This window comes from Hevea brasiliensis, chromosome 14 (genome assembly GCF_030052815.1).
Source record: "Hevea brasiliensis isolate MT/VB/25A 57/8 chromosome 14, ASM3005281v1, whole genome shotgun sequence".
In the NCBI taxonomy this organism is placed as follows: Eukaryota; Viridiplantae; Streptophyta; class Magnoliopsida; order Malpighiales; family Euphorbiaceae; genus Hevea; species Hevea brasiliensis.
In genome coordinates, this window is record NC_079506.1 from 71010838 (window position 1) to 71073744 (window position 62907).

General features: G+C 32.4%; 3 protein-coding genes, 1 long non-coding RNA gene and 1 other non-coding gene across 9 annotated transcripts; 3 read left to right on the forward strand and 2 right to left on the reverse strand.

Moving 5' to 3' along the window:
• Positions 1 to 8955: 8955 nt before the first annotated feature.
• LOC131173437 (uncharacterized) lies at positions 8956 to 11534 on the forward strand. The gene is made up of 3 exons (XM_058135797.1): positions 8956 to 9844; positions 10731 to 10885; positions 11110 to 11534. The coding sequence occupies exons 1-3, from the start codon at positions 9280 to 9282 to the stop codon at positions 11362 to 11364; spliced, it is 975 nt and encodes a 324-aa protein (XP_057991780.1). The 5' UTR covers positions 8956 to 9279; the 3' UTR covers positions 11365 to 11534.
• A 25823-nt stretch (positions 11535 to 37357) lies between these two features.
• On the forward strand, positions 37358 to 37464 carry LOC131173645 (small nucleolar RNA R71). The gene has a single exon (XR_009143958.1). It is a non-coding gene; the product is annotated as a small nucleolar RNA R71 (small nucleolar RNA).
• A 3754-nt stretch (positions 37465 to 41218) lies between these two features.
• LOC131173438 (uncharacterized) lies at positions 41219 to 44016 on the reverse strand. 4 transcript variants are annotated; one of them, XR_009143748.1, is made up of 4 exons: positions 43838 to 44016; positions 42972 to 43031; positions 42700 to 42801; positions 41219 to 41964 (listed from the first exon to the last, which is right to left on the reverse strand). It is a non-coding gene; the product is annotated as an uncharacterized LOC131173438 (long non-coding RNA). The 4 variants fall into 4 exon arrangements; XR_009143749.1 differs by having other exon boundaries at positions 42972 to 43238; XR_009143747.1 differs by having other exon boundaries at positions 41219 to 41531; positions 41714 to 41964; positions 42972 to 44016.
• Positions 44017 to 44197: 181 nt separating this feature from the next.
• On the forward strand, positions 44198 to 57314 carry LOC110653994 (ribonuclease H2 subunit A). 2 transcript variants are annotated; one of them, XM_021809825.2, is made up of 8 exons: positions 44198 to 44396; positions 44522 to 44593; positions 45700 to 45823; positions 45910 to 45997; positions 47169 to 47306; positions 47397 to 47484; positions 47569 to 47689; positions 56971 to 57314. In XM_021809825.2, the coding sequence occupies exons 1-8, from the start codon at positions 44306 to 44308 to the stop codon at positions 57140 to 57142; spliced, it is 894 nt and encodes a 297-aa protein (XP_021665517.2). In that variant the 5' UTR covers positions 44198 to 44305; the 3' UTR covers positions 57143 to 57314. The 2 variants fall into 2 exon arrangements, with proteins under 2 accessions (XP_021665517.2, XP_021665518.2); XM_021809826.2 differs by having other exon boundaries at positions 45967 to 45997.
• Positions 57315 to 57900: 586 nt separating this feature from the next.
• Positions 57901 to 60119, reverse strand: LOC110653995 (uncharacterized). The gene is made up of 2 exons (XM_021809827.2): positions 59802 to 60119; positions 57901 to 58444 (listed from the first exon to the last, which is right to left on the reverse strand). Exons 1-2 carry the CDS (start codon positions 59896 to 59898, stop codon positions 58074 to 58076), a joined length of 468 nt encoding a protein of 155 aa, XP_021665519.2. The 5' UTR covers positions 59899 to 60119; the 3' UTR covers positions 57901 to 58073.
• Positions 60120 to 62907: the final 2788 nt, after the last annotated feature.

Here is a 62907-nt window from a genome sequence, read left to right on the forward strand (position 1 = left end):
ATGGATGTATAGAATAGCACATAAGACACCAAAAGGAGAAAACTAAAGACTTCCATGATAAGATGATTTTGAGGAATCAATTTGAAGTTGGACAAAAAGTGCTTTTTCCCCATTAAAGGCTTATGCTTTTTCCAGGTAGTTAAGATCTAGATGGATTGGTCCTTTTGTTATTACTAATGTTTTTCCACATGGTGCAGTTAAGATCCAAAGTTTAACAACAAATAAGGCATTTAACATGAATGGACATAGGCTCAAACTGTACTATGAAGGTTTCCAACTTTGCAATGTGGAGGAAGTAGATTTGGAGGAGTCACAGTATGTTGGATGAGAAGAAGGCTTAAAGTCGAGCATGAGACTTTAAACAAATACGCTGCTTGGGAGGTAACCCAAGAATCAAACAGATTTGGATTTCTACCTCCCTACTTTCTATTTTCTTATTTTTAGTTTCTCTTCTTTGCATGATAAATTACATTTGAGATAATTATAAAATTTAAGTGTGGGAGAAGGTTTTTATGTCTTTAGCTCTTTTCTTTTTTCAGTTAATTTTTCTTTTGAAACTTATAGGTTTTGTATTTTTAGGTTCTTTTCATAGATTGATGAGGTTATGCACATTATGAGTATGGATTGATTGTGTTTAATAAGAGCATGAATATACTGGATATATTGACTTGCAACTTAGGCTTTCTTTATGTTATAATTGAATTGAAAGATTGAATATGCTAATATGGAAGATCAATATCTTTTGTGAGCTTTTAAGCCTATAATTGAAACATCAATATCAATCTACTTCTTTGTTGTGTGGATATTCATTCCTTGATTATGTATCGGTAGAACTTTTTTTGAATCTTTTTGAGATTACATAGATAAATGCATGCATTTAAGCAATGAAAACAAATTAGGTGTAGCCATTTGAGCCTAAATAGCCAACTTATTGCCAATTAAGAGTTGTCCCTCTAGTGAAACAATTTTGAGCCTACATTATTCCTATTCTTTGTGATTGAGCCATGTTATAAGCCTTAGTCTATAGAACAAGTGTTTCCATTCTAACCATAGGATTAGTAGAGCATTTTGAACTTTTTGAATAGGTTTTGGTTGGAATGTATGTAAAAGTGGTAGTGAATTGGGGATATGAGCTTGAAAGTATATAATTGATGTTCACTTGACACAAAAGCAAAGTGAAAAGTAAAAATGAAAAACAACAACTTGGGTGCTTTGAGAGAAGACTTAAGATAACTTAAAATTAATTTTTTCCAAAGTAATAATTTCCATTTATTGAAAGAATTGGATTAGGCCTATAATTGATTGAAATGTGAATCTAACTCTGGAATGCTTTTATTAATTGATATTCAAGTTTAGTTGATTATTTTAGATTTTATTTCCTTTAATTAGATTTAAGTGCACTTGCAGGATTTTACACAATAAAGGCATAATATTAATAAGGTGAAAAGTTAGCATTGTCTATTTAAGTATCCAAACAACATTAATGAAGAATTAAAAGTTACAAGGGTAATAATTACCCTCTTGTTAACCTCGTACCAAATACCTCTTAGTAGTTAGTTTTTAAGTTATTTATTCTAACATGACATTTATTAAATTGAAAAGTTATATTTTCATGAATTGATAGCTTCAGATAGACATATTATGAGATATTAAAGTATCAATCTGTACATTTTGAATTTGTCGAGGCTGCGGGTAGGTAGAAAATAGAATTAAAATTGTTTCTTAATAAGTGTCAATTTAACAAAAAGAAAATGTAATTTTTAATCTGACAAATGCCACATCAGTAAAAATAACTTAAAAACTATTTACTGAATATTATAAAGTAGTTTTATGTTACTTAAATTAAAAATTAAAAAGTTTAGTATTACAAATCAAAGTTTAAATATCTTATTATTATATGCCTTAAAGTTAGGTATCGTGTATGTAATTAACCTGACAATCAAATGACTGATTATGAACATCATCATTGTTTAGATTCGTCAAGAATTTGATATCCATCATCTGTACGAGGTACATATTCTAACGCACAATCTGTTAGGATGCTAATCTTAGGGCACTTGCCCTTTACCCTAATAAGTTTATGGTATTTTGAATACAACCATTCTTTCATTGTTCTTCAAATTTTCACTTTCACTTCATTCATTCCTAACAATTTCACTTTCATAGTATTTAACTTATAAGTCAATTTAAAAATAAATATTTAATTATTTAGTAAAATTATTTTAAAATAGCTTTAAATAATTTAAGTGTTTAGTTAAAAAATAATTTAAAAATAATTTAATTTATCAAAATGACAAAAAAAGATATGTAGTTAAGTGTTATAGTTGTCAAAATATGAATAATATTAATATTTTTAAAAATTATTAAGATAATATAATTTTTTATTTAGTCAAAGAGTAATTTTAAAATAAGTGGATAAATCATAAGTCAAATAAATACTCTCTAATTCAAATAATTTTTTAATTTACCAACTGATTTTAATAAATTTTAATAACTGATTAGTAATTTTAAAATTAATTACTAATAATATATTTAAAATTTTAAAATTTTTCTAATATGGATTTAATTATTTTAATTAAAAGAATCATAAATCGATTGTGTTACTGATTTTTTTTTTTAGTGGCAAGTTGCCTTATTTAATAAGTTATCATCATTTCATGAATGACTTTTTTACTTTTCTATTTTACTTTGATACCAAAATGGATAAAATAATTTTCTTTTATAATTATAAATTTACTATTTTAAAATAATATAATTTTAAAATTTTTTATATTTAATGACTATTTATTTATTAATTAATTGATATTTAATATGACTAATGTTTTTTAGCATATGTTTGCACGGCAAAGAATGTAACAGCGAATAAGAAAATTTGTTTTTTGTCATAGTAAGACAATTTTTTTAAGAAAACAAAGGAAAATGCTAGCGGCCAATTGTGTGTGTCCTTTAGTCTAGAGTAACGTGGCATTGGGTACACTTGCCTGCATGTCCTTTTTGCTTTTTATTGTACAATTATTATATCACATGGTTTCATAAAGTTAGTGTTATCTATTATTGTTGTATTAACTTATAATTTAATTTTTTTTATATGTATTTTTAAAAAAAAATTATATTAATTAATTAATAAAATTTAAAATTAATGAAATTTTTCTTTCATAACAAGTGTAGTAATACAATAAAATTAAGAGAACTAAATTAAGAATATAAATTAAAATTATTCAAATATCTAAAAAAATACTTATATTATATTCTAATTATATGTATTCAAGATATATTCTTATTTATTAATAATATCTTTTATTTTATTTGATTTGAAAATTTTGACTTATTATATATAATAATTTTTGGCTTTCAAATTTTTTCATTATTCATAATTTTTTAAAAATTGAAATTATTTCTTATAATTGACAATTTATTTTTTTTTTTAGCTTTTTACTATTATAATCAATTCTTTAGTTTTTGAAAATTTGAGCTTGATTCTAAACATTTATTATTTTTAGTTAGCAGTAAAAAATAAATAGAAAGTAAAAAATTTAGTATGTTAATTGGCTAGAAGAGAGATTAATAGTCAAAATTATAAAACATTTGCTTCTTTAAATCAAATTTAATTATGGATCAAAAATACTTTAAAATCATTCTAAAATTGTAAAAAAAAAAATTAACTATAATTATAAAAATTTGAAAAAAAAATTTAACACTATAAGTGTTTAAATGACATAGTAGTATTTATTATTTATAAAATAATTAATGAATTAAGATATCTACAAGGATTTTTTGAAATGGCATTTATAATAAAATTAAAATTATAAAAATAATTTGATTAGTTGATAAATTCTCCTATTCATATTTTTATATTAATTAATTAATCATTAAAAAAGAATATAAGAATATAAATGTAAACTTTTGTTAATGATTAGATGAATTTTATAATTTTATAATTTTATTATTATTATTATTATTATTATTATTATTATTATTATTATTATTATTATTATATACGTAATTCAATATAATATATATTAAAAAAATTTAACAAATTGAAATATTTATGATGGAAAAATATATATTATAAATATATTTATAAAAATTTAAATTATACATTTAAAAATATATTATTATAATTATATATCATATATTATTTTTTATTCTTTAACATAACTTTAAATACTTATATTTTGAATAATTAGATAATAAAATAAAACGTATTTAAATAGATAAAAAAAAATTGAAATGAATGAGCTTTTAAATTAGATATTATGATATTTTATTCTATTTTAATACAAATAAAATTTTATTTTTTATTTTAAATTATTAATTATTCAAATAAAGTCTTAACATTTTTGTAAAAATTACTTTTCAAACTAGTTTTTAATAAATTTATAAATTAAAATATTTTATTGATTAAAAAAGATAGAATTTAATTGAAAATAAAACAAATTAATAAAAAGAAATCAAAGCACTTTTCAATTTTATTTAAACTGCTAATTTTATTAATTTTACCAAAATTGTAAAATTAGAGTCAGTTTTATTTTATTTAACTAAATTAGTTAAAATTCAAATGCATTCAAATAATTTTATTAATGTTTTCAATAAATTTTTTTAATTTATTACAACTTAAAATAATTTGAAAATATAAATATATTTAATTTTATTATTAATGAAAATAAAATAAATGAAAAACTGCTTATATATAAAAATGAATTTTAAGTTTTGTCAGACTTATAATTTTATCAATATTAATATTTTTTAGAAAGAGAAACTATAAATTTATAACCTTATAAGGTAGTTATTTATTAAAAATTCAAATTTTTAATTTTAATACTCAACTCAACTCAACTTTTATCCCAAAAATTTGGGGTCGGCTATATGGATTCGCTTTCTCCACTTTGAATGATTTTGGATTAAATCCTAAGAAATGTGTAATACTTTTAGGTCATGTTGTACTACTCTCATCCAAGTCAATTTAGGTCTACCCCTTTTTTTATTTCTATCCTCTAACCTAATGTGCTCTACTTGTCTAACTGGAGTCTCCATATGTCTACGCTTCACATGACCAAACCACCTCAATCTCCCTTCTCTCAACTTATCTTCAATTGGCACCACTCCTGCCTTTTCTCTAATACTCTCATTACGGACTTTATCTAGTCTAGTATGGCCACTCATACACCTTAACATTCTCATCTCTGCAACTCTTATCTTAGATGCATATGACTCTTTCAGTGCTCAACACTCACTACCATATAAAATAGCCGGTCGTATGCCTGTACGGTAAAATTTTCCTTTCAATTTATTGGGAATCTTACGATCACATAAAACTCCTGTAGCACGTCTCCACTTCAACCATCCGGCTTTAATCCTATGACTAACATCCTCCTCACATCCCCCATCTACTTGAAGGACTGAGCCTAGATATTTAAAGTGATTACTTTAGGACAGTATCACTCTATTCAAACTAACTCCTTTCCTATCACCAGTTTGGCCTTCACTGAACTTGCAATGCATGTATTCTGTCTTCGTTCTACCTAACTTAAAACCCTTTGACTCTAGAGTACTTTTCCAAAGTTCTAGCTTTCTATTGACTCCTTCTCGTGTCTCATCTATCAGAACAATATCATCTGCAAACATCATGCACCAATGAATACTCTCTTGTATATGTTTCGTCAGTTCATCTAAAACTAATGTAAAAAGGAAAAGGCTTATGGCTCATCCTTGGTGTAATCCAATTGAGATCGGAAAATCTCTTGTGTCCCCTCCCACTGTGCGCACAATAGTAGTTGCTCCTTCATACATATCTTTCAATACTTGTATGTACCTAATAGATACCCTCTTTTGTTCTAACACATTCTATAAGAACTCTCTTGGATCACTATCATAAACCTTCTCCAAATCAATAAAAACCATGTGTAGATCTTTCTTCACATTTCTATATTTCTCTATCAAGCTTCTAATGAGAAAGATCGCTTACATAGTTGAACGACCGGGCATGAAACTAAATTGATTGAGAGAGATAGAAGTATCATGACGTAGTCGATACTCCACAACTCTCTCTCACAACTTCATAGTATGGCTCATGAGTTTAATTCCCCTCTAGTTTGAGCAACTCTGTATGTCTCCCTTATTTTTAAAAATAGGTACTAAAATACTCTTCCTCCATTCATCAGGCACTTTCTTTGAGTTTAAAATCTTATTAAATAATTTAGTTAACCATGCCACTCCCATATCTCCCAAATACTTCCACACTTCAATTGGTATTTCATCGAGTCCACAGGCTTTACCCACTTTCATTCTCTTAAGTGCTTCCTTTACTTCTAAAGATCTAATCTTTCTAGTATAATTCACATTCTTTTCTATTGTTCTATAATCTATATTCACGCTATTACTATTTTGACTATTATTAAAGAGATCATTAAAATAATTTTTCCATCTTTCTTTAATGTCCTCATCTTTCACCAACACTTTTACTTCTTTATCCTTAATGCACCTAACTTGATTGAGATCTTGACATTTCCTTTCTCTCCTCCTTGCTAATCTATAAATATCTTTCTCCCTTTCTTTAGTTCTAAGTTGCTCATATAACTTTTCAAAGGCCTGTGCTCTTGCTTGACTAACTGCCTTATTTGCCTCTTTCTTTGCTATCTTGTACTGTTCATATGCCTCATTATTATCACATTTAGGTAATTTCTTATACCATTCCCTTTTTCTCTTCATTGCCTTTTGTACTTCCTCATTCCACCACCGTCTCTCTTTTGAGGGTGGTCCATGTCCTTTAGACTTTCCAAGTATTTTTCTAGCTACTTCTCTAATCTTTGATGCCATCTGTATCCACATATCATTGGTCTCCATATCCAGCTTCCATACTTCAGACTCGAGAAGCTCATTTTTTAACTTCACTTGCTTTACTCCTTTGAACTCCCACCACTTTGTTCGAGCTACACTATTTCTTTTGACCTTACTTGAATTGTTCCTAAACTTGACATCCAAGACCACTAACTGATGTTGACTTGTTAAAGCCTCTCCTGGAATGACCTAGCAATCCTTGCATAGAGCTCTATTTGTCTTCCTAGTTAAGAGGAAGTCAATTTGGCTTCTATGTTGCCCACTTTTGAAAGTCACTAAATGTGACTCTCTTTTTATAAAGTAGATATTTGCTAGTATTAGGTCGTATGCCATAGCAAAATCCAGGATGCTTTTTCTCTTCTCATTTCGACTGCCAAAACCAAAACCTCCATGAACATTCTCATAACCTTGTCTATCACTTCCTACATGTCCATTCAAATCTGCACCAATGAAAACATTCTCTTCATTCAGTATGCTTTGCATTAAATCATCCATATCTTCCCAAAACCTTTGTTTACTCTCACTGTCTAGTCCTATTTGTGGGGTATAAGCACTAACTATATTTATTATTTCTCCTTCTAGTACTAGCTTTACTAGTATAATTCTATCTCCTACTCTTTTCAAAGCTATTACTGCGTCTTTCAATGTCCTGTCTATGATTATGCCCACTCCGTTCTTGTTTCTCTCCTTTCCTGTAAACCACAGTTTGTACCCTGAATTACTCACTTCCTTACTTTTCTCTCCTACCCATTTAGTCTCCTGAATGCAAGCAATATTCACCCTTCTCCTTTACAAGGTATCCACAAGCTCCATTAATTTTCCTGTAAGTGATCCAACATTCCAAGTACCAACCCTAATCCTCCTCCTATCCTATTCCTTCCTAATTGGTCTCCTTCTATGATATCTTCTATTATTTTCTATGTCTATCTTGTGTTCTGTTCCACTATTTATTCTACTATCTGTCCTATGGACTAACTTCTTTACCCACACCCGTCCATGATGTGGGAACCCTTGCTCACTTAACACCACACCCGGGCGGTAGCATGGCGCGTCGCTTTCAGTGAACGCCCTACACCCTTGCATATTTCTCACTACACTCGGGCTCCGATGTAGCGCGTCGTTAGTAGAGGACGCCCCAACGTTTATATCATTTGAATCCATATCATAGGGTGTGACGAAATTTTTATGCTGGTTGTCACCTACCGTAACCCTCCTCCTTTATCCGGGCTTGGGACCGGCTAAGCACAAACTATTTAGGCGGAGTTCAAATTTTTAATTTTAATATTTAGTTAAAATTTATTTGTCATTATTTTAAAAAATAATAATAAATTTTTAATAAATAAAATAATTATCATTGAGCAAGATTTAATTTGTTTAGTAAGAATTAAATAATTAATTTTTTAATAATGATGCTATAATTCATTAAAAGATTTTTTTAATCTATTATATATATATATATATATATATATATATATATATATATAAGTTACATATTAAAATTGCACTATGAATATATTCGATGAAACGAATATGAATAATGGGTAATGCAAGGTTGGATTATTTTTTAAAAGCCGTAAAGTTTATTTTCTTTTAGAATTTTGCCTAAATATTAATGGTTTTATTTATTTATTTAAAGAAAATTTATTATTTATATTTTATAATTTAATAAAATTAATTATTTAATCTTTTATTTTAAAAAATGTGTTGGTTAGCCTTTATATTTTTATTTTTTTATTCTTTAATCCGTTTATTTAATTTAAATTAAATTTTTTATTATTTAATATATTTAAAAGAGATATAAATTATTATCATAAGATTAAATAGTGTGGAACTAGAAATTATATAATTATATATTTTAAATTATAATGACTAAATAAAAATCAAAATAATATCTAAAATAATAAGAGAAATAGAATAAAAATATAAAATTAATTAATATATTTTTAAAATAAAAAAAATTAAATAACTAATTTTATTAAAATTGAGGGACTAATAGCAATTTTCCTAATTCAAAAATAAGATACAACGGGCAGAAAAACAAGATCAAACAAACAAACGTTTGAGGAGCGTACAAAAAGCGGCGGATTATGACATTGATTGATATTCTAAAACAGGAGGGAAAAATACTTTCCTTCGATTTTGTCCCTTTCCTTTTCCTTCCCTTCCTCTTCAAGCCTTCTCTATTTATTTCTCCACATTTCATTCTCCCACTTCCACTCACCCTCCTCTCTCATGGATTTATCTGTCAACAACCCAAATCCACAAACAGTTAAGAGAATGATTTTGATCTCTCTAGCTTTATCGAAATCTCTTTAACATTTTACGTGTGTAATGCTTTATCAGAAAACAGTCTCTCTCTCTCTCTCGTTTCTTGGGATTTCCTCTTCGTTTGGTGCCTCTGCGTATTGATTAAGGCCTTTGAGCCTTACCATTTTCTTAACAATGGGGAATTGCCTTACCCACTCTAAGAAATCGAATGCTGAGATCGCTCCTTACGATTTCATCAAATCTACCACAGCTGTTAAATTGTATGGCTCTCCCACCGCCGGCTGCACTGCCTACATCCGCTTCGCACTTCTATATAAGACCCTTTCTGTCCATTTTTTCCCCACCACCGACACGCCCAATACGCGACCAGTCCTCCAAATCGGTTCTGAAACTGTTTCAGGGACGCGCGAGATGTTGCTCCGATTTATCGACGCGAAATTACCGCAGCCGCCGTTGGTAATGAAGGAGAGTGATGGGTTTGGTGAAACGACGCCGTGGGTAGTGAGGGCGGTGTTGTTGCAACATAGGAGCATGAGGTGGCACCTGGAAAGGATGGTGAGGTGGGGAGACGACCTGGTGACGCGTGGAGGGAGGAGGAATGGGGATCCGGCAATGGGTACTCCGAGGATGGAGATAAGAAAATTTAGCAAGAGCTACTCACAGTTGCTGGAGTTCATGCTTGAACACGCGCAGATGGAGGAGCGCGTGGTTTTTCCTATCCTGGAAATGGCTGATCGAGGTGAGAACTGTAGTTTCGAAAAATGAATAAGTTTGTTAATTATCGTTATTTATGTACTGTGTCGAACTGCAGATTAAAGTTTAAATTATATGGTAAGATATCAGAAAATATTTATTTATTTTCAATCTTCATGCTCCGATTGAAATTAATCGAAAATTTCACATTTCTGAATACGATTTCAATATTATTGATCTAAAGCTCTTTGGGCAATTTTCTTGCATATATACCCATGTCATATGATACATATAGTTAATTTTGTTTTTATTAACTGCATATCCATATAAAAAAAAATTGCAGATAATGCATATATTAAAATCTTTTTTAATTTAATATGATAAATGTTAAAGCTAAAATGTGCAATTAAAAAAAAAAGAAAAATTACAGTGGTTTGTGTAAATTTGTTTGCTACTCATAAATGCTTGTTTGGCATTACTTTTAGTTTCTTAAAAATATAATTTTGAACTATTTTTCATATGCTTTATAACTTTAGTAGTCAAGCGATACTTGAAATGATTTTTTCAGATCTCACATCGGTTATGGAGTGTGTGTGTGAACGTAGATTATATGGAACAATGACTCTATTGAAATTGTATGGTTTCGGTAGTTCATCCTCGTGTGTGTTTTATTTTCAGACTTAAATTAATTTTAAAATTTTTTTATTTGTCAAGCAAATTACACTATGTGTGTGTGTTCCATTTTTTTATTCAAAATGGAACAAAAGCTACATGTGAAACATTAAAGAACTCATTTGAAAAATCCTTCGCTACCTAAAGAAAATACAATTAAAAAAATAATAATAATAGTACTTGAAGGATGCTTAGCTGTTTGTGAGAGCAATAATAATATATCTGGTGAAGATAATTGTGAATTGACTGTGATGATGCAGGGTTATGTAGAGCTGCAAATGAAGAGCATGCAAGGGACTTACCAATCATGAATGGAATCAAAGAAGACATTAAATCCATTGGAGTTCTAGACACCGGAAGCCCTGACTACCAAGATGCTCTCTACAACCTTTCTACTCGGCTCAAATCATTAATGGTATAAATCTTAGTATCATTTTGTGCCTTAAAGTTTGTAAATCTTGTAGTGTATTGCAAGTTAAGTTTCAGTCCAACTAGCACCTCTGTTTGATGAATGTGGGGGGAATGAGGTAGACTTTTTCTTTTTTGTGGTTATATGATTTACAATACCTTTTTTTGGGTTGAAAAGAAGAGACTATTCTTTGGGAACGTCTGATTTGAACTTTTGTGATGTGCTAATAGGAACGTTGTAAAGAGCACTTTGAGGAGGAGGAGAGAGATGTATTGCCATTGATGGAGGCTGTGGAGCTGAGCAAAGAGCAGCAGTTGAGGGTTTTGGAGCAGTGTTTTGATCTAATGCAGGGAACTAATTCACATTTGTTCAACTTCCTAATTGAAGGCCTTCTCCCTTGGGAAGCCATGCATTACTTAGATTTGATCTTGAGGTGCAAAGACGAAGAAAAGGCAGCCTCCATGCTTTGCAGGATTATTGAATGAGATCTGGAGACTGGTTCCATTTATATAGGTGCATAATAAGAATGCATTATAGAATTTTTATTTGTTCATAGAACCAATGATAACGAATCACCGAATTTCGACATGTTCATAGAATTAATGATGTTTTCTCTACTCTTATGGGGAAGAAAATGATATTAGTTTGTAATGCTTTGGGTTTGCATTTCTGTTGGTGCATTTTGAGAATGGTATTTTTTTAGTTTGTAATGGTATTTTGAGAATGTTCATATGTGCAACCTTGGAATGTAGGATGCTTAATTTGCAATAGCATAGTTTTTATCTTGGGGTCCCGTAGGGCCCAGATAATATAGTATTGTTGGGTTTTATTCTTAAGCAGAATTGATTAGTTGGCAAGCGTTTAAATATTGAAAAAAATATCAAATAAGCTTTTGTATTTTTAATTAAGGGTTGAATAAGTTCAAAATCCAAGTTTTTTTTTTTTTGCTAAATTACTCTATTAAATAAATTTATATTTAATAAAATATTAATTTTTAATAATAAAATATTATTTATTATTTTTTAAATAATAAATATGAAAATAATAATTTAATATTAAACGATTTTTATTTATCATGCTTTTCAATCTCTTTTTTTTTTAATTTTTTTAATTAAATTAATAAATAATTTTTAATATTTAAAATTAAGAAAACATAATATTTTGTTAATTATAAACTTATTTGATCTTATTAGAAAATATAAAACTTAATTTTGAGTTTATTTGACCTTCTATTAAAAATAAAGAGGTTTCTTTAGCCTAATTTAAGCTGTTGAAGCTAGCATATAATGTATGAGGACTCTATTGATTTTATATTTTCTTTTTAAAATTTAATTCATTATATCATATGATTATATTTTGTTTATAATCTTCCTTACCTTGTTTAATCTTGGGTAAAGTCCTATTTGGCCGATGAGATTGAGTCATAATTAAATTTCAATTTATCGATTTTGAGAATCACAATATTTATTATATAAAATATATTTAAAAATGTATAAAATTTATTATATTATAATCTATATTTATTATATATAATAAATATAAAATATATTAACTATTTAAATATAAGTTTAAATCAAAATACTATTTTGCGGATTCGATCGAACCTCAGAGATTTAATTGTTTCAGAGTTAAAGGAATTTTAATAATGTGAATTGGACGGAAAATTAGATGGGAAAAGTAATCTCTATATATAATCAAATTTAAGAAATTAAATTACTTATTTTAAATATATAAACAGTAAGTTATAGGTTTTTATAAAAATTTATAAATTAAATTATAATTTATCTTATATAAAAATGCAAGCACAATTCGTTTTAAGATAAAAGAATTAAACTATTAAATTTAAAGCAATAAATTCAAAACATAAAAAAAAATCTTCTATTTATAAAATTACATCTTCTTTTTTTTATTTTTTTATTATTTTTTATTTTTACTTTATTTATAAAATAATGGTAATTTTGTTATTTTGTACAATTTATTTAGCCTTTGACCACCGTTTGATACAAATACTAATAAAAAATTGTATCAATTTAAATAAAGAGATAAAATAATTTTTTTTTTTTGAGAATGATTAAATAATTAAATTATATGAAGTACAATGTCAAAACCAAAATATCAATTAATGATTATGACCAATCTCAAAGGCCAACAGCAATTTACCTTTATAATCTATGTGTTCACTTTCTTCGCAATGAGATAGACCATTATTGAATTATAAGATGTCCCAAATTTGGTACCAAATGTGATAATTTGAATTTTTTTTTTAAAGAAGTAACTAAATGTGATAATGTGAACCTTTTTAAAGAATAAGTACATTCTTACAGCAAAAAAATTTTTAGCATCACAAAAAGGCCTGAAGCCCCACTAATGCAAAGAGAAACATAGCCCACATAAACAGATCTTTGCCTGTGGATGAAAAAGCTCTGGGTTTTTTTTTTTTTTTTTTTTAATAAGAGATTGGAAGAATAAGGATTTGAACCTAATATTTATCAAGTGATTATATGTTTTTAACTATTGGATCCTTCGTAATCCCACATCGATTATAGATAATGTGCGTGTGTGATTTATATGAAAACAATGACCTTATTAAAATTGTCATGATTTTAACAAGCGTCTATTTTCCGTCATTGAGCCGTGTATATGTGTCTATCGCTAGACAAAAAAAAAAAGGTGTGACATTGAGTGAAAAATAAAAGAAGAGGCTGAGTGTTTGGTAATGGCTCTAGTTGAGGTCTGCAAGTGGGTCAGGCATGTCTAGGGCTGATCCTTCGAAATCTCACATCAGTTACGTGTGTGACTTATATGAAAATAAAAATCTTGTTAAAATTGTCATGATTTTTAATAAGCGTTTATTTTTATCTCCGAGTCGTATGTGTTTATCTCTTAAAAAAAAAAACAACTTCCGGGTGAAAATAAGCTTGGCACACAGTCCTAAGAAATTAGACCAAAACAAAAGGGATAAACTTCACGACATGATAAGGAGATAAAATAAATAAATAAATAAATAAAATTACTGGCCAAATCAAATGAAGGATGGGGAGATAACTTGGCAACGCAATAAAATGTTATAACACTCTTTACCTATTGCATGAACAAGTTAAAGTTTCACTAATTTATTCAAATTATGCATTTGTCGGCATATTGTGCAGGCTTTTAAATTTTTTAAATTGGTATTGTATATAATTATGGACAATCATTTTCTTATTTAATTATTTTTAAATTTATTGCTTTCAAATTTTTGAATTTTTGTTTATTGTAGTACTGCATGAATATAAAAGCATATGATAGTAAAATAAATTATTAGGAAGTCAATTTTCATTTATTTTTTAGTTGACCATGCGTTTCAAACACATTGCATGACGTATTTCTTGTTGAAATCAACAGTAATTTATTGAAGCACATTGTTAAAAATTTTTTCAATATCTTACATTTAATGTTTACTTGACTTCATTAGATTCTCATTTGTGACATGGGACCTTTTCATAGCTATAAATAACCATTCTTCTTCATGTTTTTAGGCATGGAAAGTGAAGTGAGATGAGAGCTAGAATTTCCATCTAAGTGAGAATAAATAAAAAAAAAAATTAATAGAGTATAAGAGTATTGTACTCAAGGCGTTGGTATAATTCAAAGTAAATTTTGTACTTGCCACATTGATGGATCTTATACATTATATATGATCATACTTTTGTTATTATTTTATTACAATTAATAAAAATTTATTTAGAGTGTGTTTTCCTATTCTTAAAAATTCAGCCTAAATTTTCAAAAAATGGTATTAGAGTGGGAGGTCAAGGACTAGTATATGCTAGAAGAAAATGCATAGTCTGGGACATTGAAGTTAGTGTTAGCAACAAAACTTACTTGGCTTGTTGGTGGATATAGTTTATATGATATATTGTGTTATTAATTGCATGACTAGGAAAATTCTATCTAAGGAGATTGGAATTTAAGTGGACCACTGAGACCCTCCAATCTTTCCTAGGAATTTTTTGGTGTAATTTTTTGTACAATTGTTCATATATTATTTTTTGACATTACCAAGTCGCTATGGCAGATCTAGCTAATTCATCTAGTTTGGTTGAGAAACTCAACCACAACAACTATAGCATATGGAGTATTCACATGCAGAACTATTTGTTGAGGTAAGATTTATGGAGTATCGTGGGGGGAAGTGATACTAGACCACCAATTGGTGATGAGGAGGCAAGAAAATGGAGAACTAAAGCTAGAAACGTTATGTGCATGTTTTCAATCACAGTGGAGGACAAGTTATTGTTAGTAGTATGCCCTAGAGCATATCATTTAATATGTATCTTATACATATTTTGTTAATAAAAGACAATTTCACTTTTTCGTTTATATAATATATTTATGTGTAATAGAAAAGGTCCATTGATATTTTATTAGAAATTCTATTCTTAAGTTATTAATAATATGAGTGATAGTATTTCTACCATAAAGTATCATAAATCGGTTCACAATCGAGGATACTTCACACAAGACATGACTTATCCAGAAAGATTGTATTCATGTTTATTTTCAAGGTATTTATATGAGATATAAATAAGATAGAATGGTGAGTCTCATGCCATATAATAAACATGATAGGCACTTATACATGATAAGTAGGCCGAACTAGTGACGCATATGACAAGCACATGGAGTTTACTCTTGTCAATGCATTGTCATATATTATATCAGTGTATATAATCTTTAGACCTGAGATAACACAATTATCTTGTATATAGGTGGTTTGAGTTTGATACTGCTTTCATACTTGTACTGTGTATGGGTATATGGGCATGTGTTGGCTCCTACTAGTTATATATGGAGGTAGGTATTGACCAAGATGGAAAATGTTACCCTAAGTAAATAGGGATAAAGTCCTATGTTCATTTAATTGTTCTTGATGTTTCAAGTTCTCGGTCAGACAGATGATTTAGTCAGAAAAGAGTTTCTGAAAAGAAAATCTAATTAATCAAGAACTAGAATTAAAAGAGAACATAATATTTATAGCAAATGGGGTTTGACATAAACCATGACTCCAGCTTGAATTGGGATTTAGTAACAGAGAGATTCTAGTGCATGGTAACATATGATTAAAGGTTCCTTTAAATGTATTCCTTGTTACTGATTGGGTGGCCATGGCATGCTATGCTAGGTGTCAATCATGGTCTATGAGATGCCTAAAATGATTTAGAGAAATCATTTATGGTAAGAAAGAGTTCTGATGATATTAAGAATTAATATCATATCTCATTGCCAATTAGTGATGAGTCTAGTAAGTCACACACATACACAAGATAATCATCAAGTAAAATGTGATTTAATTGATTAATTAAAGAGTTTAATTAATTAATTAATTTTGTTTGGTTTGCAATAAGATTGCAAAGTCCCTAGCATGGCTTGAAACCAAATCTAGGTTATTGGATGTATAGTACAAGTTAAATTTATATTTAAAGTGTTTAAATATGAAATTAATTATGAGAAATTAATTAATTTATATTTGATGTAAATTGATTAGAATAGGAGAAATAATGATTTTGGGTTGAGAACTTAAAATTAAAACATAAGGATAATTTGAACATTTCACAGGGTGACATTTGGTACCATAAGATGAATGGTGGCAATGGCACCATATAAGCTTGCCATTTGTCTTCCAATCATGTAAGATGATCAAAGTCAAGATTAAGTCTAACTCTGACACTTGGCTTAATGTGATTAAGTCAATTAAAATTAAGATGCAATATGGTGATGACATGTGGCAAGGGTTTTAAGTGATAACGTAATTATAAAAGATAAAAGAAAAAAAAAATAAAACATGCTCTTCTTTGTCTCAAAGGTGCCGCCACCTTTAGCTCTTCCTCTCCTCTTCTTCTTTTCTCATCAATTCAAAGAGAATTGCCCAAATTTCTTTGAATTAAAATTGCTAGAAATTGTTTCTAGTGTCCCATACACATCTACAACCTCTCTAAAGGCAAAAACCTGAATTATAATTGGTTGGCAAGGCTTGAAAAGCTGATTTAGGGGCTGCTCATTGGTGAATTTTGTGTGGACAAGCTAGAGGGATAACATTTGGGGTCCTAAGTGCTTCCTAAAGGTGCCAATTACATTAATAGTGCATCAAAAGGTTAGTGCACATTTTCTTCTTTCAAACTAGGGTTCAATTGAATTAATTTATTAATTCAAAATCTTAAATGGCAAACATAGATCCTAATACATATTAAAAGTATTTTAATATGCAATTGAGCATTGAAATTAATTAGGCACATAATGGATGTGGCATGATTCATGAAACCCTAGAAGAAATTTTTGAAATTCAATGCTCTAATGAACAACTTTCATGCTTCCGCTCCTTCAGTTATTGCATCACATTAAAGATGCCAAAGTACTAAAGAAAGCATGGGACACTCTACTAGAACTGTTCACATGGACAAATGAAGCAAAATTGTAGTGACTTGAGAATGACCTTAGATCAATCCCATAGGCTAACATGATAATTAGCCAGTACATTACCAAAGTGAAGTCCATCTATACCGACATTTTGAAGCTTGATCTGGTGAATAAGATCGGTGACTCGAGAGTAAAAAGAATTATCATTAATGGCCTAAGACCAAAATACATTGCTCCGGCAACTGCCACTTGAGGGTAGACCATAGAACCAACTTTGACAGAGTTGGAGAATCTATTAGCCAATCAAGAGGTTTTAAATAAGCAAATATATGGAGTTATAATCAAAGGTAAGAAGAAAGCACTTTTTAGCCTTAAGAGGAAGAATTTTAAAAAGAAGTTCAAGAATAAAGAAGGCAAGAAAAAGAGAAAATAAAGAGATTAGTAGAAAGGTCACCAAAACCGAAGCTCTCAAATAAGAGAGAGCAAAATAGGGCACTCAAAATAATAATGAATGAGAAGACAAAAAGAACTATAAAAAGAATGACAAATGCTACAATTATGGTAAGAAAAGTCATTTTGCTTGGGATTATTGGCACAAGAAGGAAGAAGGCAAAGTTGCTACATCAACTTCAAATGATAATGAAGTAGAATGGGACCTGCAGGCCTCCTTTGTAGTTGAAGAAGAGGTAGACTTATGTCAACTATTATAACCTAAAAAGGAAGTGGCTCTTCCAACTGCATATGGTAAAAGCAATAAAATATAAAGATGGTTGGATTGTTGATTCCATGTGTTCTAATCATATGACTGAAGAAACTTGCAAGCTTTCAAATATGATGGAGTATAAAGGAAGTCGAGTTATAGTGAAAACTGATAACTCAAATTTACCAATTTCTCACATTGGCAATACTGTAGTTGTACCTCAGTTCAACTCACACCAAGTACGATTACAGAATGTTTATCATGTGCCTAGTATGAAGAAGACTTTGTTATCAGTATCACAGTTGATAACCCCTAGCACTTTTTTGGTATTTGGACCAGATGATGTTAAGGTGTACAAAGTTTGAAAGCTACAAGTGAGCCAATCATAGAAGGCAAACAACTTGAGTCAATCTATGTGATGACTGCTCAAACTGCATATGTTGTGATGCATGTCAAATGCACCAATTAAAAATACTTTACCTAAACTACTTGTATATAGGATAAGCAGAGGTCAATCCCATAGGGAATGAGTAAATACAAACAAGAAAATAGATCTTAGAGACACAAAATAACAAAAGGAACTTAAAATAGACAAAATAAACACCTAATTTATCAAACTAAATATGCAAAGTAAAATAAAGGGGGGGTTTTGATTTGTATTTGCTAATCTACTAAAGCTAAGCTAATAATGCTAGAATATAAACTAAGGCTAATGACACTTATGAATACTCAACACAATCAGATTGCAATAAATTAAGTAGAGAGGGTGTATCCACCATGTAACATGTATCAATCATTGACTAAAGATACAAATTTATTCAATTGAGTAAATTGGTTACAGAAGATAACAACTTCCTTAGCTTTTTTTACAGATTATATTAATTAGGAAGTGCTCTATAATTAATCCCTTACCATCACACTCAATATAAGATTATAGCAGCTTATAATTAAGTTTAATGGTAGCATTGATCATTAGAAAGACCTCCTAATTCTAGGTAACAAACTCATTCAGCAACCTAAACACTCATCTTTATAATGAAATAAATCATTATGTGCTACTTGTAGTCAGATTATTCAAGCTATTACATACTCAAATTTTATTAACTTAGTAGTATGTTTTCATGCATAATTAATTAGTTGGCCACCCTAGCTAACCATACATTTAACATTCATAACATAAACTAAAAGAAAAGTGATACTTAGTATAGAATAAATATGGATTTTATTAAACTCAAACCAAAGTCTCATGGTAACATGTTCCATGGCTTTAGCTATCTTCCTATTGAATTACAAAACTACTCACACATAACTAAGAATATTAAACATAAACAAATTAATAAAAGAAAAGAGAAAAGCATGCTACCCCTTTTAAAAATAATCTAAACAACTTGGATCTGATGTTGATGATGATGCTACACACTTCAAAGGATGTAGAAGCGCTCCACAAGCCAAAAGAAGGAGAAGAAATCACACCAGCAACTCGATCCAGTAGTTGATATCTTTGAATGCACAAAGAAGGAATTTAGCCACTATGAGTATAAGAGAATTTAATTGCCCTATATCTGTGTTTTGGACCCTTTTGTATAGACAAAAATAGGTTAATTAAGACTCCAGATCTAATTTGGAAGTCCTAGTTGCATTTTAACTTAAAGCTTTTTTAAAAATTCTAATTAAAGTAGGAGAACAAGTTAAAAATAACTCTCCTTGTACAGATCTACTACTTGCACGAATTTGGGGACCCACACACCTCTATTTTAATTGTTTTGGGCCTTAAATAAAATAATTAAACCCACCAATTAAGGCCCTAGCTCCTGGTCCTACATATTTCAACATAAAGAAGCTAGCCCTTAATGTAATCTAGCCCAATTACTCTCATTTTTCATATATCCCCTCAAAATATATCAATTAAGGTCCATATAAGCCCATAAGGTTAGATTTACAATTTAAATAGCAGATTGCATACAAGCTCCATTAAGGCTGTCCAAAGAAGCTCAACTTGAGTTGATGTCCGAATCTGTTCATTTTTCATCATTAGCCTCTAAATACCATGAATAAAACACCCCTAAGCCCATTTTGTCATTGGCTAACTCCTCATTAAAATTGCAGCTCCTTTTGCCTTAAAAAGCTTAATGTGTGTTTTGTTTCTTTTTATGTTCAATTCACCTCTTTATGCTTCATAAGCTCTTACATGCTCTTGTAAACACCTAATAACACAAAAGTAAGCATTAACAATCTAATTGAATAAGAAACAAACTCAAAAGACTAGGTATGTAATGATAACATTGTGACATTTTAAGTAATTATCAAATTCCCCCACACTTTGCTTTTGGGTCATCCTCGATCAAAACTAACTAAAACTTAAAACATTGACTCTATCTAATCTTGTCATAAACATCTAAACATACACACTGTAACCATGAATAAACTAAGTTCTCAAAGTGTTATAAATATCATAAACATATTTGCTTAATAAGCATTAGAACTTAACTTAATATAGCAACCTCATCAAAAAGCTAAACATGCCATAATGGTAGATCCTCACATAGTAGAATAATCACTCTATCTCGCAAGTGTTTAGGCATTGGGTTTACTCTCAAATTCAATTTAATGAAAATGCACTACTATAAGCTTGCTTGTCCATCTAATCTCCACTACTTGATGATATGCATACCATAAATTAGAAGGTTTTTCATTTTATTGTAATGGGGCTAGGGACAAGGTATAGAATAAAAGATATATTAAGTTGTTATTTTTATGAATTGAATTTTGGATATATTTTTTCATGGACTAGAATTGTGACCCGATCCAAAAGTTTCGCACTGCGACTCGATTGGGATAAAAGTGAGATTTTTGGTGGTGGCAGAGGTATCAGCCCGGGCCCAAAGCCCACCACTGATCTACTTGGGGGTGCAAGGGCAACGCCCCTATGGTATGGACCAGTATAAATATTGTAATATTCTACCCTTTGTGGTAGAGTTGTGAGATATTTGGGAAACACACTGGGGTTAGAGTTTGAGAGTTCTGATTGATTGTATCTTGCTCTTTTCATTATAATGGAATTTTTCTTTTCTTGTCTTACCCATGGACGTAGACCTTACGATTGAACCATGTTAAATCTTTTCAATACTGTGTGATTATGCGACTTGTGTGTGTGCCTTAGATTTGTGTGCTTGCCTTAGATTTGCATGCTTGTTATAACAAATTGGTATCAGAGCTTTGTGTGCAAAATCTAGGGTTTATAGATGGCATCGTCTTCAATGAAGTATGAGATGGAGAAGTTTGATGGTGGATCGAGTTTCAGTCTGTGGAAGATTAAAATTAAATCTTCCTTGATCTTACAAGGTCTATAGAAGGCAATCGAGAATAACTTTCCAGAAGGTATAAAAGAGGCAGAGAAGGCTGATATAAAAGAGAGAGCCTTGAGTGCAATTTTCATGAGCATAACTGATAATGTCCAACGCGAGATTGCTAGTGAAAGCTCAGCATCTATGGTATGGAAGAAATTAAAGGAGTTGTACTCTGCCAAATCGCTGACCAACCGCCTGTATCTGAAGAAAAGGCTTTACAATCTAAGAATGAGTGAAGGTACGTCCATTAAAGAACATCTAGATGAATTCAATTCAATCATTATGGAGCTAAAGAATATTGATATTGAGATTGATAGTGAGGATTAGGCTCTTATTGTGTTATGTTCTTTGCCACCCTTCTATGAAACTTTTGTTGATACTCTGTTGTATGGGAAATACAGTATTTCACTAGACGATATTAGTAATTCTCTAAAATCAAAGGAGTTGAAAAAGAAATTTCCAGATAATAAAGAAAGATTTGAGGGGAAGGTTTGGTGAGCAGAGGAAGAACACATTCAAGGGAGGGTCTTCCAGCAGGAAGAAATCTAAGGCCAGATCTAAGTCAAGAATGAAAAAGGCCAACTGTTTTGAGTGCGGGGAGCAAGGTCACTACAGGAGAGACTGTCCCAAGTTGAAAAATAAAAAGGAAAAGCAACCAGAAAGTTCTACGAATGTGGTTAATAGTTTTATTAATTTTAATGGTGATGACACTACTAGAGAAATTTTATCCGTGAGTTTAAATCATGGATAAAATTCCTGGATTCTTGATACTGGTGCTGCTTATAACATGTGTCCACACAGAAACTGGTTTGTCACTTACAAACAAATGAGTGGCAAGGTATTTCTGGGCAATGATCGTACATTATCTGTTGAAGGAATCGGTAACATCAGAATGAGGATGTTTGGTGGCATTGTCAGAACTATAGAGTGTTGGCATGTTCCAGGACTAAAGAGGAACCTGATTTCTCTTGGGACACTTGACTCTCATGGATTTAGATACCATGCAGAGAATGGAGTTCTCAAAGCATGCAAGGGCTTTATGGTACTCATGAAGAGCAGTTTGGTTTCAAGATTGTATTTTCTTCAGGACAGTACAGTTTTAGGGGAAGCTGCAGTAGCATTCGGAAGCAATAATCAGAATCAAACTCAATTGTAACATATGCATCTTGGTCATATGAGTGAGAGGATTATCTATATTAAGCAAGCGAGATTTGTTAGATAGGCAGAAAACAGAATCTATGGACTTTTGTGAACACTGTGTGTTTGGCAAACAGACCAGGGTGAAGTTCGATAAAAAGGCAGTGCATAAGACTAGAGGAACGTTGGATTATATCCACTCAAATCTATGGGGTCCTAACAGAATTCCTTCCAAGAGTGGTGCCAGGTACTTCATGACCTTGATTGGGGATTACTCTCGGATGGTGTGGGTGTATTTTCTGAAAACAAAAGATGAGACATTTTTCAAGCTTTGTAAAGTGGAAGACGATGATTGAGAAGCAAACAGAAAAGAAGGTCAAGTGTCTTAGAATTGATAACGGGTTGGAATTTTGCAATCGTGAGTTCAATGCATTCTGCAGCAATGAAGGTATAGTGAGACATCGCACTTGTACAAGGACACCATAATAGAATGGTATTGCAGAATGCATGAACAGAACACTTTGTGACAAAGCACGAAGCATTCTCTCACATTCAGTATTGGGAAAGGATTTCTGGGTTGAAGCAATTAATATAGCCTATTTCTTGGTTAATAGATCTCCATCTACAACTATTGAGTGTAAAACTCCTTTTGATATCTGGTTCGGTTCACCTGCTGATTACTCTCAGGTAAGAGTATTTGGTTGCCCTACTTATGCTCATGTGAGAGATGGTAAGCTTAAGCTGAGGGCAAGAAAATGCATATTTCTAGGGTATGCATTTGGAGTGAAAGGCTACAGGTTGTGTTGCAATGATCCAAAGTCTTCAGGATTAATTATCAGCAGGGATGTGACATTTAATGAGTCTGCTTCTTTGGATAGTTAGAGGGAGAAGTCAATAGCAGAATCAGATCATGGTGTCAGAGAGCAGGTGGAGCTTGGTATTGATACTTCTTTTAGTCCAGTGATTCAGAGGATGAGGTGTAAGATCCTAATCAACAAGAGGATGCATCTGAGCAACAGTAACAGGAACCATATAGCATTGCAACTGGTAGAGAGGGAAGACAAATTAGACCACCACAGAGATATGCATATACAGATCTAGTTGTGTTTGTCTTATCAGTTGCTGAGATAGTTGATGTGCATAAACCCAGCAATTATAGAGAAGCTATTTCTTGTTCAGATGCAGATCAGTGGGTCAGTGCTATGAGTGAAGAAATTGAATCTCTTTATAAGAATCAGACTTGGGAGCTTGTAACATTGCCTAAGGGACAAAAAGTGGTAGGTTGCAAATGGGTGTTCAAGAAAAGGAAGGCACTCCAAGGGTTGAAGCACCTCGATATAAGGCACGGTTGGTAGTAAAAGGCTTTAGTCAGAGGGAGGGGATTGACTTTAATAAAGTGTTTTCTCCAGTTGTGAAGCACAGTTCTATCCGAGTCTTACTTGTTATGGTTGCTCTTCATGATCTAGAGCTTGAACAACTAGATGTGAAGACAATATTTTTGCATGGTGAGTTAGAGGAGCAAATTTTTATGAGTCGGCCTGAGGGATTTCTCATTCCAGGTATGGAGAACCGTGTTTACTTACTAAAGAAATCTTTATATGGTCTAAAACAGTCTCCTAGGCAGTGGTACAAAAGATTTGATACGCTCATGGTTCGTAATGGCTTTAATCGTAGTTCATATGACAGTTGTGTATATCATAAGAAGCTTTCAGATGATTCCTTTATTTATTTACTGTTGTATGTGGATAACATGCTTATTGCTGCTAAAAGCATGTCACAAATTAACATTCTGAAAAAGCAGTTGAGTGATGAGTTTGAAATGAAAGATTTGGGTGCTGCAAAGAAGATATTAGGAATGGAAATTACAAGGGATAGAAGTTAGGAAGCTTTTCTTGTCTCAACAGGCCTATGTTGAGAAAGTGCTTAAACGTTTCAACATGAGTAATGCTAAGCCTGTGACAGTTCCGTTTGCCGCCCATTTCAAGTTATCTGCAGACATGTCACCCAAAACAGATGAGCAAATGGAGAACATGTCCAATGTTCCCTATTCTAGTGTTGTTGGTAGCATCATGTATGCTATGGTATGCACCTGACCTGACTTTTACATGCAGTTAGTGTTGTGAGTAGATACATGGTGTGTCCTGGGAAAAGAGCATTGGCAGGCAGTGAAATGACTAAACTCTGTTACTTTACTCCCTATTAAGAGCAGGTGCAGGTGCGTGACTCTCTACCTCCTCCTCAATTGGTCTAGGAGACCCATGCTCTGAAGGATCAAATGCCATCGATCCTATAAAACAGACAAAGAACAGATCTGCATTAGTGTCACCTCGACTCTATCTAAAGGCCCATGTATGTGATGCAAACTATTTCTTTCTATATATCTAGGTCTAGGACCGCCTAAACCTCTGCTTTGATACCACTAAGTGTGACACTCCTCACCCGTCAACAGTGTAGCCAAGCAAGGAATGCACATTCGTTGCCGGAGCACCCTATCTTATGCTGTTTTGTTCACTGTTAATTTTAAACTTCATTTAAAACATGTGGAGATTTTTTTTATCACAAAATATTTCTGTGGATACCTGGGCAGAGCCTCCTCTGTTTTATTAGCATCTGGCGGGTTCTAATATTCACCTATTAAAAACAATTTCATATCCATTTATCTATTCATATAACATGTCATTCATTTTCTCATATAATAAATCATTCATAAGAAAATTCATATACAGAAATTCACATCTTTATTTACAATCTCAAAAACATAATTAAAATTTATTTACATCACAACTATGATTACATAATGTTTTTACACAATGAACCAAAACATTAAGTCTATACATGGGCCCTACCAAAATACTACAACTAATGAGGTAAACTCTGGACTATGGCAGATTTGGTCAACTGTAGTCAGAACACTACTGTGGCGGCTGCTGTGTCTAGTCTCCAATACCTACGCAATGGAAAAACCAACGCGCTAAGCGAATTACTTAGTAGTGCATAATTGAAAATGAAAATAACTAAATAAATTGAAATAACAATTCTAGGTCAATTGTATTTTTATTGTACTTTGGAATCCATTGATTTATCAGGATCTTATCTGTGCATTTATTTCATTCTCAGTCTTTTAAAATCATATCAATGTCTAATCTATTCATTTGTTTCATTTTCAGTCTTTTAAAATTATATCAGTTCCCAAGTAACCTATAACAGACTATAAGGCTGGATACATGGGAGTATACTAATTAGACAATCGTATGTCTATCCAGTATACATCTGTCATGTTAGGCATAAGGCCAGCGAGTAAGCTTTTAAAGCCAGATATAAAATTAGGCACAATGGCTAACGGGCAGGCATATAGCCTATAGATCAATCATATCAGACATATATTGTCGGTCAATGATTATCCATGTAGGCAGTACTGCTATCTGTATTCCCTAATTGGTATACTAATCGATCCAACTGTATATATAAGCCTAGGTTTACTTTGGGCAATTAAGCATTATTAATTGTTTAATAAAATTTTTATGTCCATGTATAGTGGGAAAAGTGTGTCCCATATATCTATTTCATGTAATTTAGCATGTAGTGACTTATTAGGGATAAGTCAATAATTTATTTCTAGAACTTTTCTTTAGGTTCAATTTCAATATCTTAAATTTGCATATCAAATTGAGTAATTTATGGCTACTGTTTGGCCACACTTCCTCAATGGAAGTTGTTCCTCTATGTCTTGTCTTTATTTTCCATTTTTGAATTATGTCATTTGGATTTGCATAACTCAAGTTATGGTCAAATAACCATAACTAGGTCAATTTTAAATTATGGTTCTTTTAACTAGGTAGTTTTAGTTCTAGACTTTACCAATTTATTTGAATAGGTTATAGTAACATTTAGGCCTAGTGTTCTTTATAGAATTTGTGGTCCTATGCCTTATGGTCAATCAAAATTTCTAGTTGCAATTTTTCAAGTCATATAGAATTACTTATAGCCACATTATTGGCCTAGACTCAAGTATCATATAGCAACAGGATTTCAATTAGGTCAATAGCTTTGACCCAATATTTAAGCTTCTTACATTCATAAGTTGAGGAAGATATCTAAAACAAAGTTAAAGCCTTATTTCTTAGGTTTCCAGAACTATATGGCACATCTCAATTGAAGTTTTCTAGTAGGAGATATGCTTAAAAGACTATTCTAGATTCAATGGTCACTTATGCAAATTTCCAGATTTTGTATGCTGTATTGACCTAGCTAAATGACCTAATTTCCTTGATTTTTGGGTAATGGGCAAAATACCAATATTATAGGTCTATGTCTTATTGAAATTTGGCACTAATTTCATATCATTTGGAGTTCTATGGACCAAGTTATGGCCTCTTTGCCAAAACTAGTCAAGTTGCCTAGACAAAGGCAATTCTAGGTTATTTTGGTACTGAACAGTTTTGGTGTCCCAACTTGTGCAAGCAATTTGACTTGGTTAATGCTATTTTTGGGCTTTGTGTTCTTCACAAAAGTTATAGCCCTATGTCTAAGCTTTCCAATGATATAAATATCAAGTTATTTGGACATGTCTAGATTGAGTTATGACCAAATGAATGAACACTGTTCATTTAGTCAATTTTCTGGGTTCACCAAATGGTAATCCGAATTAGGGCAAAGTTTAGGTAACTTTTTAGGCAGAATTTGGACATAGCTTCTTCATGGAAATTGGAGTGTTTTAGGTCATATTTCACCTCCAATTGGCCTCATACCAATTGGAGTCACACAAGGTCAATTATGGCTCAAAATACACACTGTTTTCAAAAATTTCTCAACCTGCACAAAAAAACACTCCCAAATTGCATTCCTCCAACTCCCAAACTTTAAATTGCATACAAGGCACTTCTAACATCACCAATTCATTTCAACACAATCAAATTCCAGCAACATTAATCAAGTCTCAATTGATTAATTCAGAACCCTAATTCAAATTGTCAAAGTCAACAATTCACATTCAATCAAATTTCTATCACATGGAACTGTAACCCTCAACCTACAACTCATTCATCAACCTCACAATTCACCTTTTTCATACATGAAATTATCAATTTCTCATGCTTTCAAGGCTGCCAAAGTGAGGCAAATTATACAAGTCTCCAATAATTAATTCAAACCCTAATTTAAATTATCAACTTCAAATATACACGTGCCATTAAAGTTTAATACATATAATCACCTTAATCAGCAGCACTAATCACCCTTATAAGTAGGAAATTCATTAAACTATCAAGGAAAATGAGGCTGTCGAATTGAACAATTGCACATGTCTTCCATATGTATTTCAAAATCCTAATTCAAATGATCAACTTTAACATACACATAAAATCAATTTGCTAGGACATGTAATTACCTTAACCAACATCACTACCCATCATTTACATGTAAAAATAAATCAAACTCTCTTAGTTTCCATGGCTGCCAAATTCAAGGCTCCCAAATACTCATCAATTTTCATCAATTTTCTTTGCATATGAAATCATCCTAAGCTCAAAACAAGGATTAAGGAAGAAAAGTGGGAAGATTAAAAACTAACCATGAATCAAGACTTTCCCAAGCTTGTAAAACTTCCAAATTTTTCCTTCCTTTTGCTGCCTATAGTCTTCCCAAGGTGTGAGGATCACTTTTAATGAAGGGAGTTGCAAGGCTTATGGCATGAAAATGGAGAAATGAAGCTTGCATTAAGAGCTCTCATGGAGGAAGAATGGAGACCCATTCGGCCATGGAAGAGGAAAATTGAAGAAGATGAAATGAAGTGGTGGATTTGTCTTCATATGCCCTTTTATACCCCGACTAAACTTTGGTTAATTATTATAATATTCAAAGTTTCAATATTCTAAATAATCCCCCATATTTCCTTTAATTACTTTACATGTATAATTTCATATTTTCATGAAATTTTTAAAATTTAATACTACTCATTTTTAATGGACATTTAGGTCAAAAGTCAATTCTAGGTGCCAAATGACCAAAATGCCCCTCTTCGGATTATAGTTCAACTTTTTCTGTAATACCGATTTAATTCCTGATCTAACAGTTACTTTAATTTTCGTTTTCGTCTGTACCAATTCACTAAATTTTCTTTGACATTTTTAATGTCATTTGTATCTCAGTAGACTTTTAATTATGTCCTTAAAATTATTTCTCGGGGTTTCCCAGTGGTCTGGAGTCATCAACTGTCTATGCAGTGACTTCCTGGTGTGGTCACCCATTGCTACGATTCCGACTCATTTAAACTAGTTACATTTCCTTTCTTTTATTTTCTCTTAATTTTTCTTGTATTTTCTTACCATGTATTCCATCATTTTATGTCTCCTCACTATTATTTAAGTGTAGTTCCAGACATTCTGACTATCCGGACAAACATTAGCCATCGGAACAGTAGAACGTACGGACTACCTGCAGTGAGGGTGTTACATATTGGTTGTCAAAAGGTAGGCAATTTAAGCTCAAGTCGTTACAACTAATTTGCCTTTATCACTTAAATGCATGCATATATCTATGTAATTTCAAAAAGATTTAAAATAAGTTCTAGAGTTACATAATCAAGGAATGAATATCCATACAATAAAGAAAAAGATTGATATTGAAGTTTCAATCATAGGGTTAAAACCTCACAAACGTATTGTTCTTCCCTATTAGCATATTCAAACTTTTGATTCAATTCCAAATTAAGAAAGCCTAAGTTATAAGTCAATATATCCATTATATTCATGCTCTTATCAAACTTGATCAAGCCATACTCATAACATGCATAAGTTCATAAATCTATGGAAACAACCTAAAAACACACAAATATAAAGAAAAATTTTAAAAATTAACTAAGTGAACTAAACACATAAAAAGCCTCCCCCACACTTAAATGTTACATTGTCCCCAATGTAAGTTACCATGCAAAGAAGAGAAACTAAAAACTAGAAAATAAAAAGTAGGGAGATAGATATCCAAATCTGTTTATTTCTTAGGTTGCCTCCCAAGTAGCGCATTGTTTAGAGTCCCATGCTCGACTTTAAGCCTTGTTCTCATCCAACATATTGTGCTTCCTCTAAATCCACTTCCTCAATATTGCAAACATGAAAACCTTCATAGTACGATTGAAGCCTATGTCCATTCACCTTAAATGCCTTGTTTGTTATTAAACTTTGGGTCTCAACTGCACCATTTGGAAAAACATTAGTAACAATAAAAAGACCAATCCATCTAGATCTCAACTTACCTGGAAAATGCTTAAGCCTTGAATAGAAAAGAAACACTTTTTATCCAACTTTAAATTGCTTTCTCAAAATCATCTTATTATGGAAGGCTTTAGTTTTCTCCTTGTAAATCTTGGAATTTTCATAAGCATCATTCCATATCTCCTCTAACTCTTGCAATTGTAACATCCCATGCTCACCAGCCTCATTCATTTACAAATTACATTGCTTCACAGCCCAAAATGCTTTGTGTTCCAATTCCACAGGAAGATGACAAGGCTTACCATAAACCAAGCGATAAGGAGACATACCAATTGGTGTCTTATGTGCTATTCTATATGCCCATAGTGCATCATCAAGCTTCAAACTCCAATCATTCCTATTTGTATTCACTGTATTTTCAATGATGGATTTGATTTCTCTGTTGGACATTTTAGCTTTGCCACTAGTTTGGGGATGATATGCAGTGGACACTTTATGAGTTACATGGTACTTTTTTAAGAGTGCTTCCACTGTTCTATTGCAAAAATGAGTTCCTCTATCACTTATGAGAGCTCTTAGGATTCTATGCCTATTCAATATGTGAGACTGCATAAAATCCACAACAACTTTAGCATCATCTGTCCTCGTGGTTTTAGCTTTCACCCACTTTGAAACATAATTAATAGCAAGAATAATATAAATATAACCAAAAGAAAAAGGAAATGGCCCCATGAAATCAATACCCCAAACATCAAAAATTTCACATGCCAGTATTGGTAAAAGAGGCATTTGATCTCTAGAAGTTAGATTACCTATTATTTGGCATTATTCACATGTCTTGCAAAACATATAAGCATCACGAAACAAAATAGGCCAAAGAAACCACAGTCAAGTACCTTAGAAGCTATTCTTTTGGGTCCAAAGTGATCTCCACTTTCATACGAGTGACAAGAGGTGAGAATAGAGTTATATTCAGATTGAGATACACACCTTTTAATCACTTGATCAACACCATACATCCACAAATATGGCTCATCCCAAAAATAGTATTTTGCATCACTCTTTATTTTATCTTTTGAGCTCTAGTAGAATTAGAAGGAAAAGACTTGGTAACTAAATAATTAGCAATATCAGCATACCATGTTTTACCTCCGTCAAGTGCATACAAGTGCTCATATGGGAAAAATTCTTGCAATGGCAATGCATCTTTTTCTTACTCTAATCTGTTGAGATGATCAATAAACAAATTTTCAGTGCCTCTTTTATCTTTGATCTCTAAGTCAAATTCTTGCAACAAGAGTATCCACCCTATCAATCTTGGCTTGGTTTCTTTCTTCTTCAATACGTACCTAAGTGCTATATGGTCAGAATAAACAATAACTTTAGTTCCTAATAAATAAGAGCTAAACTTTTCTAATGCAAAGACAATAGTAAAGAGTTCTTTTTCAATGGTAGAGTAGTTGCATTGGACATCCTCTAATGTTCTTAAAGCATAGTAAATCACATGAGATGCCTTCCCTACTTTTTGCCCCAAAACAGCCCCTATAGCCTTATCACTTGCATCACACATAATCTCAAAAGTTATATCCTAATTTGGAGGTTGAACGATAGGTGCAGTCATTAGAAGCTCTTTCAACCTGTCAAATGCTTGTTTGCAAAACTCTTCAAATCTGAACTTTACATCCTTTGCTACTAGGCAACACAATGGTAATGCAATCTTGGAGAAATCTTTGATAAACCTCCGATAGAAACCTGCATGTCCAAGAAAAGAATGCACTTCCTTCACATTTATGGGACAAGGTGATCTATCTTGGCTTTATCAACCTCAATTCCCCTAGATGACACAACATGCCCTAAAACTATACCTTGCTCTACTATAAAATGACATATTTGAAAGTTCAACACAAGGTTAGTTTCAATGCATCTATTTAACACAAGTGTAGATTATGTAAGCATACATCAAAAGAATCTTCATAAATAGTAAAATCTTCCATAAATACCTCAATGATGTGCTTTACATAATTTGAGAAAATGCTCATCATACACCTTTGGAATATAGCTCGAGCATTGCAAAGTCCAAAAGGAATGCACCGATATGCAAATGTGCCAAAAGGGGCACATGAATGTAGTCTTCTCTTAATCTTTAAAAGCTTTCACAATCTAATTGTAACCTAAATAACCATTAAGAAAACAATAATGAGAATAACCAGCTAACCTTTCAAGCATTTGATCCTTGAATGGCAATGGAAAGTGATATTTTCTTGTTAAAGAATTTAACTTCCTATAATCAATGCACACTCTCCATCCATTCTGAATTCTTTTGGGAACCAACTAATTGTTTTGATTCTTCACCACAATGATGCCTGTCTTCTTAGGAACAACATGAATAAAACTCATCCACTTGCTATCTGAAATAGGATATATCACACCTGCATCAAGGAGCTTTAGTATATCCTTCTTTACCACATCCATCATCGGTGGATTCAACCTCCTTTGTGTCTCCCTTATTGGTTTCACACCTTCTTCAAGCAAGATATGATGCATATATGTGGCTAGACTTATTCCTTTAATATTTGCCAATGTCCACCCAATTGATGTCTTATGCTCCTTCAACAATTTGATAAGTTTCTCTTCTTGCAATGGAGTTAGATTCTTTGTAATGATGACTGGTAGTGTTTCTCCATCACCTAAGAAAATATACTTCAAGCGATCAGGTAAAGGTTTTAATTCCAGATTGGGAGCCTCTTCAATAGAAGGTGAAAGCTTTGTGTAAGACATATCCTAATTAATGTTAGCAACATCATACCTGTCATGTTGTGGGGGTAACACATTCAGCTCCTTAACCATTTCTTCAAGTTCATCTCCAAATGACATCTCCTCTTGTGTAATTGTGGCATCATTCAAATTGTAGCTAATAGCTACATTCAACTTATCATCTCCACTTAGCTCAAAAGCTGCCTGCACCAAAGGTTCAATAACATCCAAACTATAAGTAGAATGCACATTAGTAGGATATCTCATAGCTTTAAAAATATTAAAATGCACAATCTCACCATCAAATTCCATAGAGAGAGTACCATCATGCACATCTATTTTAGTTTTAGAAGTTTTCAAGAATAGTCTTCCTAACAATATAGGTGCAGTATTAGGAGAATTATCATCCTCCATATCCAAAATATAAAAATCAATAGGGAAAACCAATTTATTGACTTAAACCAAAATATCCTCAATTACCCCATTAGGATATACATTAGATCTATCAGCTAGCTGTATGATAATACCAGTTTCTTTCAAAGGCCCAATATTTAAAGTAGCATAAATGGATCTAGGCATGACATTAATAGATGCTTCTAAATGTAACATAGCCCTCTCAAATCCAGTATTACTAATTTTGCGTGGAATAGTAAATGTACTTGAATCTTTGCATTTGGGAGGTAATTTCTTTTGTATCACAGCTGAGACATTCTCCCCCACACTTACCTTCTTATTACCTTTTAGCTTTCTTTTGGATGTGCACAACTCTTTGAGAAATTTTGCATATCTTGGCACTTGCTTAATTGCATCCAAAAGAGGGATATTGATCTCCACCTTTCTGAACATATCCAAAATCTCCTTTTCTTGCTCTTCTTTCTTTGCCTTCGTAAACCTACTAGGAAAGGGAGGTATAGGCTTATAATCTGAGAGAGGTGTAAAAGCACTTACCTTTGAATGGACTTTCTGCCTCTTGCTTTTTTTCCTTGTTTTTGTCAACCACTTTTTCTTTTTCAACTGTATGGTCGACCTTTTATTTAGCTAGAGTCTCCTTGCTTGGTGCTTCCACTTCCTTACCACTTCTCAACACAATTGCACATGCATTCTCTTTTGGGTTCTTAATTAGTTGAGAAGGAAGCTTACCAGACAATTTTGCTTGCAATTTGCTAACTGATGTGGCCGACTGGCTCATTTTGTGACACCCCTTACCCATCTACAGTGTAGCCGAGCAAGTTATGCCACTCAGTGTGCCGGAGCATCAATTTATGTTTCTAATACAATTTATCCCTTTTAATTTATTTATTTTCAATTTTTGATAAATCTGAATTTTTTCGCAAATTTTATAGAAAATCCGGCAGAGTGCCGGCTGTAAATTGGAAAAACAGTTGTTCTGAACTTGTTTAAAAACACTTCCAATATAATTTCCAATCCCAAACTCCATTATACACATTTTAAATCAGTCTCAAAATCTCAATCTCAAATCACAACTCTATTTTCAAAACTTTTCTGTTCACTTCATCACTTGAAGCATACTCATAAATATTTCTCAACATTTCATTTATCAACATACATTATGTAGAAAATTTCAATGATATGAAATTTCATATATTTACATTAATACATAATTACAAGAGTTTATAGTTACAATCCAAACTAATACAAAATGCCAAAATACAAAATGCTCCCAAAATCCTATGTCCTACCATATGCACTGCAGGTGTGAGGTGACTCGGGACTCCGGATGCAAATCTGAAGGCTCACCCGGTCTGATATCTGCTGAGCTCACCAGCTAGGTCTCCAGTACCTGTGCGTGGCAAAAGCGAGGCGCTAAGCAATTCTACTTAGTGGTGACAATATAAAATAAAATAAAATAAAATAAAACGAATATGTAGAATGTGTTTATATTTTTTTTGTAGACTTAACTTCTGATATTATTTGCATTATTATTCAATTAAAATTTGGTAAGGTTTATTATCATTGCCCGAGTAACCCATACTAATTAATTGGACTGGATAAACGGATAAACTGACACTGAGTACTAAGTACCTCGGACCATCACACCATCGGTCACATTGTGTCTCCTAGGCAATGTAATGTACTAATAAGTCGTAATAATTATCGGGGTTAAAACCCAAGTGTAATAATTCAAATAACATAGCCAAAGGCTATTATGTCACAGAATGGCATGGGAAGCCATGAAACACAGAATGGCATGAAGTCATATGCAGTACTGCTAACAGAACCCTATTGGCATGCCAAGCTATCCAAACCAATCTTGTTAGGTATACTAGGGCATTTCACACTTTTAAGTTTCACAATTTTTGGAATTTGAGTTTTAGTATTACTATTCCATTCATTGGTCAACAAAAATGTTGACTTTTGCATAGGCAATAGGTACATTGGTTCTAATATCATCAACATACCATATTTTGCATTCAAAATTTGTTGGTATTGGTTGCCAATACCATTTCTAAGCTTAATGTTAGTTGGGCAGAATTTTCATTTTTTATGCTTTGTCTTTATTGTTCCATTGGTTAATTTTGTAATGGGAATTTGGCAAACTGATCAACATGAAAGTTGTTCCTTATTTTGTCTAGTTGCATTTCCTTGTTTTAATCACTCCATTGGGAGTTTTGTAGCTCAAGTTATGGTCCAAAAACCACAATTGGCCAGATTGAAGTTTTGTCCAGAATTTCTGGACTGACCATATCTACAGTGTAATGAACAGTGACTGCAACTCACCTTTTAAATATGTTCTGGTCATAATTTGGGTTAGGTTTCTTCATGAAAGTTGTTGGCCTTTATCTCATCTTGTTGCTGGTAAAATTTCAGGTCAATCGGACCTTTCTACACTGATTTATGGCCAAATGATCAAACATTGTTCATTTGATCATTTTGCCCAGGCAGACTGTAGGTCACCCGGATTAGGGCAAGATTTTGGTCCACTTGATTTGGTTTTATGGGCATGGTTTCTTCACCAAAGTTGTGCCATTATGTGTCTAGTTTCATGTCCAATTGGCCTTGCACCAATTAAACCTCTATAATTCAAGTTATGGCTGCCCAAATTTGCTAGACTTATGTCTAATTCTGCAGGTCACCTAGGGCAGCCACACCAAACCCAAATCCCATCACTCAACACACTTCATTTTTTATTTAAACAGAACTAAATGGTCACCAATTGACCATTAAAACCTATTTTCATCATCACATGGTCAAGTTCTCATTTTCCACCCCAAACCCTAACTCACACATTACCATTCATGCATTTACATACCTTCCATTGTCCTAAGTATTGTATTAATGTTAAAGGCAGCCAAATTACAATTTAACTCTAAGAAATCTTCAAAACTCTACTAGATTCAAGGCTGACCAAAATTTTGAGATGGACATACACAAGATATTTAGCAAATTTCTTTGCAATTTTGCACTCAATTATACTTATTCAACATAAATTTGAAGAGAAACATAAGTTTAAGTCACTAACCTCTTAGGGAGCTAATCCAAAGCTTGTAAGAACTCTTTCTTTTAATTCTTTTGCCCCAAAAGACTCACCAAGATGATAGAACAATTTTTGTGTTGCTAGGTTAGGGTTTTATGGTGTGGATGTTAGGGAAAATCAAGCTTTAAAAGCTTGTTCATGGTGGCCATGGAGGAGTGGTTTATGGCAAGGAAAAGAAGAAGGAGAGAATTCTGATTTTTCTTCAATTTTCAGCCCATTAAGTCTATTTTAAATAAAGTTATGCCATGTGTCCATATGGGATAGGTTGGGAAAACTTTAATGACATCACTATGATGTCATAATGTCATTTTCTTTCATTTTCTTTCCATTTCTTGTCTAATTAATTTCAATTAAATTTTTAACAACATTTAATCATATTTTATGTTTTATAAATTATTTATTTAATCGACAAGTTGGCCAAAAATCATCTTTGAAGATGAAATGACCAAAATACTCTCCATTTGGCTTAACGGGCCAAAATTGTCTGTACCGATTGAAAAATTTTTCTAAGCATTTCCTTGGAATTCTAATGCCATAAGAACCTCAATAACCCTTCTCTGGAGTCCTCCCCGGTCTAGGGTTCCTAGTTAGAACCGCAACTTCTCACTAGGTTACCCATCGCTAGGCACCTACCATTTAACTTAGTTGTATTTTATTTCTAAAATTTTTTCTAATTTTTTTTTATTAATATTTGAGTTAATTATAGTTCCTCACTTTAGTTTAAATATATTTCCGGACGTTCTAGCTGTCCGGACCGACACTGGTCACCTAACAAAGAGAATGTACGGAGTTGCTACAAGGAGGGTGTTACACATTTGATTCTCTAAATTCTAGATACTTGCCCTTGTCTCTTTCTAAAATTCATAGTATTAGTAGCAAGATATTTGACAATATCCTCTAAAGACATACCTTGATCTTGAACTATTGGTTGTGATTGCCTTTGAAATCGAGGTTGCACTTGGTTGTGTTCCTTTGTGCTTGATTGCCATTGCTAAGGTTAGATGATCCCTCCATCCTTGATTGTATGTGTTTACATAAGGATCATACTTCCTTTGTGGTCGACTAGAAAATCCTCCAATTGCATTTCCATGCTCAATGGAATCCTTTTACAATATAGGACACATATCAGTTGGATGTCTTTATGCTAAACATATATCACATGTTTTCACTTGTTGCATTCCCTACAACTAATCAAGCACAAGAGAAGTTAAATTAGCTATTTGATTTTCTAAGGAAGATGTACGTACCTCATTGACTCTTCTTATAGGCGGATTATTCCTTACTCCAAACTATTGTGAATTTGCAGCCATGTTTGATATCGAGTTCTTTATTGCTTCAGGTGTCTTTTCTACTAAAGCACCTCCACTAGCTGCATCTATCATATCTCTGTCAGTAGGAAGAAGACCTTTATAAAAATATTGAATGAGTAGTTGGTCACTTATTTGATGATGTGGGCAACTTGCATACAATCTCTTAAAGCTCTCCCAATACTCATGCAATGACTCCCCATTATACTGCCTAATACCATAAATATATTTTCTGATGCTGGCTGCCCTTGAAGCTAGAAAGTACTTCTCCAAGAATAACCGCTTCATGTCATTCCATATGTTTATGGAACTAGAAGGTAGGTAGTAGAGCTAATCTTTAGTTTCATCCCCTAATGAGAATAGGAATGCTCTCAACTTAATTAATTTACTCCTCTGTAATACCTGTAGGTTTCATGCTTGAACACACAATATGGAACTCCTTAAGGAGTTTGTGAGGATCCTCAGCTACATGGCCATGAAAAGTAGGTAATAAGTGAATCAAGCCAGATTTCAATTCAAAATGTACTGTAAGTGTAGGATATTGAATGCATAATGGTTGTTCGTTCATGTCAGGAGTTGCAAACTCCTTGATGGTGCGATTTTCATTGCCATTAGCAGCAATGGCTTTTAATTTTGAATCATTTGATAAATCTGAAGGTTCTTGCTCAAAAAGATGAGAAGGAATCACTTGTGGTTTGTTTCCAACAAAAGATTCAGTTCTGAATGGAGTGGATGATTCGGCTTGATGCTTGATGAATTCCCTAATATGCTTATGCCTTGTATCAAGTTCTTCTTTAGACATGCAACCTAAGAATTAAACACATAAACTAAATATAAACAGATCTAAATTTAAGTTTAAAATAAATAACAATCACTCTCTGGCAATGGCGCCAAAATTTGATGCATGACGAATGCACCAATTAAAAATACTCTACTTAAACTACTTGTATATAGGGTAAGCAAAGGTCAATCCCACAGGGAATGAGTAAATGCAAATGAGAAAATAGATTTTAGAGATACAAATTAACAAAAGGAACTTAAAATAGATAAAATAAACACCTAATTTATCAAACTAAATATGCAAAGTAAAATAAATGGGGTTTTGATTTGTATTTGCTAATTTACTAAAGCTAAGATAATAATGCTAGAATATAAACTAAAGCTAATGACACTTATGAATACTCGACACAATTAGATTGTAACAAATTTAGTAGAGAGGGTGTATCCACCATGTAATATGCATCAATCATTGACTAAAGATGCAAATTTATTCAATTGAGTAAATTGGTTATAAAAGATAACAACTTCCTTATCTTTCCTTACAGATTAGAATAACCAGGAAGTGCTCTACAATTAATCCTTTACCATCACACTCAATCTAAGACTAGAGCAGTTTATAATCAAGTTTAATGGTAGCATTGATCATTAGAAAGACATCCCAATTCAAGGTAACAAACTCATTTAGCATGGTTCATTCAACTTAGACACTCATCTTTATAATGAAATAAATCGTTATGTGCTATTTGTAGTCAGATTATTAAAGCTATTACGTACTCAAATTATCTTCACTTAGCAATATGTTTTCATGCATAATTAATTAGTTGGCCACCCTAACAAACCTACATTCAACATTCATAATGTAAACAAAAAGAAAAGTGATACTCAATATAGAATAAATCTAGATTTTATGAAACTCAAATCAAAGTCTCATGGTAAAATGTTCCATGGCTTCAACTATTTACCAACTGAATTACAAAACTACTCACACATAACTAAGAATATTAAACATAAACAAATTAAAAAAAGAAAAAAGTAAAAGCATGCTGCCCCATTTTAGAGGTAATCTGAGCAACTTGGATATGATGTTAATAATGATGCTACACACTCCAAAGGATGTAGAAGTGCTCTATAAGCCAAAAGAAGGAGAAAAAATCACATCAGCAACCCAATCCAGTAGTTGATATATTTGAATGTACAAAGAGAGAATTTGGCCGCTATGACTAGAAGAGAATTTAATTGCCCTAGATCTGCGTTTTGAACCCTTTTTATAGACAAAAATAGGTTAACTAAGACTCCAAATCTGATTTGGAAGTCTTAATTGCATTCTTATTAAAACTCTCTTAAGAATCCTAGATAAAGTAGGAAAATAATTTAAAAATTACTCTCCTTATATAGATCTACCACTTGCACAAATTTGGGGATCCACACACCTCTATTTTATTTATTTTGGGCCTTAAATAAAATAATTAAACCCGCCAATTAAGGCCTTAGCTCCTAGTCCCACACATCTCAACATATATAGCTCAAACACACTAAACATATAACTCTTAATGTAATCTGGCCCAATTGCTCTCATTTTTCAATTATTCCCTCAAAATATATCAATTAAGGTTTATATAAGCCCATAGGGTCAGATTCACAATCTAAATAGTAAATTGCATACAATCTCCAATAAAGCTGTCCAAAGAAGCTCAACATGAGTTGATGTCCGAATCTGTTCATTTTTCACTATTAGCCTCCAAATGCCATGAATAAGACACTACTAAGCCCATTTTGTCATTGGCTAACTCTTCATCAAAATCGCAGCTCCTTTTGCCTTAAAAAGCTTGATGTGTGTTTTACTTCTTTTTGTGCTCAATTCACCTCTTTATGCTTTATAAGCTCTTACATGCTATTGTAGACACCTAATAACAAAAAATAAGCATTAACAGGCTAATTAAACAAGAAACAAACTCAAAAGACTAAGTATGCAATAACAACGATATGACATTTTAAACAATTATCACGTTGATACGACAAGAAAGAATGAGGTAACTTATTTATGGCATGCTCGGCTAAGACATGTTAATTATTAGAAATTGAAGGTGATGTCAATACTGAAAGGACTTTCTCAACTAGAAGTTTGAGAGGACATTGCATGTGCTGGATGTTAGTATGATAAGGCACACCAACTAGCATATGAAGAGTCCAAGTTCAAAGTGAATGTGTCATTAGAGCTGGTTCACTCAAATGTGTTTGGTCCAATTAGACAATCATCAATAAGTGGTTTTTGGTACATGATAACCTTTATTGATGATTTCTCAAGATATATTCAGTAGATTTTCTCAAAGAAAAGTCTTCTCTTTCAAAAATTCAAGGAATTCAAAGAGAAAGTTGAAAAAGAGTTAGATCAGAATATACAATGTTTGTATATAGACAATGGTGGAGAATACACATAAGTTAAAGTTTGTGCAGTTCTCGCAACAATGGAAGATAAAGTGGCAGTTGACTTATCTAAACACGCCACAACAAAATGGAGTTGCTAAAAGAAAGCATAGACATTTAGCAGAGATATATAGGAGCATGTCACACACGAAAAAATGCCCCTTTAAAATCTTCTAATTTGCTTTGCTCTCTGTTCAGATTGTGCTACCTAGTTTATAAATCTATCATACGTATTATATTGTATAATTTTTGTTATTAATATGTTTTAAAAAATGATATATTACATAATAATTTAATAATCGTTTCTTTTTATATAATTAGAGGGCATAGTAAAATAAATATAAAGATTACTAAATAATTCTTTATTATTGTTTTAAATATATAAATAATTTAAAGATATTTATATAAATAAAATATTAATTTATAAATAATGTTATCATAATAATAATTAAAAATACATTTTATTGTTTTAATTAATCATTAAATATATCTTAAAAATATATAATTTTTTCATGAAAAAATTAATTATACAAGAAGAAAATAAAAATATAAAAATTTTAAATCATCCAAGACACTAATTTGGTGGTTGAAAAAGTTTTAGTTACAACTCAAAACTATCATTTTTAATAACCACTCTTTCCAATCATATAAAATAGCCATAAAATACAACATGATACTATCACAAATCATGATTTAAACAGTGTTAAGGCTGCTTATTTAAATAAAGAATGAACGGTCAAAAAGTCCATCTCACCCTTCAACAGAATATACTACTAAACATCCAAGAATATAAATAATTCTCATTACCATTATTGTTGAATAGATTTAGGCAACTGGAATACTTGTCTAACATATACATTATCATAAAGAAAAAATCCTAAAAGATTTGATCTGGTAAGAGTGCCAAACATAAATAATAATACAGAGTTAAATTTCCTGAAAAAGAATATTCTGCAAATCAAGAAAATTTACTACAACTAAGTTTGATAGATTCGCCACATAGTTGCTCCAATTCACTTTCAAAAATCGTCAACAAATTCGCTTTTGTGCGCCTATAAACCCAAGCTTTGGTGTTCTGATCCCAACTAAACCTGGATGGACCACTGCATGAAAACTATAAGAATTCAACCTCACAAGAAAATAATGAATGAATAAGCCAAAAAGTTTCCTAAATTGGCATTGTGAACGTCTTGGTAGTACTAGTCCCTAGAAACATAGAAGAAGCACAGATGTTCATCCTTTCACAATAGCTTTTAGATTATTAAAATTTTTGAATTGAACATACCAGTTAGAATCTAACTTCCTCTGGAGAAGGGTGTTCTTGGAAAGGGAGGAAGAGGTTACTGGCGATGCCATCAAAAGAAAAATGTTGCCCCATATTACGCAGGATCATATTCCAACGTGAAGCAAAAAATTTGTTATGCATAAGTGAAATGTCCAGTCATGTGCACATAGGCCAAGTATATGCAAGAGTATTATTTCATATAGGAATAAATACGCAGGGTATCCAATCTTGTGCCCTTGCGTAATAACACCCTGCCAAGAGAAGAAACAAAATCCATAGGAATTAAGCATACAACTTCCCACTTGATGCATGAAACAAATCTCTATATTTGCAGAACACAAGCTTTTGATCAATCTGTCAGTCAATACTTCTAATAGTATTACTATTACCCATTCTTAGAAAGGAATCATCAATGAAAATCAAGGAATTCCTGTAAATTAGGTTGCAATCTAGAAGTGCATAGTCCTAGAGCCATATCATGGCCACCAATAGCACTTCAAACAATAGAGAAACCTTATGGGTACAATGCACCAGATTTCGCTTTTGGCACCAAATTGTCCACCATCCAATGCCTTAGTCACTTTCTACTCAGATAAAGAATGTTAACAATTCACCATCCAACTTCAATTCCAAATTAAAGGAATCCTATTAACTTTTTTATTTTTGTTGCTAGTTGATAAACCCTTCTTTACTCCAACTTTACTTTCATTTGACCAACTACATTTGTAACAACATGCTCAATCTTACCTTCCAAAAAAAAAAAAAGAAACTGAATTAAATTATATCAGCACAATGACTGCAGCATTTTCCTTTTTAGAAAATAACAATATTCAATTAGAAAACACAAACACTGTCAAAACAAAAACCCACACAATTTCCAAAATTCAGGTTTTTATATGTTAGAAAACACAAAAAGCAGAACATCAAGCAACCAAAAGGTTAAAATATAAACCACAACTGAATCAAGCAGCTGTAACAGTTAATACCTCACTGGAGAAGATAACCAATAGGTGCCTAAATCCCCGAGCTTCAAAGTCAAAACCTCATTCTAAAAGGGGAAATCCATTAAGTCACCAACAACTTTTAAACTGCCACAAAAGCAAAAACTATTCACAAAACAATCTCACCCCATAATCTATGTCCAGCACATCAATTTGATGCTATCGCCATATTCATCTAAAGCACAATCAACAGCTAATCAACAGCCATAAACATCATTTCATTTGCATAAAGACAGATGCAAGCCAATATTTTCAACCTCAAATTTCTCCTGAAGGTCATGGATCGTGGAATCAGCCAGTTTGTGAAATTCGTCTTCCTGCAAAAGAGAACTGTATCAAAATTAGCAGCTATTAGCCTCTAATCACCTGTATTTCTTCCAAACAAGGGAGATGACACAGCAACACAAGCCGGTAATCGATTGTAGCAGGGCCTTGAGAGTCAGCATCGAGATCCAAAGGGTGAGAGCAGAAGAAGCAGATGAGTAAGGAGGACTCTGAGAGTGCTGGAATGTTGATGGAAAGCTCTTGAAACTCGTAGAAGCAGAGCAGTAAGAGTGGCGAAATTTTGAAGAATAGGAAGTAGGAGATAGAAAGTCAGGTTTTAGAAGAATATAGAAAGTCAGGTTTTAGAAGAATTAAGAGTCTTCTCAAAGACAGCAACTTCTTCCAAGCCATTTATGGAGTTCACAAACACCTTTTCTTTGATTGTGCTCTTCCATACAATTGAATTTCTTTCAATTTCAGCCAACAAAATGAGATTGCAGTTCGATTAAACAAACATATTTGCAAGAAAATAATTCAATTGGCGATCATGCTTTATTTCTATTTTTTTATTTGAATTCAAACATGAGAATTTTAAAAATGAGGATTGAAAAAAAAAATCAACTAAATTGAATTCTCACAAAATTCTAGTTTTTCAAACAGGCGGATAAGGAGATTAAATGCAAGAATTTCAACAAACACCCTAAACTTTGCCCAAAAATTTCAATATTATGCCCTGAAAAATTGTGCTTTCAAAGTAAAATAGAAACTAACATTCAGTTTACACAGAAATTGCTTAAGCCACTGTTTAATCACAGTTTATAATCAAAATCAAAGGGGCAAAAGAAAAAAAATAAAGCACCTTCAATTGAGGTTCCTTGCTAAGCTTAAAGTTGCCGACCGGAGCTTCAACGTGCCGGTTCCTACAACGTCCGGCAGAGCTTCAATGAAAGTTTGATGCTTGAATCATGGATGGCAAAGATCGACGAAGGGAAAGGAAAAGGGGTTAAACAAGTAAAGGGCCTTTCTGTGACCTGCGAAAACGAGAGAGCTCGTTATATATATAGATATATTTTTTTCCAGCTTTTTCATGTTAATGCGAAAACGACGTAGTTTAACCCGGCCAATCAGTCGAATCGGAAACCGAACCGGTTCGATTTTGGAAACATATATATATATATATATATATATATATATATATATATATATATATATATTTTTTTTTTGTTTTTTTAAAGTGAGAGTTCCGGAACAAAACCCTCTTTGCGTCTGAACTGGCTAATTCTGGCGGGAACCAAAACGGCGTATAGAGAGTGAGTGCAGAATCAGAATGGGATGTGAACCCCAATCCACTCTCCCCAAATGGGCATCGAAGCCCTGCATTATGGGAATCGATGAAGCCGGCCGTGGTCCTGTTCTTGGTAAAAACATTTTCAATTTCTTGGTTTTGATTTTGTTGTGAATTTTCATTTCTTTCGTTTCCTTTGTTTTCTGATAACACGTCGTTTCTTTTTTTTTTTTTTTTTAATCTTTAAATTCGTTTCAGGCCCCATGGTGTATGGATGTTTGTACTGTGCTCGTTCCTATGAGAAGACTCTTTCTACCTTGAACTTTGCAGGTTTGATTTTTTTTTTTCCATTATTTTTAAGTTTTTAAAAATTTTATTCTGTTCTGGGTTTTGTTGTATTGCAACAATGGTCTGCATTTTCTCTTGCTTTTTTTTTATATATATATCTTTATAAAAATTTATTTTTCCCTTTTCATTTTTGCTTTAAAAGCTTGGAATGGTGTATGCTTTCAATATATGTGTTTTAAAAAACTTTATTCCATAAATGGTGGTATGGTTTTCTTTCCCAAAGCAAAGGCCAAGCTTAAATAAATAGCATTTCAATAGTGGTAGTCACCTTAGTAAATTTTAATTGATGAATTGACCACAGGTTGCTTGTTGTTTAAAAGAAAGGAACATTAATTGGTAAATTAAAGGTGGGTAAGTTTTCTTTTAGGCATGATTAAATTTGCTATGCTCAGCTTGGGTTTGGATTACAGATAAATAGGAGAAATAAAAAATCTTATATGGGCTCTCCCACTGCAGCAAAAAGGGGGAAAAAAATTAGTAGAATTTTTCATATGCATATAGCCAACCCCAACTCCATCTAGTTTGGGATTAGGACTTAGTTGTTGTTGTTGTTGTTTTTCTATGGACATGAAAGACAACTATTCAGCATAGCGGTATTACCCTAAGACCAAATGTGCATGAGATTATAATGTTGCTTCTAACTTTTGGTAAAATAGTTCCTTATATTAACCCTTTTTCATTTGAGGATACTCTCATTAACCGATACTTTGGAGCTTCTATTTATTTATTTTTCTTTAACTTGTTTTAATATCTTTGAGGGTTGCTGAACAAGCATGTTTTTTACTAGCTCTCTTTTCACCTCTCTTCCAAGTTTTAAATTAATGCATTGGCACACACTTGCTTATTTGTTATATATGTTATATTTGGATTAAAGATAAAAATAAAATTAAAAAAAAAAAACCAATATGGCATGTCAGTCTTGAATAACTGTCTCTGAGAAGTTTTGGCTTTTTATCATTATGAAGGAAATTTGAATTTTAACAGCAATTAGAATTATTACCTGCTTATCTCATTTGATATGCATGTAGTTCCCTACATTTTTTTTTTCTCTTATTTCATACTTACACTCTTTGTTTTATTGCCTGCAGATTCAAAGACTCTAAAAGAAGAGAAGAGAGAAGAATTATTTGAAACTTTAAAGGCTAATGAAGCAATTGGATGGTCTGTTGATGTCATTGATCCAAAGGAGCTCTCTGCTAAAATGTTAAAAAAGTTAGTAGCTAATATAATAGCTATTTTCTCTTTTTAACTTTACTTCTCTTCACAAGTTTCTTTTTTTTTTTTTTTCCTTCTAATAGGAATAAGATCAACTTAAATGAAATATCACATGACTCTGCAATTGGCCTTGTCACTAGGGTGCTAAACATGGGAGTTCTTTTGACTGAGGTAAATTTATTTGACTTCTGTACACAATGAACAAATGCCATATTCAAAATTAGCCGCTAGGTGATTACAAAGTAATACAATAATTTAACAAAGGAAACCTGATTTAGTATAAAAATTTGTTTGTTTATTGAAATCAATACTGGAGAATATTTATTACATTCATGGAAAAAAAAAAAAAAAGAAATTTTATAATTTTAAGCCACTTCAATTTGGATATTCTTGTAAATCATCATATGTGATTATTGTATGACCATTTTATGCTTGATTCAAGGTTTTAATCTATATACATGTATATGTATGTGTGTCTCTCTATGTGTATATATATATGTGTGTGTATATATATATTGTTGATCATATTTAAAATATAATTAGAATTGAGGCAATATGTATTAATTATAATATCTTATTCATAAATAATTTCATGCTAAATTTGTTTATTTGTTTATTGCTTGTTGTTATTTGAGAAAAATAAATTATTTCATTTAGTTAACTATGAATTTATTATTGATGATGAATTCAAATGTAGTTTCGGGTTGCTTAAACATGCTTAATATAAAATTATTATAAATTTATATAAACTCAACTCAACTAAGCCTTTATCCCAAAAATTTATTGGGGTCGGCTATAAATTTATATAATTAAGAGTTATTTTGTAGGTTTTGTATTTGATATTGAGTCCCGAGGATTTAACCCAAAATCGTTTAGAGTGGAAAAAGAGAATCTATATAGCTGACCCCAAATTTTTTGGATAAAGGCTTAGTTGAGTTGAGTTGAGTATTGGAACTTTAGTAATTTAGGCTTTCAAGGTTTTAGTGGTCATCTAAAGTATTAGGATCAAAATGATGGCACAATTTTTAGTTTCATTGCTCTGCAAACAGTGGCATTTGAAACCTAAACAAAAAATAGCAGATTTCTCATAACATGAATATCTTTTTATTTAATAGGAGAATCAGACAGCCAATTGCCATTTGAACCTGTGGCCATGTCTGCTTGATCAAATACTGCCACAATCTCAACCCTACTTATTTGAACCTGAATCTGAAATTTGTTGAGACCATTTGCATGCCTTAGTTTCTTTTGTTCCTTGGGGATCCATGTAGATATGCAAACTTGCAAAGTTAAGTAATGTCATAATAGAGATTGAATATATTTGCACTTGAATGTGTTCCAGGTTTATGTGGATACAGTGGGAGACTCTGAGAAATATAGAGTAAAACTATCCGAAAGATTTCCTTCTATCAAATTTGTTGTTGCAAAGAAGGCTGATAGCCTTTATCCTGTTGTGAGTGGAGCAAGCATAGTTGCAAAGGTAATAAGCTATACTTTGTTTTTATCCCTTTCATGTGTATTTTGGATTTTTCCATATGATAAACTTAATACATTACATCCAATAAAGCAGGTTACACGAGACCGAGCATTGCGAGAATGGGTGCTTGATGAAACAGCTGAAGGCATGAATAGGAACTTTGGTTCTGGATATCCTGGAGGTTAGGACTGCTACATTCTTTGTGATGTTATTTTCTGCTGTTAATTTTAGATGCTTATGGTATCAAAATGGAATTTGGTTTTAGATCCTGAAACCAAGGCCTGGTTGGAACAACACAAACACCAGGTATTTGGATTTCCAACATTGGTCCGCTTCAGTTGGGGCACATGCACTTCCCATTTCAAAGACATTGTTGAAGTCTTGTGGTCAGTCCTTATCTCACTGTCCATTGCAATTTTACAAGTTTATATATTTTTTATGGCCTACTGTCTATTTATTTGTGTGTATGTGCAATTTAAACTACGGCTGGCTGGCTGCACATGCTCTAAAGAGTATCATCATCTTATTGGTTCTATAAACTTGAAATTCTGTAATATTCTTGGACCTCTCAGTTTTTCAGTGATTATAATGGCTTTTATTATTGGGAACAAGGTGAGCCTGGAGAGTGGATGGTTATTATAGGGCTGTCAAAACTTGTTTTCTTCAATAAGAGTCTCCGTTATAGTGGACCAGTTCTACTATACAATTCTCTATAGATAAAAAGCTACAAAACAAGTTTTCTTATAGTGGATATTTTTTGTCTTCTAGTTTTGCCACTTCTGAACTATACATGGACAGATTGTTCTTTTCTTATGGCTCCACAAATTAAGTTTGTTTGTTCTCAGTTGTAGTCTGAAGCAAAGATTAGTCTGATCATCAGAAACAGAAGGGATGCTCGTCATTAGTGATGCTAGGAAATATTGTCTTTGGGGTTTGGGAAAATGTTGCGCATGTTGATGATACAGTACAAATGGCTGCAGGAGGAAAAAGTGCTGTTGAAAAGCCTTCTTTTGTTTGAATCCATCATGTGGGCATAGGATACGAATGGCATGGCTAATTTGGATTGTTAAGTAAAGGATTAAGGGAGTGGAACCTTATCTATATTTAGAATTCAGGTTCTGATAATGATTAGCACCAAAGTACAAGCCCTGAGAGATAAGGTAACTGCCAAAATGAGGGTTTGTTCGACTGAATCTTCCCTAAGCTATCGGTTGTGATCTGTTATTGGAACAAGTTAGGTATGCTATTGAGCAGCAGAAGCATAGACAAGATGGCCATCAGAGGGTGAGTATAGAAAAATTTAAAACAATTTTAGAGCAGCCTTGGGATAGGTTGGCATAGAAAACAAATATCATATGTCTCGGTATTCTCAGAGGTTGGTCCAGAATGAGCAGGATACTGGAATTCTGAGTTCAGGAAAAGAGTAATGAACTTAAAATTATGTCAATTAGGAAGGGAATGAAGTGGGCCAGAGTTTAAATAGCAGTAGCCAAGGTAGGCTGTGACAATTAGCAGAAGTTCTGACTTCCTGCTACTGGCCAATGAGCAAGAAATTAAGAAGAGCTTTTTTTTAAAAAAAAAGTCTAATTTATAGATTTTTTTTTCCTTTTTAAAAAAAGAGGTAAGATCTAGTTTAAAGCCAGACTAACAGAACTATGTGCTGCTCATTCCCTATGGATTATGATAGAGTGAGGATCTGCAACTTAGCCAAACACAGCAGCCAGAGAACAGAAGAAGAAAAACTGAGTTGGAAGAAGAGGAATTGTATTGAATGTCAAGGAAATCAATCTCAATATAAGAACGAATTCCGCAGCAGAATTTCTACTGCAGCAACTGTCATTCCATATTCTAGAACCTTATTGACTGTTCTAGAGTAAACCTTCCTGATGTAGCACCAAAACAAGAGCACAGGCAAAACAAGGAAAAATCCTTAGAAAAGAGAACTAATTTTCAAAATTATATTAATCTCAATAAATTTTCATAACAAAATCTCAACTGATAGTAATAGAAACCCTAGGTCCCATATATAGTATTAGTAATACTACTAGCTTTTGGATTGAACATAAGTAGGAAAATACAAATTGTATCCTAACTAGAATCCCAAATCAACAAAATTCCTAAATAATTAAAATACTTCCTAAATAGAATACTAAAACTAATGAAATTCTTAAATAATAAAAGCTTCAAATTTCCTAATTTTACAATAAACATAAATCTTAAATTATCTCTTTCAATACTGCATTATTCTTCCCTGTTTGGAAAAAACTCGTCCTTAAGTCTTGAAGTGTTGAAGGATCACAAAACAGTTGCAGAGAACATAGTATCATCTTCTTGGAAGTTAGCAATGAGATTGAAATGAAGAATCTCACACTTTCTTTTGCATCACTAAGAGCATCCAAACAAATAAAATCAATTGGAGCGATAGTTGAAAGGTCTTTAGGAAGTAGGAACAAGATTCGAATTTTCAAATTCCCATTTAAGATACACAAATTGATATTCATCAATTTAAAATTAAGACTTCATGGCTTGATTTTCTTTGTTCCCCAACATAATTTCCTCAAGAATTTCTTGATTGGTATCAACAACTTCTTGTTCTAGAAGTGGTTCTTCAAGCTTAAATTCTTCAAATTAATCTTCAAATTGCTCTTTGGATTCAAGCTACTCTTGTTGCCTTGTGATTTCAAGACTTGTTGCCTTTATATTTTTAATACTTATTCTTGTATCCAATTGTTCTCTCAATTGAAACATATGTGCTTCTTTTCATGCTTCAAATTCTTTAAGTACTTTATCCTTAACTTGTTGATGAGTATGTTGAACATAGTAATCATTCTTACATTTTTTGAGTGCCTGCTCCCTATGTTGTAAGATTAGTTATATATCAAGATCCTCATGAAAATAAACCATGAGGAGCATGTTAGGACCTCCATACAAATCAATTAAATAACAAAAAATCAATCAAATAACAAAATTTATCAAGTTGTCCACAATAATCATCAATTTCATCTTGTTGTCTATCAATACAAGTCCCCATGATATTTAAGGAAATGTGCCTTATTAAAGAAAAACTCAAATTTTAGACATTTTGAGTTGCTTTTGTGATAAACAGATGCCAAAAATAGGATTAGGATATGAAAATTAACAAAGGAGGGGACTGGTAATTTTTGGATGCTGACGTCGTAGTGATGAATGATGTGGCGGATGGCGTGGCACTAAGTGCTTTGGTGGCAGTGACGTGGTGAGCTAATGTGGAAGGATGATGTCAAGTGAAGATTGGAGTTGGTGCAACATAGTTCACTATGGCTGTGTGAACTCTCCTGGCTGGAGAAACAGGTCAATTACTTGAACCAATAGGAACTAGAGCTAGAGGCATTGGACTGGAGCTCCAATGGCTCCTGGCTAGAGAAACGGGTCAGTTACTCAACCTGATTGGAATTGGAGATAGGGGTGTCGAATTAGAGCTCTGATGGCTAGAGTGTGGTTGCCAACATTAGGCGAAGATTAGGGAGGTGGTGCAGCACTGGAATCTCGCAGGATTATCTTTTGGGTCAAACTTGTCCTATTGGGTTTTGAGGCCTAGGTGTGTTGACTGGACTCTCCAACGACAGAAAAGTGAAGATTCGCGGATTGCAAACATCGGGGAGGGTGGAGATGTCAGTCACAATTTGCTTCTGACCCGAATGAGTCTTTGGTTTCGACCAACCTCAAGTGACTAGATGAGTATCTCTTGACTTGCCACAAGTCGACGAGTCTTCAGGTGGGTGGCTAGGTTGTTTGATAGCTGGGAGATGGTGTGGTGATGGGGGAGTGGCTACAGCTGCTTTTTTTTTTTTTTTTTTTTTTTTAATCAATAGTAGGCTATTTCAAAAGGACAATGGTAATAGAGGAAAATTTAGATGGGAAACTAGAACACGGTTCATAGGTTGGATGTTCGGGAATTTGCAGGAAGTTATGGAAATTTGGTTTGATATTAGGCTATGATACCAAATTGATGTAGCACCGGAACAAGAATACAGGCAAAACAATGACCAATCTTTGGAAAAGAGAACTAATTCTCAAAATTATATTAATCTCAATAAATTTTTATAACAAAATCTCAACTGATAGTAATAGAAACCTTAGGTCCTATATTTAGTATTAGTATTCCTACTAGCTTTAGGATTGAGCCTAATTAGAAAGATAGAAATTATATCCTAACTAGAATTCAATAATTAAAATACTTCCTAAATAAAACACTAAAACTAATAAAATTCTTAAATAATAAAAGCTCTAAATTTCTGAATTTTGCAATAAACATAACTCCTAAATTCTTGTTCCATATTGCATTACTTCCACTATCTTTTGGCTTTTCCTTTCCCTTCATCAGGCTGTTAGTGTGTAATAGATTATACACTGACTGTATTGTCTACATACAATTTGATGTTCCTAAATAGTGGGCATCAAATTAGCAATGGAATATTCACTTTGAACCTGATATTTATGTTATTTATGTTTGGAAGAATGTTGATTGAAATAATATACAAGGTCGTCATAAATGTAACTGTACCTGAACAGAAAGGTGTCTAGATTGTTGGAGTAGAGGTATGTCAAGGCTGCTAGAATGAATCAGTCGAATAACATTTCATAGCATCCCATATGGATTGTAAGTGGAGTCCTATTTCTAGCAGTGGAAATATTTGGACTCTCACACAATTGTGCATGACCTAATACTAGATGATGTAGTTTTCATCTCAGTAGTTATAATTAATGAAAGTGATGTTTTCCTATTGGGAGGATATGTTGTTTGTATGATGATGAAGGGAGACGGTTTGGAAGGAAACATAGATATTTAGGATATTTGTTTGGTACTTATGCTTGATTAATACTTATGAAATTAGGTGAAGATGGTTGAGGGCATAATAATTAGCAAGAGTATAAGTAACCTGGGTACTGCTAGTACCAGTGTTATCAATGCGAAAGGCTACACTAAGGCAACAAGGGACCTTACGGCTTTAGTGAGAGGCGAGAAGCGAGGCGAGGCATTTTCAAAGCAAGGCGCCATAGTCTAAATTGTCTAAATTACAAATTCACACAATCACAATTACAATTACATAAATTTAATTAGCACATTTAATTACCTATTTAATGACACAATCACATTTAATTACCTATTTAATAAAAATATATCACATAATCACAATTACAAATTCATAATACCCGTTTAATTAGCATATTACATAATACCTATCAAATAATAAACTGACATCACATTAAAATTTTAGTAAATTTTTAAAAAAATTGCTATTGTAAAAAAAAAAAATTGCTGGAACTTGAAATAAATCTAGCAGCATGTTGGCATGAAATGGGAGCAGTGCATAAAAAAGAAGAAAAAAAAGAAAGCGATCGCAGTCACAGCAGTGAGAGGAGAACAGAGAAGATGTGAGTGAGAGGAGCAGAGAAGAGCAGATGAGAGGAGAAAGCATCGTGAAGATGAGGGGGAGCGAGAGAGAGAGAGAGAGAGAGAGAGAGAGGAAGATGACGACATACCTGGTTTGTTGTTCTGGCTTAGTCTGTTGCTGGTGGCTTTATTTGTTCTTGCTTCTTCAAACTGCTGGGTAGGTGAAGGACTGAAGGTAAATCACGATAGATTAGGGCTCCTTTTATTTTTTGGCTGTTAAGAAAAAAAAAAAAAATTAAATTTCCCGTTTCTTTCACAAGGTGGCGCCTCGGGGCCTTGTCGCCTGTTGCCTTTCAAGTCCGGGGCGTCCGCCTTGTTTCAGTCTCCTTGCCTTGGCCTGGGGAGTCGCTGGAGCATTGCCTCGCCTAGCCTCGCCTCGCCTCTCGACTTGCCCAACGCCTCCTCACCTTTTACAACACTGACTAGTACTGGGATTTGCAATGAATTGAATGAGCTTAGCCATATTATTGGGTTAGTTATGCATAAGTCTTTTCCCCAAAGCTAATACAGTGAGGGTGAGACCCATGTTAGGTTAAGTAGTCAAAAGGAGAAATTTGATCGACTGAAAATGGCCTAGATTGTTGACATGGCAACTCTAAGGAGTGTTCAGTTGGAATATGGAGTTTGTTGCAAGGATAGAAAAGTAAGGTACATAACGTGGTCAAAGAAAGGGAAATGCATTTGCCATGTATCTGAGGAGAAAGAGGAGCCAGATATTTGAACATAACATGTGTGTGAGGGATGCAATGATCTAGTTAGATCTCTATAAAAGGGTCAAGAAGGTTGTAGGCAAGACTACAGTCGGCATCATTATAAGCTTATTATGTCTTTAGGTGCTCCATGTTAGCCTACTTAAATCATTTTATGATATTTGTTATCTTGTTTTCAAGTAGCAAGGCACTTTAATCTAAGCTTTCATTTAAAGCATCTAGGAAAAGTTTGCCATTAATAGTTTATCTCTCCCTAGTGAAGTGCCTGACTCTGGTTATCTTTGCCACTAATTCAATTGCTAGCATTTGGTTTGCCTTGACATTTTAAGAATCCTTGAGGACTGCCACTTTCATTGCATGTCATTTGCCAATAGTTTTATAGTGTTGTTCGAATTAGGGGTTTTACAAACAATTTGGTTACAAGACAAAATCAAAGCAAATTGATCTTGATCAGCTCCAAAAATGTGAAAAATGAAAACAAACACTAAATAAGAGGAAAACCAAACTGAACCAAATCAATATTTGGTTTGTTTCTTCAAGTGCTAATTTGTTTCTTGTTGCTTGGATTTGTATAGTTCTAATGCATTACTAACATTGTTTGGCAATCAAATATGTGCATTTCTTTTTTCGTTTGTGAATTATTCAGCACTCCAAATAGCAAATACTTAGACCAACACTTTGATCATTGATTTTTCAAAATTTCTAACCTAAACCAAGCCATTGGCGTAAAAAACAACAAACCACATTGGTTTGGTTATATGGATTGACATATACTCCCTTAATTGACCTTTGAGGAAGCCAAGCTTTAGCCTATCTACACATGTATTGGCAAGGTAGCAATTTGTATTTAACTCTTGGACATTTTGTCTTCAGCTTGCCTATGCAAATCCCAATTTCAGTTGTAGCCAAACTGTGAAGGGAAGAGTTCATTTCACTTTTTTTAAAGCATTTTGTGATACGTTATACTTTATTATTGGCATTTGTGTTAATGCATTTCACTTTAAGTCTAGGAAAAATGACAAAAAGCAATAAACTAGTGCTTTGTTAGCTAAATGTTAGAAAAGTTATTCAAAAGCTTTGTCTGAATGGAATCCGAAGGCTTCACAAGTAAAAGCATATAACCTTCAATCCATTTTGGCAAGATTTATTTATAAAACAATGATGTCATGCTAATAAAGTTAGGTAGAAAGAAGAAGAAATATAGCAAGAATATGGATGTTTCTTTTTCAAGTCAAATTTTAACTTTGCTTAGTTTTCCTCTTTATCTTTGTGCTTTCTTATCTGTGGACCTCTGCTTCCTTCAAGAACATGTAAACGGAAAAAGAAAAATTAATAAATTTGAAATGGGCATATTACTTTCTATTTATTCATGACCATTCAAGGAAGACATCACCCTTTTTATCTATATTTAGTGATAAAAGAAAGTTATGGATTACCTGGCTAGTTGTATTCATGATGATGTCCAATGGTGCATGTTATTTATCGATGATTTTGTCTTGGTGGATGAAATTTGTGAAGGAATTAATCAAAAGTTGGAGTTATAAAGAAGGGAGCAAATGTTTTAAGCTTAGTAAAAGTAAGATGGAATATATGTAGTGTGAGTTTAGCTCCTATAGGAGGAATGAAGGTGAGGTTCATTTGGATAGGGTTTTGGTGCTCAAATACAATCAGTTCAAATATTTAGGTTCTATCATACATAAGAATAGAGTTTTAGATGATGATGTAACTCATAGGATCCAAACATGATGGATGAATGGTGGAGTGTGATAGGCATATTATGCGACCCTAAGATTCCTAACAAAGGGAAAGGTAAGTTCTATAGGATTATGGTCAGACTAGCTATATTGTATGGGAGTAAACGTTGGGCATTTAAGAGACAACATGCTCACAAGATAGTGTGACGGAAATGCCAATGTTAAGATGGACGTATGGTGACACAATAATAGATAAGATTCAAATGAGAATGGCGAAAATGCAAATGTTGATGGATGTATGATAACACAATAATGGATGAAATTCACAAGGATCACATCCATCAAAGAAGGCATATAGCATATATTGGAGATAAAGTGAGAGAGGATCGATTAAGATGGTTTGGTCATGTCTAACGTAGAAAATCAAATGTCTCGGTATAGAAGTGTGATAAGTTAGTAGGGAAAGGAGGGAGAAGGTGGAGGAGAACATCTAATATATTGTGGAGGAAGTGCTTTCAAAGGACTAAAGTGCATTGGATATTGATGTGGACTTTGTGTCTAATAGGGCTGAATAATGAAAGAGTATTCATATAGATAACTCCAACTAGTTAGAGATTAAGGATTAGTTGTTGTTTAGTGATAGAAGATTGTATTCTAGTAAAATAAATAGAACACACAAGTATTTAGCCCTTGGGGCCCATTACTGAGTATAATGGTAAGACTTTTGTGTGGATTAGCAATCACAAAGACGCAGTTACAGTTCCTGAAGCTAACACTTCACCCAAAGAAGCTAATGGGTAGGCTCACTAATTCTCTTGAGAACCCACTTTACTGAGACCATCAATTTTTATAGATATAGATATTTACTACTGCTAGGATTTGTTATTATGGTAATCACTGATGAAAGACTGACTGTGATCTAGAAGAGACGTGACTTGTGTAGCCAAAATATCATTTTGTGAAAATTTTAGAAATTGCAATTCAACCTTTATAAAAATGCCTAAAGTTTGTAAATACAATCCTGAACTAAAAATTAATTTTAACCCGAAGTGCATGCTAAGTAACTCAGCTCATAAACAAATTACTTTTGCTTTTTGAAAAAATTAACCCTATAGGACTTATGATTTGACTTGTTAAATAATGGAACTCTTTTCCCCCCTTTTTTGACATCAGTTAGAGGTCTGCAAAAGAACCTAAGCTGGCAAACATGTATTAGGTCAAATTAGCTAGCATTATCTCATGTCAGCATCATTATGCCTCTTGATGGAAGCTCTTATTTTACTTGATGATTAAGAGGACACCACTGCTTTGTTTGATTCCAACACCACCTATAAATACCTTATGGCACAGGCAAGTTTACAACTTCTACATTTGGACTTTTACATTTATGCCTGAGCTTGATGGGAGTATAGCTCCATGGTAGTATGAAAATCCTGGTTATTGTGATAGAACTTTATTTTTGGATGATGTAAGAATTCGGTGGACCCATTCAAAATTAATGCGAACCTTTAGAGCTGTACTCCATGCTTTATTTTTTGGTTTTCTTGAGATACAAAATTAGGCATAAAACTTTAATCAGTTGCCTCTATGGAGGGGACTCCCCATGTTACTTGCATGTGAATTTGGTCCATTTTGTAGAATTCCATGATTGGTTCTGGTGATACACTGATACTTTTCAAGCATATGCAGCAAGCCAGTGTTTTCAACGGAATTCACCAATGATCCATATCCTGCACCATCCCAAATTTATAATCCTGAAAGGGATGAAGTATCGTATTTTTCAAGTTATTCTTAATTATAATTTTCTGTTTTAATCAATTCGTTGACAGGGAATCTGATAAAATGGATGAAGATTGTCCTAGCAGTGGGAAAAGACAATTGAAGTTGAGCAGTTTTGGTGTCACAACACCCAAAAGGAAAAGTGAAGAAATAGAATCAAGTGGTAAAGGACGTTGCAGATTTTTCCAAGCTCGTAAACTTGAGCAGCTTGCTCAGTTTTAGCAAACTTCACCTCTTGTTTTATGTGATAGCTTTACTTTAAGGTTTCAACTACTCAGTACTGTTGTAGATTCAAATCAATGAGTCATTTGATTATTCCCATATGCAACTTTTAGTAATTAAATACAGATTGTAGAATCTTCTTGTGTTTAAGAAATGAAATTTAAGTGGGTAAGCCATGTCCATATTTGAAAGATGATTACTTTTATCCAAAAAAAAAAAAAAAAAGATAGATTACAGAATTTACATTGTTATGTGAATGTCACTAGCTTTCATAAAATAGTGGCTTATATTATGATGGAATATAATGGAACAAAATTATTTAAAAAAAAAAAAATTGTTCCCATACATTCCCTTAGATAAACATGCTCTAAGGGCTGAGGGCTTGAGAATCTAGCACACAATTTTCAGTACATTGGATTTGAAATCTTCAATGCCAGTGTTTGCCAGTTATAAAACACAGCTTCTGATGATGATCTGGGGGCTGGAAAATGACTTGAAAAAAACTTAAAGGCAACCTAACTATGATCTTGAATAAGAAAAAGGTAACTGCAACTTGTAGTTTCCAGTTCTGCAAAAACTTGCAGCTTCCATAACTGCAATTCCATGAGTGAAACACTGAAATCAAAAACCATGTATCGATTTTGATTCTAACTTTTTTATTTGCTAATTTTGATTTCATAATTAAGACTGACTTTTTTTATCTTAAAATTTGAAAATAGTAGTAATTAACGTAAGTTAATTGTAAATTATCTCGAATCTTACATATATATGTTCTCATTATGATTCAAAAACTATATAATAAAGCTTTCTTTGCTTTTACATATTACAGGAAGGCTACAAACAGGATCCCCAAATCGAATGTTACATAAATACAGGCCAACCGATCCATCATTTTCGGATGATGGATTAATCTATATTTTGCATCAAAATACTACATATAAATATGTGCAATAAGAGTAGTTAATGTGGTCATAATCATAGTGGGAAATTTTATGCAGTTCCTGTTGCAGTTAGCAGCATTACGGTGGCTGTTTCTGTTGCGATTATTATTAGCAGCACCAGCTACAATAACAGGGACAACTGCTGCGCCTGATTGTGAATTGCCATTGTCATTTCCAGTTTCAGTCCCACCAGTTGATCCACCACCATGTGCACCTGCCCCAGCTGACCGACCGCCACTTGTACCTCCATGGGCAAATTTGCTGCCATTTACTATGCCACTTCTTCCACTGCTATCACCATCACCATTGATTTTGTCTTCATGTCTGCCTGTAAGTCCAACATTACGCTTCTGCAGAGAATCTATTATTGAATGTTGTTAGTCTGCCTTGTTAAACAATAGGGTTATCAAAATGAATAATTTGGCCTAAGTATCAATGACAAGTCACAGAAAATCATGATATTGCAAGTCAGATTATCACAGAAGAAGTTATTAAGTTCATTTTGAGTGTAAGAAGTATTTCTCCACCTTTTGCATTGACAAATGTCTTAGTTATTGCTTTGAAAGTTTCAAAGTTCAGTATAAATAGCCAAACAATTTGCAAAACGAATTTAATTACGTAGTGATAATGTAAAGATTTTTATGTAGGAATCAAGAACTTGGCAACTTCCAAATGGGCATAATGAATGGATACCTTATAAGTGGCTAATGAAAATTGACAAAGTTAAAAAAATTATTCTTATGCATCTTTTACAGTAAGAAATCCAAGATTTCAGAATATAAATAATTCATATTCGATAAAAAGCTTTCTTGATATTCGTACAAATTTCACTTGACTAAGTTTCATTACTGTGAAGAACATTTGCTTAATGGCTAAAAAATCTCACAGAATCAAGTAAGTGACTCTTTGAAAGTTTCCAATATAGTTCTTTAGCTATTAGGAATTTAGAATTTTGCAAGAATTTAGTTCGATTCATTTCTTTTTCGTCAATTCTCATGTTTGAAATAAAAAAATTCAATTCTTTTTAATCTTAAAAAAAAAATCATTTTCAAAGAAGTAGAAATCAAGCATGATTGTGTAAGAATTTAATTAAATTTTTTTCTTACAAATGATTTATTCCAATGAAGCCTTAAGCCTTAATAAAGCATTAATTATACCATTTTCTGCATGATTCTTCGGTGCATATCTAGGATCTTTCAAAACGCAGAAAAGATGGAGTATCAGATTCAATCTCCTTTATTCTTTTTCATGAAGGGTCGTCATTTTTGTTTGTTTCTTCATTTGATTAATCAAAATTAGTACTATATTTCTTGAAGCCTTATCCATGCAGAGACAATCTAAATAATGCCGTGAAGAAAGCTAGTTATCTGCAAGTGAATAACTATATACTGAAACACAAAATTCATCTGTCTTCTACCAACCTGCTACGCCATTTTTTTAAGTAGGAGATTGGGGATTCAAATCTAGCTCTGCTAGGTACGTATATGTCTTCACCCACTAAATCATGCCAGGCTAGGTCTATGAAACAAATTTACATAAAATATATGATACATGATATTAATCCTTTCTTGGTTATGTAATACAAGAAGTTTCTTCGAGTATCTGGATAAAATATATGAAACCCATAAATTTTTTTGACTTTCTGATGGAAAGTTATGGCTACAATTGAGCTTAAAGTAAGAAAATTGGAGATTTTCAGAGAAGAAAAAGAAGAATACCTGAAACAAAGGCCTTGTGAAGTGGAGATGAAGAAGCTAACAAATGCAAGCAGTTGAAGAGTATGAGAAACAACACCACCATCTGTTCAATTCCCATTTGGCTTCCCTACAACTGAAAATAGAATGGCTTCTCCAAAACCTCCTTTTTAGAGTCTTTTGTGTATATCTGTCTCGCTATCAAAATGGATACCTATGGCTATAGGTGTCTTTGGGCAAGTTATCTTATATATATATACTTAGGAAAAAGCATTGAAGTTGAAGAACTCCTGAATTGTTTAAAGTATTATGATATATACAGTAGAAAAAGCGCGTTAAAAAACTTTTAAATTTGTTGGCATTTTTACTATTAAGTCCCTCAACTTAAATTATATATATTTTTGACACTTTAGACTTCTCAATTTAGTGCTATTTGCAAGAACCAGCTTCAGATAAGATGTAATTAAGTTAAAGGTAAATTATTTTTTTGTCTCTAAATTATGTCAAAATTAATTTATCCTTTACTTAAATGTAAACATTATACAACTAAATCCTATATATTTAATATTAAAATATGCAATTTTTATGATTTGTTTAATAAAATTACATTAGTTTTCCATATCTAGTTGTTAAGAACAAATGTTCAAGAATTTAAAAACTCAAAAATTTTGGTAGTTACTGAATATTGTATTTGTTTCAATAAAACACAAATTTCAGTTGAAGGATTGAACAGCAAAAGTTAATAACACTTAGGGGCTTGATAATGACTTGCATATGATATGAAATGTTAAGTAAAGTACACAAGATAAACTTGTCTTTTTCTTTTTCTTTTCTCCTAAGTAACCTTATCAAAGAAATACTTTATAAAGCAAAAATCATCAAATTATGGGACAAATGTCTCATACTTTCTCATTGTGGATTGGTTACGCCCACTTGTCTTTCTGGGCCATTGATGAGTCACGAAGGTAAGAGTTTCTGATTATCTTTGATTTGGCTTTTGAGATTTTTTTTTTTTTTTTAAGATTTATCCGCTTTTTGAGAAGGCGAATTATTGAACCCATATTAAGGTTTTCATCAAACGAAATTTCATGGAAAAAAAAGAATGAATGATGTGTAGATTTAGGGTTTAGACCAATATCTTCCACCCATTTGTTTTTCAGTTCAGCCACAACCTTAGTGCATAAATTTTTTTTTAAGTAGATTTAATTTATCATATTGTTTATAAATTAAATTAATAAAATTATTTTATACCAATGTAATTATAAATATATAATTTAATAAAGTTATTCTCTAGATAATAAATTTACTTTTCGTTTTATACATATAAAATAAATTAATTTTAATTGAGATTTAAATTAAAAATCTTATAATTTTAAGCTGAGCTAAAATTTAATTGGTTATCTTCATGCATAGACAATCAGTATCACATTCAAAAATTTCTAAAATCCTTTTTTTTTTCTTTTCCATTTCCAGTTCATGGTGAATGGCTTTAGTGCAAATATCACAAAATGTGAAATATTATTGGTCCGACCATGTAACTTTATTCATGACATTAACAATACTTGTCGTTGCCTTATTCTTATTCATCTTTCTCCAATCTCTAAATTCTGTTAACATTAGTCATCCATATATATATATATATATTCCATTAACGGAAGGTGGGCAAAGCTGCTCAATTTAATAAAAATGAATCCCATTAATAAAGGCCATGTTCGGTATTACTAGTTGTTTTAGTAACAATTAATAATTTTAATAGTTGTCAGCTGTTTTACTAGCTGTTAACTGTTAACTGTAGAAATGTGCAGTTTTCAATTAAAACATATCACACCTTACCCCTCCGTAAGGCATAACATGATCCCGTAGAATACTTAATGAACAACCAAACTTCGCCTACCGATAACTCATTGAGCCAAGCACTTACAAGCTGATTTTAAAACAATTTTCTACATTTTGGAAGGCAAGTGGTGAGCATTTTGGTAGAAATTAAAATCCATTTATTCAAAGTTTAAATACTAGTAAAAATTTTGTCCATTTAAATTTTACCAGAAATTTTATAAATTTTGACGTACTTCGTTTGTTTTTGGAGGAAACCGCTCTTCACCACTCCAAAAACACTCCCAAAATGTTTCACAACTCCCAACCACCAATAATTCTCAAATCAACTCAATTCAAGGCACTTCAAAAAATTTCACAATACAAATCAAGATTTCTCATCTCAAAATATTTAATATCTTCATTTACAAAACATAAAGTAGTAAATTCATATGTACAAATAGTAAATTACCGTAGAAAATCCAAAATAATATTATTACAATTTATTTACAACTGCTCAACTACATTGATACATACAACATTTCCATATTTACATCAAAATTATCTACAAGGGTATAAAATAATACCCGTACAAAAGCTTGATGATCTTCAACTCAGATGCATTTCACTCACTTTTTCTTACTCTTATCTCAAGGAGCAGAAAATAAGCTATCACGATATAAAATACTGGGCAGTAATAATAAAAATTTAAAATACAACAAATAAATCATTCATTGCCAAACACAATTTAAATATTTCTACTACATTTTGCAAATATCAAAAGTCCATAATGACACCATTTTGTCAAATAATCCATTAAACAGAGTTTAGTCAAACAATTTCATAAACACGGCGTTAGAGTCATACACAACTTAAGTCATGACACAAAATTTCCGATCAATGCCGTGTTGTACACCACGACAAAGCAATCTACAACCCCATTAATCAAATCAATGAGGAGGTGGCTAGCTAGCTAATGAGTACTCATTCGATATACAATCTCAATGCAAGCTAGAGAGGGAGGAAAATAACGATCTCAACCCCATAAATGGAGGAGGAAATGTGATAATCGCATCACATGCTAAGTGTGAATCCAAAATCAATTTAAAACAATTATTTTCAATAATTTATGAGAGATCCCAAACAATTTTCAAAGTCATTTTTGTAGTCACAAAGTGGCAACACAATTCATAAATAACACAAATGACTTCATAAAGTATAGCAATTCAAATTTTCAATTGGAAAACAATTACATAAATTTATTGTGCACTGCAAACATGCACGTGAGTCGCCTCTGAGCCTATGACTCAGTCTTTAA

Bases quoted from the DNA above. Each gene is read 5' to 3' on its own strand.
- LOC131173437 (XM_058135797.1), top strand. From the start codon at position 9,280: ATGGGGAATTGCCTTACCCACTCTAAGAAATCGAATGCTGAGATCGCT. The intron at 9,845-10,730 runs GTGAGAACTGTA...GTGATGATGCAG, and splicing joins CCTGGAAATGGCTGATCGAG to GGTTATGTAGAGCTGCAAAT. The intron at 10,886-11,109 runs GTATAAATCTTA...ATGTGCTAATAG, and splicing joins CTCGGCTCAAATCATTAATG to GAACGTTGTAAAGAGCACTT.
- LOC110653994 (XM_021809825.2), top strand. From the start codon at position 44,306: ATGGGATGTGAACCCCAATCCACTCTCCCCAAATGGGCATCGAAGCCC. The intron at 44,397-44,521 runs GTAAAAACATTT...AATTCGTTTCAG, and splicing joins CGGCCGTGGTCCTGTTCTTG to GCCCCATGGTGTATGGATGT. The intron at 47,485-47,568 runs GTTAGGACTGCT...ATTTGGTTTTAG, and splicing joins TGGTTCTGGATATCCTGGAG to ATCCTGAAACCAAGGCCTGG.
- LOC110653995 (XM_021809827.2), bottom strand. From the start codon at position 59,898: ATGGGAATTGAACAGATGGTGGTGTTGTTTCTCATACTCTTCAACTGC. The intron at 58,445-59,801 runs GTATTCTTCTTT...ATTCAATAATAG, and splicing joins TCACAAGGCCTTTGTTTCAG to ATTCTCTGCAGAAGCGTAAT.